Below are 72089 nucleotides of genomic sequence, written 5' to 3'. Positions count from 1 at the left end.
ACCAGTCAATCAATTCTTTAATAAAATCTTTAAAAAATGCTTACTTATGTGTCGTGTGTGTGTGAGAGAGAGATCAGATTGTCTATAGTTTCACTTGATTCTTCTTTCCTTTTTTATTGAGTTTTTCAGCTCTGCAGCATCCGCCGATATTTGTTTTTATCACAGACGTGAACACTAATCGATAAACTGACAAATATTCAGCCAACAAGCCCTGTTTCTTTTTACTTGAAGCAAGTCGAAATGTTTCAAAGGACAATGGAAGCATCAGAAACATTTCCATTAGAATGCTATCAGGCGAATATTGTGTCTTTAATGAGGTGGACCCGCATGGTTAGGATGAGAAACCTTTTGCAGTGGGGCCAGTGCATATGGAAACTTCGTCCATTGAAGCAAATTGTTTCACTCAAGGATAAAAACTGGAAATGGAACAAGATGCACTTGAAACAAGTGAAACAAATTAACCGGCGCTTTGATTCCTCAATGAATCCTTGCTGTATTGGTTCCGAAAGGTATGGTACTGCCCGCCGCCTGTCATATCGCTAATGTAATGTCCAAAAGTGTAGTTTCATTTTAGGTATGTTTCTATCCAGGAAGTTTCCTTATTTATTAAAAAGGCTATATTAGAAAAAAATGTAACCAATCACTCACAAATCTCCTTTGCAAAATTCACTATACTCAGTAAGAACACTGGATTTATGGGGAGAAACGGGTTCACAGCTAGAGGACAACTTTTATATTTTGGTCTGTCTATGCATTTTAAAAACAATGCATTACCCCAAAACGATTCGACTTTCTGTTCCAATCTAACTGCAACTTGCATTTATATAGTGCCTTTAACGTAGGGAACGGTCCCTCACATAGCTTGGCATATTGCATAAATATCGAAATACCACTTCCACTGTTGGCACAATTCACGGTGCTTTCCCTTAATCCCCAATCTACAATCCCAATAATGACGGCCGCTTCGCCTCTTAAACCCCGTTGTGAGTGATCACTTACCTCCAGACAGGCTTTATAACATTCCTCTTTCAAACCCATCGGGAAGGCAGGGTCGGAGAAAGAGCAGCTGGGATCACGGTGCCAACCCAGGCACTGTGGTGTGCTACAACAATCCGGTGTGACACTGAACAATCCCTCAAACACCGACAGAAAATGCTGGCAAGACTCAGCAGCTCGGGCAGCCTGTGCGGACGAAGAGAGAAGGTTAATGTTTCAGATCCATCTTCGGTTTTTGCTTCTGTTCAATTCTTTAGTACGCCGGCTAGGTTCGAAAACTGTCCCAGTTCTGCTTCACACACTGTTGCTTCAATAAACTGTTAATCTGACAGTGCTGTAACAATATTAAAGATGAGTCTGTAATTCACCTGTGAAATACACGAGAGAGCTAAAAATATCTCACCAATCATTGAAATGACGAGCAAGATAATGAAAAAAAACCCCTAAGAACTGCGGATGCAGAAATTGCTTGAGAAACTCAGCAGGTCTGATCGCATCTGTGGAGAGAGAGAGAAAGAGTTAATATTTCAGAGACCTTCATTAAAAAAAAACAGAAACCGGTAAAATATTGTTATTCCAGGACAAACAAATCGTTGTTGGCAAATTTCCTTACTTCAAACAAGTAAAAACGCTTTTTTTTTAATTACCGGAAAATCTGTGATTGCGCTTCATTTCAAACTGAATAAAACGCGGTGTTTTAATTCAACTCCAGCACTTTATTAACTTGATAATTCCTTTTTACTTTGTTGGAAATACTGGGTGAAATACTTTCACCACCTCACTCTGAAATCAAAGAATGTAGCTTCTTCTATACGAGTTTACAGTGAACCCGGCTCTGCTTCCTCTCTGTCACCCTTAATTATTTACCAAGTCCCTGGGTCTCTCTCAGACTCACACATTGTTCTCTGAGTTGTTGCTTCTCTCCATCTGTTCGCACTGCCCTGAACACGGGACATAAACTGGAATCAGGCTGAGGGTAGGCTGATTGACGTGTGGTGGACTGCTCATACACACAACGCAGTCCAAGTGACTTCGAGCTGTGGGCAGGGCGATATGCAGTGACAGTTCCAAAAGTACATTACAAATTCCTCATGTGTAGTGCGTAGTTAGAGCTGCGTTTAAGGCTCTGCAGATGCAGATATTTCTGAGGGAAACTCAGCATCCCCGGAGAGAATGAGGCCTCACTGGATTCGAAACTTGAACCCAGTTTCTCTCTCCACAGATGCTGCCAGACCTGCAGAGTTTCTCCATCAGTTTCTGGTTTTGTTTTTCTTTCAGATCTCTAGCATCCAGCAATTCTTTGTCTTTTTTATCACATGCTTCTGACTTTATGAGGCTGAGATTGTTCTTATTTGTAATTTGGGCGATACTTATCTCTCACGAAGGAGAGCTGATTTTCAGAGAGGATGTGGTTATCAGAGTGATTTGTTTCTGGGCAATATCTGAAACGGACAAGATCCAAAATAGCCCACAGTGAGTTCAGAATGGGGCTAGTTCTAAACTTGACCATATTCCAGACGTACAGATTTTATACAGGAATCACTTCACTGGTGAAAACATTTTTGAGAAGATTTGTACCTTAGGTTGAGGTTCAGGTTGTAAGTTTGCTCACTGAGCTGGAAGGTTTGTTTTCAGATGTTTCATCACCATGCTAGGTAACATAATCAGTGAGCCTCTGGTGAAGTGCTGGTGCTATATCCCGCTTTCTGTCCATGTGTTTTGGTCTTACTTAACCACAGAAGCAATAATCCCAACACCCATAAACAGAGCTGCATCAGGACACTATTTAAATGGGCCACAACACTCTGCAGCACCCAGGAACTATGAGCAGATGAAGAAAAGGGTATTCAATAAACACAGTCTGCCAATTCGTAAACAGCACAGTGGCTCAGTGGTTAGCACTGTTGCCTCACAGCGCCAGGGACCTGGGTTTGATTCCTGCCCCGGACAACTGTCTGTGTGGAGTTTGCACTATCTCCCCGTGTCTGCGTGGGTTTCCTCCGGGTGCTCCGGTGTCCTCCCACAGTCCAAAGATGTGCAGGTCAGGTGAATTGGCCATGGTAAATTGCCCATAGTGTTAGCTGCGTTAGTCAGGGGTAAATATAGTCAGGAATGGGTCTGGGTGGGTTTCTCTTAGGAGGGTCAGTGTGGACTTGTTGGACAAATGGCCTGTTTCCATCCTGTAGGGAATCTAGTCTAAACATCAAACCCAAACAAGGAGACACAACATACTCAGAAACTCTAGCCACATTACTGTACATCAAAGACACCCCTGGAATGACTGCCAGACTCACTAGCATCATGGTAGTCCACAAACCTACCAACACACTTAAACAGTGGCTGATGAACCTAAAGGAGCCTATACAAACAACCAGCAAAACAAATGTCATTTACAAAATACCATGCAAGGTCTGTGACAAACACTACATCGGACAGACAGGCAGAAAACTAACCACTAGGATACACGAGCACCAACCATCCACCAAAAGACATGATCCACTATCACTAGTATCCTTACATACAGATGAAGAAGGACACCACTTTGACTGGGACAACACGTGCAACATAGGACAGGCTAAACAGGGACATGCACGGGAATTCGTAGAGACCTGGCACTCAAACCAGAACTCCATCAATAAACACATCGATCTGAACCCCATTTACCAACCACTGAGAAAAAAAAGAACCGGAAATGATATAACCCACCTTAAGAGACCAAGGCACATAAATAGAAAGCAGGACAGAACACCAGTGCTTCACCTGATGCTCACTGATGATGTTACCTAGCATAGTGATGAAACGTCTGAAAACAAACCTTCCAGCTCAGTGAGCAAACTTACAACCTGAACTGGTGAAAACAGCCTCAAATGTTAGCCACATTAAAAAAGGTTTAGAATTGTGGTAGCTATCTGTTTATGCCCTTCTATGAATATTACACCAACCAGTAAAAACTAATAAGGCATGTGCAATTATACAATACAATCATTTTTTTTGCCAGGTCAAGAAAATGCAGTGGGAAAATATTCACATTAAATGCCATCCCACAAACCATGCTGCTGCTATCTATCTCAATTTGCTTCACTTGTTGTGGGAGGATTTCGAATTCTAATTTTCACCAATTTATTTATTATTTTTCTGTCTTAAGTGTTCACAGAATGCTAATGCCGATTCCCACTGCACTGGATATGACAAGAATGTGCACCAAGCTTTTCATTCTGTTTTGTTGAAAGCAGAAGCGCATCTGTTTCAGAGACGTGACTTCCTGCAGAACAACCCCACTAACTGATACCATACTGTCCTACACATTTTCCATTCAGTGCTTCAAAACACATTGAACAAATCAGCATTATCAATCCTACATGTGGAGAGTGTGTGTGTGGGTGTGGGAAGGTTTCGCACTTTAGTTGCTTCAATAAAAGGCCGTCAGATGTGTTATTTTGTACATGAAGGAATAAATGGTGTGCAACTGGAGGTAATTTCACCACGTTGCATTTATTCGTTGTGACAGAGTACGTACACACCTGCTGTTCATTCATGTTGCCTTTAATGCAATTCATAATTATCTTGCAATCATTATTCTTTTAATATTTTTAGTTAGAATAATCATTAGTAAATGGCACCACTTACCTAGCGATGGCAAACTGTCCATGCCATGCAGAATAAATGCGGTAAGGAGGTTCAATTTCCATTTGGGAAGGGTTGGGCCCATCAGAACACCTTCCCCAGCCCCCACTCCCACCCCCCTTTATTGGGCCTGACACATTTAAGAAGTCAAGGGAGATCAAGGTGCAGATCAGCTGAACCCATAACCTCATCTCTATTTACACAGGGACATTGGCAGAGGTCTGTAAGCAATTTACCTACACTAGCTAGGAAATTAACAAGTATCTCTTATTTAGCCTCAATTTGGAGACGCTGGTGTTGGACTGGGGTGTACAAAGTTAAAAATCACACAACACCAGGTTATAGTCCAACAGGTTTATTTAGAAGCACTAGCTTTTGGAGCGCTGCTCCTTCATCAGATGATTGTGGAGAATGAGGCTCATTTAGCCTCAACATGTAAAATGACTGTTGTTCTTTGTAAAGCTAATGATAAGTAAGAACTGGTGATCATTAATTTCTGTGGCACTCGGACCACTACCTCTCAAGTACCACGCTCAAGATACAGTCATCAAATTGTAAAATTCCTACAGTTTGGGAAGCAGGCCATTTGTCCCACTGAGTCCACACCACCCCTCTGAAGAGCATCCCACAGACCCACCCCCTACCCTGGTCCTGTAATCCTGCATTTTCCATGGCTAATCCACCGAGTTTGTACCTCTTTGGATTGTGGGAGGAAACTAGAGCACCTGGAGGAAACCCACATAGACGCAGGGAGACTGTGCAAACTCCACACAGACAGTCATCCGAGGGTGGAATCAAACTCACGTCCCTGGCGCTGTGAGGTAGCAGTGCTAACCACTGAGCCACCGTGCTGGCCACAATGTTTATTTAACGCATGTGAACTTTTTTCTGCATTACTTGTAAACATGAGAATTGATGATTCATATACTTGGAGTGTCAGTAGTAGAATGCAGTGACTCCAACTCAATATAAAACCATTTTCCCAATATACTCCCCATTGATCCCAGAAAAGCACAGTGACAAAAGGACATCATACATCTGTACCAATTCTTTGGAAGGGTTATCCAATTAGTTCACATTCCTCACGTTCTTATGATATTTCCCTAATTGTATCCTTCACTGATTTGCTTTTGAATGTTATTCTGAATCTGCGTCCACTACTTTTGCTTGCAGTTCATGACATATCATAATAATGTGCTGTGTGAAAAGGAATGTCACTTCAGCCTACCTGGGCTTCTGGCTGTTGCCAATCATCTGAAAGCTAGGCCCCTGAGTACTGATCCTTTTGCTATTGGGAACAATTTCTCCCTGTTTACGCTATCAAAATGTGTCATCATGTTGAATATCTCTGCTAAATCCACACTAAATCCTTTCCATGCTCTTAGACTTTGATATCTTTCTAAATGCGTTATATCCAATATTGAAAAGAATACAAAAAAACCCCCAGAAATTGTTGGAAAACCTCAGCAGATCAGAACTCGGAACAGTTCTGAAGAGACCCTAAAAGTTAACTCTGTTTTCTCTCCACGGATGCTGCTGAGGTTTTCCAGCACTTTCAATTTTTTGTTTCTGATTTCCAGCATCTGCAATTCCTTTAGTTCAATTTTGGAAAGAGTACTCCAACAGAGGCCAAACTGATGAATCATGATTTAACATAATTTAACTGCTTTTGTATTCTGGAAGTCAGGAGAACCTAGAATTGAAACGAAATTACATTAAATCACAAATCATCAGCTTGGCCTCTGCTCGAGCATTTTTTTCAACTTTGGGGAGAGCTACAAGAATGGTCCCAGCAATGAGGGGTATCAGTTATGTGGATAGGCTGGACAAACTGTTCTCTTCACAGCATGAGCAGTAAAATTGCACCATCTGCCAATCTGCTTTTTCCAAATCTGCAATCTCTACTACTTAGAAGAATAAAGCAGCTGGAACACCATTACCTGCAAATTCTCCTCCAAGGCTTTTACCATCCTGACTTGAAACTATCCTTTCACAGTAATTGTGCTCAAAATATAGAACTCCTCCTGAACAAGGACTGTGTAGAACACATGGACTGCAGTGGCTCAAGATGGCTCAGGTACAATTACAAATGAGTATATTAAAAGTTGGTCCTGTCAGCGGTGCTCACATCTCATGAATGAATTAAAACAGATTTAAGCAGTTCCCATTGCCTACCAATAAAATATTGCTGACTTTTTGTAAGTATGGAAAACTAGATACCACCAACTACCCAAATAGAAAAACAACTGTGAATATTAAACACTTGAACATACAAAAACAGTTAAACATTTAATTTGACAATTCACAGAAACATACACACAAATCTGTTACTTAACTTTGCTAAAAACAAAATAATTAGGTATGTACACATGGAAGTGCATGCTAGTGCAAGTAATCAGGGCCAAAATTCAGAACCATAATGTCCCCAGGAACATTTTTAATTCAAAAATTATGAACCAAGCAAAGGATAATCTAATCAATATAATATTTGGAGGCAGTTGCTGTCTCATTCAGAGTGGCTTAATGCATCAACCCATACAGCAGAACAGTTCAGTTGCAGAAGTCTGGAGAACGTCAAACCAATGCAAATTTGAATGTGTGGGTGACTACCGCAAAGGTCAAACCTTTGAGGTGTGGAGATACCTGATAGAGTAGCAGAGCTTCAATATTAAGATCATATGGGAGTGACTCAGTGCATCGAATGCTTCATAATAACACATAGGTTTCTGTGTGAATTCCTCGGACTAGATTTATATTGAAATTCTATTGCCATATCAAAGTACAAACTACTTTGCAACCACTCTAACTTTGCAACCACTCTAATGCTGTGGTCAAAATAAATTGTACAAAATGTGTATGCATATACGTGCATGCATTGTAAGTGCTTAAACCTGTCTATTGTCTCCACACAAGTTCTATAGTCTCTGGCTTAATAGCCTATGTTAACAATTGCGAAATTAAAGGCCTTCTTGAGTGTAAACAAGTCTCACTACACTGGCTCATTGCTACTTTTATTATGAAAATGAATAATACGGCATTGAGATGTACAGCACAGATATAGACCCTTTGATCCAACTCGTCCATGGCGGCCAGATATTCTAAATTGACCTAGTCCCATTTTTCACCTTTTGGCCCATATCCCTCTAAAACCTTCCCATTCTTCTACTCATCCAGACAAATTTAAGAAATGAAACATATTTTACAAAGCTTCAAATTAAAAGTTAATTAAAATTGAACAGTGAAAATACATGTGAGGTCATACAAAGATCTGCAACTCATGCCCTAACTCAGCTATGTCCCATTCACATATTACTCTTGCAATTGCTGATCTGCATTGGCTTCTAGTCTGGCAACATCAAGATATTCAAATTCTCATTCTTGTTTTCAAATCTCTCAATGGCCTTGCACATTCCTATCTTTGTTATTACCAGCTGCATAACTCTGTGAGATAGCTACATTTTTATAATTCTACCTTGTTGATCATCACCAAAGTCAATTGCTCTTAAAGTACTGACTGTTCTTCAGCTGCCCAGGTCCTAAGAGCTTGATTTGTTTCCCTTCACAGCAACCTGTTATCCAAACATGGGTCAACTGACCTAATTTCTCCTTATGTGACTCCATGTTAAATTTTGATTGATAACATTCCTGTGAAGACTCTTATGATGTTTTGTTACATGACAAGTACTGTATATTTATAAGTTGATGTGTTCAGGTGGTTGGGTAAGAATTGGCTCGTGTTTCTCACACTTCACCCAATTCAACAAATATAATGTTAAAGATGAATCAACTGTTCCAACAAGGCTCCAATTTTTCAACCATTTGTAGTGGTTTCTCCAAATGGATTCCAAATCCATGTTTCCTCAGGCCTGAATTTGTAATTCAATTTCACTCACCAGGTTCTTCAGCCATTTATTGTACTGGTGAGATAAACATGCAGAATTTGGAACACTGCATTTGATTCTGGTCTCCCTGCTATAGGAAAGATTTGATTAGATTCCCTAAACTATGGAAACAGGCCTTTTGACCCAACAAGTCTACACTGACCCTCAGAAGAGTAACCTACCCAGACCCATTTCCATACATTTACCCCTGACTAATGTATCTAACACTATGGGCAATTTAGCATGACCAATTCACCTGACCTGCCCATCTTAGGATTGCGGGAGGAAACCCACTCAGGCACGAAGAGAATGAGCAAACTCCACACAGACAGTCGCCGGAGGCAGGAATCTGGCACTGTGAGGCAGCAGTACTAACCACTGAGAAACCGTGCTGCCCACATGATCTGGGGTAACTTGAAAGGGTTCAGAAAAGATTTACAAGTGTGTTGCCAGGGTTGGATGATTTGAGCTATAGGGAAAGGCTGAATAGTCTAGGGCTGTTTTCCTTATAGCGTAAAAGGCTGAGGAATGACCTTATAGAGGTTTAGAAAATCATGAGGGGCATGGATAGGATGAATAGACAAGGTCTTTTTCCATGGTAGGGGAGTCCAAAATGAGAGGCCGTAGGTTTAACGTGTGAAGGGAAAGATTTAAAAGGGAGCTAAGGGGCAGGTTTTTCATGCAGTGGGTGCTACATGCATGGAATGAACTGCCACAGGAAATGGTGGAGACTGATACAACTACAACATATAAAAGGCATCTATATTGGTAAATGAATTGGAAGAGTTTAAAGAGATATGGGCCAAATTCTGGCAAAAGAGAACAGCTTAATTTAGGATATTTGCTCACCATGGACAAATTGGACCAACTGTTTCCATGCTTTACATCGCTATGTCTCTATTACATGGCTGAATTCCCAGTCTATATGATCAATGCAAGTTTCTAGTTGGTCAGCTTAGCTTAAAGTTACCCTTCTGATCACACTTTTGAGATTAGTTCTGCAGGAAGGGAATTCAAACTGATTTGTACATCTGTTATAATTAGTTGAAGTGCTGTGAAGGAATGAATGAACCAAAAATTAAATAAAAAATAAGAAAACTATTTAGTCAATCCTGTTCCTTCATCCAGAAAGAGTCTGCCAATCCCCCATCAAGACCTCTACCTACTTCGATGGATTCCAAGGCTTTTGCCTCTAGTTTCATATGAAAACATTTAAATCATATGTTCATCATTATTTGTGCGAAAGAAAAGATTTGACAACAGTTCCTATTTCCCTGTTGCTAATCTGAACCTGAATTGTGTTGGATGAAGCATAAGAAATGCAAGTCAATAACTACACAGATACCATCAATGTATGTTTGCATGTTGCCATTAAAGATAGAGAATATCTCAAGACACTTCAAAGGAACATTATACATATCAGAACATGTTACCTAAAAAGACATGAAGTCAGGTAACCAAATTTTTGGTCATCAGATAATTTATTCGGATTGTATTGAAACAGGAAATGGGATAGAGAGGTGGAACCATATATAGAGAGGATTCCAGCATTTAGGGCCTGGGCAGTTTGATGTGTGGCATCAATGATGTACCAGTTAATATTGGGCGATGCTCAATAAGCCAGATTTATAGGAGCACAGGTATCTCACAGCATTGTGAATTTGGAGATGTAGTTTGCTTGTTCGTTTACCTTTGGAAAGATTACTGGGTTATTGATATGTTAAAGCATCAACCAATTTACTATTTCTTAAAGAATTATGTACAGCTCTACATGACTGGGCCTTACAGTACAGAAGCCTGAATATTCTCCCTCAACATGTCATGACAATGGTTTGGAATCCCAAAATACTGCAGAAATGTTTAGCCTTTTAATTCAAAAATATGTTTTTGAAAAGAAAAGTGTAATAGAAAAGAAGAGACTGTGGACGCGAATTCAGTGCGGTCTGGCAAGGTCCTGTGTGAGATTCATGGAATGTTGTACCTGTGAGGTGTCAGAGAAACTTCAATCAGAGAAAGAGGTAATAGGAAGAAATAATGAAGGGAGGGGCTGTCTATCCTCCTCTCTCAGTAGAAAGTAACTTTTTGCAGATAATTTTTATTTTATGCCCTTCCAGGAATATACAAATAAAAAGTTAAAATCTGACTGCAACACTGGTCTGTTTACACTAGTGGAGGAAGGTATGCAAGTGAAAGAAGGTTGTTAGTCACTTAAGAAACCCATATGGACTAACCTTGGTTGAGGCTGTAGTGTGCTCTGAAGGTCATAGTTGAAGAACTACTCATTCATTATTGAATGAATGATGCTTTCAAGATTGTAATTACCCATTGCCAATGGAAGAAAAAAACTGTTTCATAAACTTTGGGTCATTTGTGTATTCAATTCTCAGTTACATTTCTGGCGTAATCAGCAGGACTCAACAGCACAGGCATCAAATCATGGCAGCAAGGTTGACGAGGGATGTGAGCATCATTAGCTGGACCAGCATTTATTGCTCAACCTTCGGTACTCTTGAGAAGGTGGTGGTGAGCTGCCTTCTTGAACTACTGCAGTCCATTTAGTGTAAACCCCCACAATGCTGCTAGGAAAAGAGACCGTGACACTGAAGAAATTACAGTACGTTTCCAAGTTTGCATGATGTTGAGGCTTGGAGGGGAGCTTGAAGGTAGTAGTGTTCTCAAAATCTTGCTGAGGAGTGTGACCTGATTGATGTCTCTTCACTCATCTGGATCTCTGCTTCACAAAGGTCAGAAAGGCTTTAGCATGACATTGGTCTTTCTCCCTATCTATCCTCAAAAATCCTTTTCATGGTCAGGGGTTTCCTGGTAGTTCAGGACTTGATGGATACCCCCATTTAAGTGCCAATCTGGTTTTGAGTTGAACATACAAAAAGACAACCAGGCATCCTTGTAAGGCATGCGTGATGACTGCTATGAGTAACACATTACAAGGTCAGCAGATGGGGTTCCGAAGTTTTGACCTTGCTCTATGCAGTCATGCTGTATCAGCCTGTATAGTAACCCAGAATTGTTTTGACATCAGGGAATTGGGGCTGGTCTTCTACCTGCCCCCACACCATCACTGTTCTTGAAGACTCATGCCAACCATTTCCTACTGGTTGACATCAGGTCTTGCTAGAGCTGCATGTGTCACATACAACAGAGGTCCCAAAACCATGGTATAACTGAATCACAAACATAAAGCATATAGTTACTGTGTGCCATATGTAGTTGCCAGAAAGGCAAACAGGGAACTGTTTAATGGAACCTCTATTAGCAGGTGGCAATGGCAACAGAGAATGCTGAGTGGGACAGCTCATCCAGCAGCAGGTGGCGCTGGTGAGGTAGGACACTGAGCAGGTCAGTTGGAACAATTTCGGTCATGAAGTCCCAATTGTCAGATATCCCCACAGTATGGCCAGAGAATTGTGAAATAATCCGCCTTTTTTTAATTTTGTGAGATTTAAGTTAAAGTAGACTAACAGTTGGACAGAATCTTTCTGGAGGAAAGGGTGTCTTTGGTGGAAGGAGGCCTCTAGGATAGAAAAATCAGACAGACAAAAGGATTTCTATGACCAGGTGTAAATCATCTGGAAGGCCATTCAGCCCATCATGTCTGCTCTGCCATTCAATGAGAATACAGCTACTTTGATGACCCTCAACTTCACCGAAATTGTAATCCAGTACATGAAAAGGCAAAGCCAAAATTCAAACTTAAAGTTAAGATTTAATCCATTGTGAAACAAGCTGAATTTGATTTGCAATTAACGTGGAAGTGGACGTAAAGTATCAGAATCAAGCTGTTGAAAAACCAAACTGGAGACTTTTTTTATTTCAAAAATATACTTTATTCATAAAATATTTTGATGGTCTGTACAGTTGGCCATGCCATACATACGTAAACATTTGCATACAGAGATCAGAATTTATCATTCATATATACAGGTCGGTACATTTATCAATCATATATCCATATATTTAGCTGAGGCGTCAGCGGAGCCCAAATGACTGCATGGGCCCCCTATTCTTCTCAGACAGGCAGATGTTACACGGCGGTCTTTCCCGACCGCGCCTTGGTGGCAGCTGCCCCAAGCTTCAGCGCGTCCCTCAACACGTAGTCCTGGACCTTGGAATGTGCCAGTCTGCAACACTCAGTCGGGGTCAACTCCTTCAGCTGGAAGATCAGCAGGTTTCAAACCACCCAGAGAGCGTCCTCCACCGAGTTGATGATCCTCCAGGCACAGTTGATGTTCGTCTCGGTGTGCGTCCCGGGGAACAGGCCGTAGAGCACGGAGTCCCGCGTCACGGCGCTGCTCGGGACGAACCTCGACAAACAGCACTGCATTCCTCTCCAGACTTCCTCTGCATAGGCACAAAACCAAACTGGAGATCTTGTTTTCAAAATCACACAACACAGATTAGAGTCCAACAGGTTTATTTGAAAACACAAGCTTTCAGAGCTTCACTCCTCCTTGAGGTGCTAGTGAGAGAGGTGACATCAGACACAGAATTTAGAAGTAAAAGATCAAAGGGTCCTACAGCTGATGCGAATGTATTGGACAAACCTAAGATGGCTATTAAATCTTCAATCTGTTAGAATGTAGATGCAGGTTTCGATTAATCCCAGAATTTCTTTCAAGTCACTGCCTGGAGATAACTTAAAGTTTTATCAGTATAAAAGAGGAAACATCTCAGGTCAGACAATGCATTTTATGTGTGAAGCCTTGTTTAGAATCTGTCTGTGTCTTAACCTGGAATCAGACTGGTTTTGCATCCAAAGTAGGAATTTATAAAATGCCACATTGATTGACTGTTTATAAATTGTGTGCTTTTTGAACAAACATACCCGAGGCATGGTATGTTGGCAAGACCATGCAGACACAGTGAAAATGGATGCATGGACATTGCACAACAATTGCCAAACAGGGATGTTCGCTTCCAGTGGGGGAGCACTTCAGCAATCAAGGACATTCGGCCTTGGATCTTTGGACAATGTCTTCCAAGGCAGACCTCAGGACATGCAGCAATGCCAAGTCGATGATAGCCAAGAGCCATGAGGATGGCCTCAACCGGGATCTTCAGTTCACTTCACACTACAGGTGGCCCCACCTCACTATACACTCTGTCACATGCACACACACATGCCCACACCTACACACATACTCTCATAAAAACACAGTCACACAGACTCTCTCTCATACACACTCTCTCTCACACACACCCTCTTACATACGCACACTCTCACACACATATACTCCTTCAGACTTGTGCACACTCTCTCCAGCACACACACTCTTTCGCTCTCTCTCTCTCACACACACACACACACATACACACGCATATAAATCTATCGGGTGAATTTGTACCTGCAGATTTGTATTAGCAGATACAATCTATCTTGTTAAAAAAGCATACAATTTGTAGACAGTCGTCAATATGGCATTTTATAAATCACTTTGATCTTTTATTTATAAATTCTTGTCTGATGTCTCCTCTCTCACTAGCACAAGAAGAAGGAACGGGGGATCCGAAAGCTTGTGTTTTCAAATAAACCTTCTGGGCTATAAACTGGTATCATGTGGTTTTTGACCTCGTCCAACTCTGCACCTCCACATCTAAAAGATCAAGGCTAATCTGCCTCTGAACTCAATTCCTCCTTCATACCAGCTCCTCACAGTCCTTAACTCAAAATCTATCCATCTCCTCTTTACATAATTTCATATCCAGTCTGCACAACTCTCTGATTTGGAGAATTCCAGACATTGACTATCTTCTGGGAAAAGGAATACCTTTGCATTTCAGTTTTAAAATAATTTTCCCTTATTCTTTAACTGGTACAAGTTCAAGATTCCCCTACTAGTGGAAACATCACCTCACCATCTACCATATTGCCTGTTTCTATAAGATCATTCCTCATTCTTCTAAACTTTAATTAATAAAGGCCCAACCTGTTCAACTGTTCTTGATAATTAATCCTCTCCATCCCAGCGATCAGCCTAGTCAGTCTCCTTTGAACAGTCTTAAGCACCAATATATCCTTTCTTAAATCTCGGGACCAAACTTACAGATGGTGTTCTAGGTGCAGCCTCACCATACTCTGTACAATTATAGAACATTACAGCGCAGTACAGGCCCTTTGGCTCCTGATGTTGCGCTGCCCTGTCTTACAAATCTGAAGCTCATCCATCTACACTATTCCATTTACATCCACTTTCCTGTCCAATGAAGACTTAAATGAACTTAAACTTGGCGAATCTACTGCCATTGCAGGCAATGCATTCCATATCCTTACTACTAAAGTAAAGAAACTACCTCTGACATCTGTCTTATACCTATCTCCCCTCACTTTAAAGCTCTGTCCCCTCATGTTTGCCTTCCCCATGCTTGAAAAAAGGCTCTCCCTGTCCACCCTATCTAACCCTCTGATTATCTTGTATGTCTCTATTAACTATTAACTAGGAATAGGAACTATTCCTATTTTTAAACTCCAATTTTGCTGCACCTGCATGTTAATATTTTGTGTTTCATGCACAAAAACACTCAGGTCCCTCTGCACAGAACTTTTTTTGAAATCTCTTTCCATTTAAGCATTGGCCTTTTGATTCTTCCTACCAAAATGCATGCAATAAACTGGTCTGCATTAAACCCTATCTAGGAGAAAGTGAGGACTGCAGATGCTGGAGATCAGGGTCAAGAGTGGTGGTGCTGGAAAAGCACAGCAGGTCAGGCAGCATCTGAGGAGCAGGAGAATCAATGTTTCGGGCATTCATTAAGCCCTCAAACCCTATCTGCAAAGTTTTTGCCCACTCACACACTATTTCTATCCCCTTGAAGATTCTTTATGTCCCCATCACAGAATGCCCTCCATCTATTTTTATTATCATTGGCCAATTTGGATCCAATACTCCTCCCCCTCCACTAAGTTGTTAATATAAATAGTAAACAATCGAGGCCCATGGATTGAACCATGTGGCCCTTCACTAGTTTAGTCTTTCTGACCTGAAAAGACTCATCAAGCCTGACTCTCTGTCTTCTCTGTGCTAACCAACCCTCAATTCATGTTAATACATCATTCTCAATGTTATGAGCAGCTATCTTGTGCAGTAACCTTTTAGGTGGCATCTCATTGACTCCCTTCTGGAAGTCCAAATGCACTATGTCTACAATTTCTGACTTATCAACACTGCTTGTTACATCCTCAAAGAACTCTAGCAAATCTGCCAAGCATGATTTCACTTTCACAAAACCATGTTGCATTGTTTGATTGCATTAAGCTTGTCTAAATTGAATTGAATTGAATTGAATTGAATTTATTGTCACGGGTACCGAGGCACAGTGAAAAGCTTTGTCTTGCACACAATACAGGCAGATCACATAGTTAACTAGCATAGATAAGGAAATAATAGGTAAACAGTGGCAAAACAAAAACACAGGTACAGACAAATGCTAAGGGTTTGTGAGTCCATTCAGTATTCTAACAACAGTAGGGTAGAAACTATTTCGAAACCGGCTGGTGGATGTGTTCAGGCTTCTGTACCTTCTCTCCGATGGTAAAGGCTGTAGAAAAACTTTGCCAGGGTGGGATGAATCTTTGAGAATACTGGTGGCCTTTCCTTGACAGCGGGCCTGGTATTTGGATTCTACAGATGGGAGGTTGGCCTTTGTGATTGTCCGGGCCAAGTTCACCACTCCCTGTAACTGTCTCTGATCTTGAATGGTACAGTTGCTGTACCAGGTAGTGATACATCCAGACAGAATGCTCTTGATGGTGCACCTATAAAAGATGGCAAGGTTATTCGCCGTCATGCCAAATTTCCTCAGCTGCATGAGAATGAAGAGACGTTGTTGGGCCTTTGTAACCAGTGCGGCCACATGAAGAGTCCAAGAAAGCTTGTTGTTGATGACCACTCCCAGGAGCTTGACACTCTCCACTCATTCCATCTCTGTGCTGTTAATGTGTGTGTGTGGGTGGGGTGGGGGAATGAGGCCGGGATAGGGAGCATGAATAACATCCCGTCGAAAGTCAATAATGAGGTCCTTGGTTTTGCCGGCATTGAGAGCTAGGTTGTTCTCAATGCACCATTTTTCCAGGTTTTGTCCTGCTTTTTCTTCCTTAAAAATATTCCAGCATTTATCCTAATGATGAATGTAAGGCTAACTGGCCATTGATCATGAGGATTCAAATTGATCATGAGGATTCAGAAGTTATACTCGTTCGATATGAACCATTTAAAAGCCATTACTATAAAAGTCGGATTCAAACCCCTAACAAGACAGACAGGCAGGGATTCTTGAGAATTCTGACTGAGCATTTTGAATTCAACCCAGTGTCAGAATAGAGAGCAGAAATTGAATCAGAACCTGGCCTGTTTGTTTCAGCTCAATTGGACCTGGAAAAATTATAAACAGTGTTGGAGTTTAAAACCAGAGAAACGGAGGTAGAAACACCAATTCAGAGAGAAGAAAGATTAGCCAGAGAAAAAGCTAGCGACAGACGGGGAGTTTAAGCAACAAAAGCTGGAATTAGGACTGCACGTGTATAGAGATGGAAAACAAAACAATTTGAAGCTGAGAGGAAAAATCTCACTGCCTAATCATAACTCAAATCCTAGTATCCCCAAAACAGGTTTCAAATTTTGAAGCTCTCCAAATTCTCCAAAGTTGTTCATAGAGGTTTATAAAATCACGAGGGGCATGGATAAGGTGAATAGCCAAGGTCTTTTTCCCAGGGTAGGGGAGTCCAAAACCAGAGGGCATAGGTTTAAGATGAGAGGGAAAAGATTTAAAAGGGACCCAAGGGGCAAATTTTCATGCATATAGTGGAGCGTATATGGAATAAGCTGCCAGAGGAAGTGGTGGAGGCTGGTACAATTACAACATTTAAAAGATATCTGGATGGATACATGAATAGGTTTAGAAGGATAATGGCCATATGCTGGCAAATGGGATCAGATTAATTTAGGATATCTGGTAGGCATGGCTCAGTAAGGATTTTGTCCGTCCTGTTCAGCACCATAAATCTGAGGGGAGAGATAAAATCATTTGAAATAACTTCTTAGAGGTCGTATCCCATCACCAAGTCACCATTTATTTACACATGGAAAGTCTGTGACCCTGATCCAGCTCCCTCAGAGCCAGCTGTCAGAGTGACAGGATATTTTTATCTGTCAGCCAGAGCTCCCTCATGGGACCAGCCCAAACTAGGCAACTCATATTCTATGAAGTCCATCTGGCTGACCTTGTTACAATCACTAATTCCTTCTTGACCGTTTTCTGCAAATAAACCACATTTATGCTAGAAGCTGTGGACCAGTCCGTTAACAGGAAAATATCAAAACATTTATTCTGTCCTATCTCTGAAATGTTTGCTGATAACAAACAGACTAAGGAGGTAAGCTTTCGTGCTTGGGAAGTCATTGCTGGAAGCAAATTGTCAACAATTTCAAATCTCATGTTTAAAATGTAAATGTGCATGAACAATTCTAACTAATGAGAAATACTCTGAGACGCCATACTCCAGTAAAATTCATGCCATTAAAATACTGTGAAGTTCTATTCCTTCTTATAAATGTTCCTTTCCTGCTTGAACTTAAGAGGGCGCCATTAGATTTAAAAAAAAACTATCTGAGTTTGTTCATAGAAAGGGTACATTATAAAAATCTTCAAGCAAGAGAAGTGACGTTTTTTTCTTCATGTCATTTAGGCCATGCCAATTTAAACATTTTGCCCCACAGCTAGCCAGGAGTGCGTTCAAAGTCTGAAGCTCAATTTTATTTTGAAGCCTTGCTTTCAATCACTGCAATTCCTTAAAACATATGTAAGTATCAAAGCTCTGTTTAAAAATCTTTAAGTAGAAATTGAATCATAGATCTGTAAACAAAATAAAATTTTGTTTGAAACTAGCAAATTTGTTAGCAAAGCACATAAAATGTTTAATTTGTAATCACTGCTAAATATTTGAATAAGATGTGACTGATTAAATGTCTAATTTTTTTTTAGTAGTCAAAATGAAGTGGTTTGTCTATGTTGGGCTGTTTATATTTGTCCTCCTCAACATCCTAACTGGTAAGTTTTGTAAAATCTAGCTGCAAAACTTTTTATAATTTCAAAATTGCTATGAGCTCGAAAAGCTAATGTTGACATTTTAAAATACTTTAAGGTGATTTTAATTTTGTTCGGTAACCTAGATGAATGTTGAAAATGCCGTGTTGGCAGTGCTCAAGTGAAGTTTTTTTGTATCAGGGCTATGAAAAGCTCTTTGTGAGTTGTGTGAGGCTGAATTCTGATCATGTCTCCATTTATTTATTTGCAGATGCCAGTGTAATCCGACAGTCGGATGGTAAAAAAAATTGACATTCTATGTATACTATATGTTTTGTTTTATTCCAGTGAGTTTTTTAATTGTATAACTGATATTACATTTGCTGTAATAATCCAGCATTGAAATGTAATTTGGAATAAATTCATGGATTATTTAAGAGTTATTACAAGTAGAAAATAAAGATTAGAAAAAACAGGAATGAGATTCACATCCAAAAGAGGTAAATTGAAGGTCCTTTAGATTTAGAGGAAAAATAAATTATTTACGCCTCAGAAGAAAGCTTAAAGCACAGGAAGGTGAATACAAATGGGCATCTGTATAGGGGATAGCTTGAATGACTGCATGGGCATGAAAAGCTGGCAGGTAATAAAAGGTTAGTTGAAGTAAAATGTCAAATATACTTGACACACAGGAGCCAAATGCGAAAGGTAAGTGCCCATGGGGTTAGAAGCAAGGTGCTAGCATGGATAGAAGTCTGCTGGCTGTCTGGCAGAAAGCAGGGAGTGGGGATAAAAGGGTCCTTCTCAGAGTGGCCGCCAGTGACAAGTGGTGTTCTGCAAGGCTCAGTGTTGGGACTCCAACTTTTCACTTTATTCATTAACGAACTAGGTGAAGGGACTGAGGGCATTCTGACTAAGTTTACTGATGATACAAAGCTAAGTAGAGAGTTAGGTAGCATTGAGGAGGCAGAGAGGCTGCAGAAGGATTTGAGCAGGTTAGGAGAGTGGGTAAAGAAGTGGCAGATGGAGTACAACGTGGGAATATGTGAGATCATACACTTTGGTAGGAAAGATGGAGGCATGGACTATTTTGTAAATGGGGAGAAAAATTCAGAAGTTGGAAGTGCAAAGAGACTAGGGAGCTTTTGTCCATGATTCTCTCAAGGTAAACCTGCAGGTTGAGTCAGTAGTTAGGAAGGCAAATGCAATAATGGCATTTATTTTGAGAGGACTTGAATATAAAAGCAGGCATGTACTTCTGAAGCTCTATACGGCTCTGGCCAGGCCATATTTGGAGTATTTTGAGCAGTTTTGGGCCCTATATCTCAAGAAAGATGTACTGGCCCTGGAGCATGTTCAGAGAAGATTCACGAGAATGGTCCCAGAAATGAAAAGCTCAACATATGAGGAATGTTTGAGGACTCTGGGTCTATACTTGATGGAGTTTAGAAGGATGAGCGGGCTATTTGAAGGACATGGATGGGGAGAATTTTGATATGGTTAATGGAATGCCGGACAATCGACTGCCAGATAATCAAAGTTCCTCTGTACTGAATGGCCTGGACAGACCAGATGTTGGTAAGATGTTTCCATTGATAGGAGAGACTAGGACCCGAGGGCATAGCCGTAGAGTAAAGGGAAGACCTGTTCGAATGGAGATAAGGAGAAGTTTCTTCAGTCAGAGAGTGGTGAATCTATGGAACTCACTGCCACAGAAGGCTATGGAGGCCAGGTCATTGAGTATACTTAAGACTGAGATAGACAGGTTCTTGATTGTAAAGGGGATCAAGGGTTATGAGGAGAAAGCAGGAGAGTGGGGTTGAGAAACTTATCAGCCATGATTGAATGGTGGAGCAGACTCAATAGGCTGAATGGCCTAATTTCTGCTCCTATATCTTATAGTTTTATTTTCTGTGGCAACATTGATAAAATACTTACAATGCTCCGTGTATGGATCACACAAGTTAAATGTAATTATAAAGCAATGTGTGGTTTTCATCAAGTCCTAATTAGTTTGGATATAATTAATAGTCAATTTCCAAAGTAATAGAAGCTAAGGAATGTATATGTAACAAAAAATGGTGATATTAGAATGTGCTTATTTACTGTGCGTATTTGTGCTTATTTACTGATATCAGGAAATGTTATGCATTTGTAGATTATTTAAACTTATTATTTAAATTCATACATGATTTAGTTATGAATATGCCTGTTTTACATTTATGGTATTATTTCAATGTATCTGCATTTCATCTAAAGTTTTTTTTATGATGAGTATCTGTACTATAATGAAAATATATTAATATATTAATTTTCAGAAATCAATTTATATGGATTATATTTGTATTGCCAATAATGTAGCATACAATAGCTTGGTTGCCTACATTATCATATTGTGTTTTAGTGGCAAATACATATTGTATTTGTGTGTCAGAAGCACCCATTTGTGGATTTTCTCTCCATATGTAGCTCACCATGTGGAAAAACGAAGCCCTCCTTATTGGCCTTACTCCACAACTGATTTCTGGAGATATGTGGAATATTTCCGAAGCATTGGAGACTACGAAAGGATCCAGCAACTGGCACACATTTTCTATGCTCATTTCCCTATAGGGAATACCATGGGCTATGACACTCCAGAGCAACCAGAAATACAACAAGAAGTACAAGTCGAGATTGCAAAGGAAGCAGATGAATAGGGAAGAAAAGATACAATGAGTTGATGCCATTTGGTTTAACATGTAAACAAGTAGAATTTCAGTGAATTACATTAGATCTGAATTATTGTAACATTATAATCTGCTTTATCTATCTGGTGCATCTAAATAGGGATTAATTGTATGATCCCTTATATATAATCCTGTTACAGAATTTGCTTGCATTGTATTAAAAGCTTCTCTCACATTATGCATCCTCATTATATTTTGGAAAGAAATGGTTTATTTTTGTTTCTGTCACTTAAAATTGTTGTGCTTTAGCGTGGGTGATGGGGAGGTGAGGTTGCTGTAATAGTTGAATATTTGTATGAATTTTTCAAATAGGCCCAATTTCTTTTTAAATATACAATGTCATAAATTCAGAGTTTATTGTGCATAGACTGATTTATGTCTATATGACTAATTGAATTCAAACATAAATGCCTATTGAATCAATGTAAAATTGCGCTCCTTATTATAATGAGAAAACCAGGAATGCTCTATTTTGTTTATTTTAAATGGAAGGACGGTTCCCTTTCATAACATAGAATGGGATTTGATTTGCTAAAGAACTACATTTGGGATTTGGTGACATCTGGAATTATACCACAGTGGTGGGTGGCACATGCCTTGGTGGTTAGCACTGTTTCCTTGCAGCACCAGGGACTTGGGTTCAATTCCAGCCTCAGCTGACTGTCTGTGTGGAGTTTTCACATTCTCCCTGTGTCTGCGTGGGTTTCCTCTAGGTGCTCCAGTTTCCCCCCACAGTTCAAAGATGTGCAGGTTAGGTGAATTGGCCATGCTAAATTGCCCATAGTGTTCAGCGATGTGTAGGTTAGGTGCATCATTCAGGGGCAATGCAAAATAATAGGGGTTGGTTGGAATACTCTTCAGAGGGTCAGTGTGGACTTGTTGGGTCTAATGGCCTGTTTCCACACTGTAGGGATTCTATGATAAAGTGTAAATATATTAAAATATCTGTAAGTGAAAAAAGTGCAATCTAATTGCCCTCCATTCTTGATATCAATTCACCAACCACTGCACAATTTACCTGAATAACTCTTCCCGTGATGTCAAGCTATTAAAAAGCATTTTTGTTCTAATATATTAATACACATTACAATTTCTAGTGCTCTAAATAAAGCCTTTATTTTAAGATTATTCTGCTGAACTATGAATCCAGAGCAAAACCCTGCATTGGTGCTCTTCATTGTAAAATTTCCTAAATTTATACTGACCTAATACTGCAAGATGATGTGCACTCTGGCATTTTCTCCGGTTCCTCACTACTGCCTTATTCACAATTTACATCTTACTATTCCCAGTCACTGTTGCAGTGTTTCTTCTCATAAATTTCCATAAATAATAAGGTTTCTAAATTTCCTCAATCACTCTAGCTATTTTAAATAAACAAAATCTATAGGGAATCTCTTTTAGAATCTGACCAGTGTAATGTATTATGGGGAGATACACGATAGCAGTGACCGTGAATGCCAAAATGTACATTGTGAATAAGGAACTTACTAGGAACAGAAGAAAAATGCTTGTGCATCTGGCTGTATTAGTTCAGTATAATTTAGGAAAGCATGCAAAAAACAGTTTCATTGTCATACATTATTGTTATAGATTCTTTGAACAGGACTTCTGAGTTGAAATTATTTATAGGTGCATGACCATTTAGTGCACTGACCCTATTTAACCTTGCAGCACCAGAATAATATGTGTTACAGAGAATCAATAGGTGGTTACCAATTAGGATTGCTTCATTCATTTGCCCACATTGCTTAAGATGACTCTCAAGCCTCAGTCTAAAAATAAGGGGTAAGCCATTCAGAACTGAGATGAGGAAGAATACCTTCACTCAGAGAGTTGTAAACCTGTAGAATTCTCTCCCACATAAAACTGTTGTGGCTAGTTCATTGGATATATTCAAAAGGGAGCTGGACATGACACTTGTGGCTAAAGGGATCAAGAGTTAGGGAGAGAAAGTGGGAATGGGATACTGAAATTGCATGATCAGCCATGATCATATTGAATGGTGAGGCAGACTCGAAGGGCTGAATGGCCTCCTCCTGTACCTATTATCTATGTTTCCATGTAAGCCTCCAGAAAATATACCAATGCTATTTTGTCTGAGCAGAGCTGGGATGGCATCACCTCCACTCAATTGGGTGTAAATGTGTCACAGTGACTTCTTTTCTAAGGGGGTGATACATTAATAATTATAGATCTTTTCTTTCTTCAAGCATCATGGTGGGGATACCACAAGGACGCTTGGCTGAGCTGGAACATTGTTTCACACTTGGCAAGTGAACCAAAAATTTTCCCCTAGGATCTGGGCAAATGAACAAAGTAATCCAAATGGGTAACCACCTACTGCTCCTATGTGATACATTTTATTCTGAAGCTGCAAGTTTGGATGGGGTCAGTGCACTAAATGGTCAGGCACCTATTAATACACTCCTTTCTGAGGTCCTGTTTGAGGAATCTGTTTCATAGGCAGAAACTGAAACATCTTTAACAGTTTAAAACTACAACTTTACAAATCTTTCCCAGTAAAGCTTTGTAAATGTTTGTGCTCAATGATGAACATCAGTGGTGAAACATTTTCAGATAAGCCGAGTATGCATTCCAGTTAGGATATTCAACAGGCAGCCATTGTATGACCAGGTTTTCAAAGTGTAAAGAAAATCATCAAATTATCACAGCAATGAATATGTTAAGATTAAAACAGAATCTAAACAACATGGGAAATTGGAACTTTGTCAGAAGCAAGTTCTCAGATAGTATTGCTGACAGAGGGAAGTGTGAAATGGTTTTACTATCATTGCCAATCATGCTTCTAGGAGATTATTTTTATTCCAAATTAGATATCTTGTGCAAGGGCTATTATGGTCTTCAGGAACTCTTTGTGCTATAAGATTTGAACAATTTATGTTTAACAGCTATCAAGAAAATACAATTTATTTAAAAAAAAACAGGTGAATAAATGAACTATCAGCTTGACAGACACAGATGAGCCATTTTGGTGAACACAGAAAGGACTGATTTCTAAATTGAATTCCCATTAAAGATTGAGTGACCTATTAAAAAATCATACTGGATTATGAATACATATCTTTGTCACTCGTATGAATTTGAATATCCAATTTTCTTTCCTTTTATATGTAAGTTTAAAGTAGAACTGTCATTTTCTAACTGCCTTTGATTACTATACATTCTATAATATAGTATGAATTCATACAATGTAATCTAGAATTGATTCTTATAACATCTAATCATAAGAGAATATTAAAAGTCATAGTCATAGTCTCATTCTTAAACCCTCAAAAACCAACACACAGACTCCTGGAATTATTAAAATGAATTAACTTAGGTTAATTCTATGTTAACTTAAACAATTGTTTCTGCAATAATATACCTTTATGTGTGTTTGTTCCTGAGATAATTTACTAATCTGAAAAGTCCTGGGGAAAGACATTTTATTTTATGTCTATTCTGTAACTAATAACACTGATTAAAATCTCTTCATATTCTGAAATTTCTCTTAGTTGAGATTTACACTAAAAATAAGTTTGACTGAGTGAGTAATTTTAATCTGCTAGGGAATAAAGACAGAAGAATCTTTGGCAAAAGAATCTTCAGTCTCAGCATTTGATTGTAGCTAAACCATTTTTTCTCACTGCTACACTTTTGCTCCACAGCCCCTTATAGTCTAACCTAAGACCACTCCCCTTCTTCATCCCCATGTTGTCTATAACAAATATCAACTGAAGACATGGTGTCACCATTTACTATGCTAATGACACTCAGCTCTACTGCTCCCCAGCTAATCTCAATCCTTTCAATTCCTCTCTACTGGCAGATAGCTGGTTTGACATTCAAAATTTGGTGACCAGTAATTTCCTTCAGCATTTCAACACATCCTTCATCCTTCAATGTTTTTGAGCAAGGGCATACCTATTTGTATATTAGAGAATGTAGCTGGTGAGCCTGTGGAGGTAACATGACTAAGTTACAATGCACAGTTGCATGGGAGCGTCTGGTTTTGGCTGAGGATCTGTGGGGTCTTGCTATCTGGACGACCAGCAATAATGACTCTTTTACTTTGGGTAGTGCGGCAATTTGGTGATCTTGGTCATCTATTTTTCATCAATTTAGAATCACGTCTTCAGATGCACATCCAAAATCAGACGGACAAATTTTGACTGGTTGCTAAGTTCAAGGTTTATTGGATGCTGTCTACAGGCAATCATGGTGTTTCTTTCTCAGCCCTGGGAACAAAATTGCACTGTTTAGGGGTCAGAGGAAACTCAATCCAGGTGAGAGTATTTGGTCCTTAGCTACAGGTAATGTACATCAGATGCAAAAGGGGAAGATAAATTTCATAATAGGTCTCTGCATCTTTTGCCTTTGCCTCATATCCAGGAAAAAAAGATCCAAAATGGAATGCTGAGGTAAATCAGGCCCATATACTTTCATAAAGAGCAGTTGTTTTCTGTCTTGACTGTGGAAGTTGTATTTTTACTGATTTTTTTCATCACTCCTCTTTTTTAAAGATTTAACTCTGTGGTTACCTCAGTCATTGACATTCACGCAATCCCATGGTCAAGGATCAGCAATGAAAGGGCAAATAAATTTGAGATCTTGTGAGATGGCAAGATAGAAACACAGGTTTTGTTCCATTGGCCCTTAGTTCTGGCATTGATAGTTTAACTTAGCTGTGAGAATACAAGGAAGATCTTGAGTATCAAGCTCACGTAGGACATTTTATTGAGTGTATCCACAACTTTAGTCTTTTTTTGTGATGCATGCTTTGGTTCATTTTTGGAAAATTCAATTTAAACAAATTTGTTCATCTTGGGGAGCAGTGCAGTGAATGTGATACTTGTCTTCCACAGCTGTCTGCACTTTACATTGTTGAATCCACTGTTAAGAAACTGAAACTCAGGGGATTCAAGATGGTGTGGACCCAGTAGGTGTGCTTTGCTGAGCTCTGCACCAGAACCCAGACAAAGTGGGGCACTCACCCTCCCTTCACTGTTTAATTTGTTGGAAATAACGATCTCCCGACCCTTAGAATTTTTTAGTATCAGTTCTAAGCAGTTTGGTGCAGTTTAGAAGATGACTAAGGGAAAAGGACCACGGAGATCGCATTAAGCAGAGACCCTCCCCCGCAACAGTGGACACACCCGTGGCTGCTGCGTTGGCCTCCGCGACCGCTCCAGGAGGCTCACCTGCAGAGCGAAGCCTGATCTTGTAGTTCATGAAACTTCAAGAGAAGATTGACTCGCCGATGGAAGAGACCAGGGCCTGGCTTGAATCGAATCTAGTCATTCTGCAGAGGCATGACCTGGAGATCCATCATCTCAGGCAGCATATTGGGGACGGGGGAGGAGGGGGGGGAGTGGAGCAACGGGCTGCGGCTTCCGAGACTGTGGCCAAGTCCTCAGTGGGTCGGGTTCAGGCCCTGAAAATTTGAGTGCAGGCCTTGGAGGAGCAGGTCTACAACCTCGAAAATCGAGGTCATCATAATAACATCCGGCTGCTGGGGCTTCCCGAATGGGAGGAAGAAGACCAGCTTGTCATCTTTCTGGAACAATGGTTCCCACAGTTTCTAAAGCTGGAGTCTGAGGTAGGCCAGGTGCGGTTTGAGTGGGCCCACTGGGTCACAGTGTGCAGCGCCTGGTCCTAGTGTGACTCCAGCATTACAGAGGCAAGCAAATGGTACTGGAAGCTTCTAGAGTACTGGGGAAGTATCCCCAGGGCTGAAAATGTGTTGTTGGAAAAGCGCAGCAGGTCAGGCAGCATCCAAGGAGCAGGAGAATCGACGTTTCGGGCATGAGCCCTTCTTCAGGAATGAGGAAAGTGTGCCAAGCAGGCTAAGATAAAAAGTAGGGAGGAGGGACTTGGGTGAGGGGCGTTGGAAATGCGATAGGTGGAAGGAGGTTAAGGTGAGGGTGATAAGGTGAGGGTGATAGGCCGGAGTGGAGTGGGGGCGGAGAGGTCAGGAAGAAGATTGCAGGTGAGGAAGGTGGTGCTGAGTTCGAGAGTTGGGACTGAGACAAGGTAGAGGGAGGGGAAATGAGGAAACTGGAGAAATCTGAGTTCATCCCTTGTAGTTGGAGGGTTCCTAGGCAGAAGATGAGGCGCTCTTCCTCCAACCGTCGTGTTGCAGGGTTAGGCATGGTGAGGGAATTCGGCTTGGGGGCGGGGTTAGGTGTTGGGGCAGGAATCGGGGCGGGGACGGGGTTAGGTGTAGTGAGGGAGGTCGGCGTGGGGGCGTGGTTAGGCGTGCGGACAGAAATCGGCGTGGGGGCGGGGTTAGGTGTGGTGAGGGTGGTCGGCGTGGGGGCGGGGTTAGGCGTGGGGACGGAGATCGACGAGGAGGCGGGGATAGACGTGGTGAGGGAGATCGGCGAGGGGGCGGGGTTAGGCGTGCGGACGAAGATTGTCATGTGGGCGAGGTTAGGCGTGCGGACGGAGATCGGCGTGGGGGTGGGAATTGGGGCGGGACAGGGTTAGGCGTGTGGACGGAGATCGACGTGGAGGCGGGGTTAGGCGTGGGGGCAGGAATCGGGGCGGGGACGGGGTTAGGCGTGGTGAGGGAGATCGGCGAATCTGTCGGCGATGGTCTTCCTGGCGATCGCGGAGTCTGTATGGTCGGTGGGGGTGTAAGTGACGTCATGGTTCGCGGCGCAGACTATCGCCGACAGATTCGCGGCCTCCGCAAGGTCCACTGCTATTGGGAACAACACCATTTCTGCCGTCGCCGCAGCCACTTCCGCCCCCAGTGACATCACTCACCTGCACAATGACCACGCCGCATGCGTCTCCACCCCCACGCCGAGCTCTCTCCCCACGCCTAACCCCGCCCCCACGCCGATCTACCGTCACCACGCCGAACCCCGCCCCCGCACCTAACCCCGCCCCCACACCGATCTACCGTCATCACGCCTATCCCCGCCCCCACGCCTAACCCCGCTCCCGCCCCGATTCCCGCCCCCACACCCAGTTCAAGCCCCACACCACGTCCTAGCTCCCAGCCCTGCCGTGTTGTCACCATCCCTCCAGATCTCCCCCTCTCTGAGGATGAAAGATCAGTCCTCAGCAGAGGCCTCACCTTCATCCCCCTATGCTCCCGGATTAACGAGTTCAACACGCGGCGAGACATCGAACAATTCTTGCTCCGCATTCGCCTCCGCGCCTACTTCTTCAACCAGAATTCTCGCCCACCCTCTGACGACCCCTTCTCCCACCTCCAACACACCCCATCCACCTGGACACCCCGTACTGGCCTCTTACATGCCCTCGATCTCTTCATAGCCAACTGCCGCCGCGACAATAACCGCCTCAACTTCTCCACCCCTCTCACCCACTCCAACCTCTTACAGCGCATCATCCGCCGTCATTTCCGCTACCTCCAAACGGACCCCACCACCAAGGATATATTTCCCTCCCCTCCCCTATCAGCATTCCGTAAAGACCACTCCCTCCGTGACTCCCTCGTCAGATCCACACCCCCCACCAACCCAACCTCCACTCCCGGCACCTTCCCCTGCAACCGCAGGAGGTACAAGACTTGCGCCCACACCTCCCCCCTCACCTCCCTCCAAGGCCCCAAAGGAAACTTCCATATCCGCCACAGATTCACCTGCACCTCCACACACATCATCTATTGCATCCTCTGCACCCGATGTGGCCTCCTCTATATTGGGGAGACAGGCCGCCTACTTGCGGAGCGTTTCAGAGAACACCTCTGGGACACCCGGACCAACCAACCCAACCACCCTGTAGCTCAACATTTCAATTCCCCCTCCCACTCCACCAAGGATATGCAGGTCTTTGGACTCCTCCATCGTCAGACCACAACAAAACAACGGTTGGAGAAAGAACGCCTCATCTTCCGGCTAGGAACCCTCCAACCACAAGGGATGAACTCGGATTTCACCAGTTTCCTCATTTCCCCTCCCCCCACCCTGTCTCAGTCAAATCCATCAAATTCAGCACCGCCTTCCTAACCTGAGATCTTCTTCCCGACCTCTCCGCCCCCACCCCAGTCTGACCTATCACCCTCACCTTGACCTCTTTCCACCTATCACATTTCCGACGCCCCTCCCCCAAGTCCCTCCTCCCTACCTTTTATCTTAGCCTGCTGGACAAACTTTCCCCATTCCTGAAGAAGGGCCTATGCCCGAAACGTCGATTCTCCTGTTCCCTGGATGCTGCCTGACCTGCTGCGCTTTTCCAGCAACACATTTCCACTCCAACCTCTTACCCTTGCAACGCGCAGCCCTCCACTCCCACCGCTCCAACCCCAACCTCACCATCAAACCGGCAGACAAGGGAGGCGTGGTAGTAGTTTGGCGCACCGATCTTTACACCGCTGAGGCTAAACGCCAGCTCGCGGACACCTCCTCCTACTGCCCCCTTGACCATGACCCCACCTCCCACCACCAAACCAATCTCTCCCAGACCATCCATAACCTCATCACCTCAGGGGACCTCCCATCCACCGCCTCCAACCTCATAGTCCCACAACCCGCACCGCCCCGTTTCTACCTCCTGCCCAAAATCCACAAACCTGACTGCCCCGGCTGACCCATTGTCTCAGCCTGCTCCTGCCCCACCAAACTCATCTCTGCATACCTCGACACGGTCCTGTCCCCTTAGTCCAAGAACTCCCCACCTACGTTTGGGACACCACCTACGCCCTCCACCTCCTCCATGATTTTTGCTTCCCCGGTCCCCAACGCCTTATCTTCACCATGGACATCCAGTCCCTGTACACCTCCATCCCCCATCACGAAGGACTCAAAGCCCTCCGCTTCTTCCTTTCCCGCTGTACCAACCAGTAGCCTTCCACTGACACCCTCCTTCGACTGACTGAACTGGTCCTCACCCTGAACAACTTCTCTTTCCAATCCTCCCACTTCCTCCAAACCAAAGGAGTAGCCATGGACACCCGCATGGGCCCCAGCTATGCCTGCCCCTTCGTAGGATATGTGGAACAGTCCATCTTCCGCAGCTACACTGGCACCACCCCCCACCTTTTCCTCCGCTACATCGATGACTGTACTGGCGCTGCCTCGTGCTCCCACGAAGAGGTTGAACAGTTCATCCAATTTACCAACACCTTCCACCCCGACCTGGACCGTCTCAGACTCCTCCCTCCCCTTCCTAGACCTCTCCATTTCTATCTCGGGCGACCAAATCAACACGGACATTTACTATAAACCGACCAACTCTCACAGCTACCTAGACTACACCTCCTCCCACCCTGCCCCCTGTAAAAATGCCATCCCATATTCCCAATTCCTTAGTCTCCGCCGCATCTGCTCCCAGGAGGTCCAGTTCCAAATCCGTACAACCCAGATGGCCTCCTTCTTCAAAGACCGAATTTCCCCCCAGACATGATCGATGATGCTCTCCACCGCATCTCCTCCACTTCCCGCTCCTCCGCCCTTGAGCCCCGCCGCTCCAATCACCACCAGGACAGAACCCCACTGGTCCTCACCTACCACCCCACCAACCTCCATATACATCGTATCATCCGTCGTCATTTCCGCCACCTCCAAACGGACTCCACCACCAGAGATATATTTACGTCCCCTCCCCTATCAGCGTTCCAAAAAGACCACTCCCTCCATGACTCCCTCGTCAGGTCCACACTCCCCAACAACCGAACTTCCACTCCCGGCACCTTCCCCTGCAACCGCAAGAAATGCAAAACTTGCGCCCACACCTCCCCCCTTACTTCCCTCCAAGGCCCCAAGGGATCCTTCATATCCGCCACAAATTCACCTGCACCTCCACACGCATCATCTATTGCGTCCGTTGCACCCGATGTGGCCTTCTCTATATTGGAGAGACAGGGCGCCTACTTGCGGAACATTTCAGAGAACACCTTTGGGATACCTGGACCAACCAACCCAACCACCCCGTGGCTCAACACTTCAACACCCCCTCCCACTCCACCAAGGACATGCAGGTCCTTGGACTCCTCCATCACCAGACCATAGCAACACGACGGTTGGAGGAAGAGCGCCTCATCTTCTGCCTGGGAACCCTCCAACCACAAGGGATGAACTCAGATTTCTCCAGTTTCCTCATTTCCCCTCCCCCCACCTTGTCTCAGCACCACCTTCCTAATCTGCAATCTTCTTCCTGACCTCTCCGCCTCCACCCGCACTCCAGCCTATCACCCTCACCTTATCACCCTCACCGTAACCTCCTTCCATCTATTGCATTTCCAATGCCCCTCCCCCAATTCCCTCCTCTCTACCTTTTCCCTTAGCTTGCTTGGCACACTTTCCTCATTCCTGCAGAAGGGCTCATGCCCGAAACGTCGATTCTCCTGCTCCTTGGATGCTGCCTGACCTGCTGCACTTTTCCAGCAACACATTTTCAGCTCTGATCACCAGCATCTGCAGTCCTCACTTTCTCCTAGAAGGATCCCCAGGCTATGGTATATAAAGGATCACGAATTGTGTTTTTTTCAGGACATTTCTCCGGTCATGATTCGCAAGAGGAAGGCCTTTGATGAGGTAAGAAAGCGGCTGAGGGACTTGAATATTCAGTATTCCGTTAGGTATCCGGCGATATAACAGCATAGAGCGTTTTCAGCCACAGAGGATCTGTGTTCAACTTTGATTCACCGGAAAAGGCAAAGGACTTCTTGGATGCTTTAAAATAGACTGACTGGCTTGAATTATATGGATAGTTATTCCAATCTGCCTTTTCTCTCTCTGTAATTTGCCTGTTTTACCTGGTTGTTGTGGGGGTGGTCTTGGTCTTTTTAATATATGTCGTAGTCATAATTATCTCTCTTTCCTTTTTTTTGTTTCCTCTCCCTTCTCTCCCCCTTCCTGTCACTCTTTGTTTTGGATGGGGGGGGGGGGGGGCCGTGGGGGGGAAGCAGGGAGAGACTTTTTTTGTTGTTCTGTCAAGAGTGTCGAGGATTACAGTATGGAGGGGAGGGGTTGGGTGCCCACTTCTAACTTTCTTGTCATGAGATTTTTTCTTTCCCTTACTTTGCGTTGTCTGGGTCGGGGGCATGGCTCCAGCTAGAAGGAGTCATGGTGGGATCAATGGGTGGTACGAGCGCCCCCTGTGGACAAGGGGGAAAGTCTCCTTTCAGTTATGTTTTATGCTGTTATATTGTAGAAGTAGGTGTTAGAAGTTTTGATTCAGTAGTTTTGGAAGTTGCATTTTTAAACTTATATGAACTGTTTATGGTTTTCACTCAGTGCGCTATGAGTGAGGTTCTTCCTACCGGGAGGGTCACACACTGTTTCGGGCGATCATGGCTTGCCATTCGTTTAAATGGTGCACCTGGAATGTTAAGGGGAGTCACTCACCAATTACAGTCATAGAGTCATAGAGATGTACAGCATGGAAACAGGCCTTTCGGTCCAACCCGTCCATGCCGACCAGATATTCCAACCCAATCTAGTCCCACCTGCCAGCACCCGGCCCAAATCCCTCCAAACCCTTCCTATTCATATATCCGTCCAAATGCCTCTTAAATGTTGCAATTGTACCAGCCTCCACCACTTCCTCTGGCAGCTCATTCCACACGCGTACTACCCTTTGTGGGAAAAAGTTGACCCTTAGGTTTCTTTTTTATCTTTCCCCTCTCACCTTAAACCTATGCCCTCTAGCTCTGGACTCCCTGACCCCAGGGAAAAGACTTTGTCTATTTACCCTATCCATGTCCCTTATAACTTTGTAAACCTCTGTAAGTTCACCTCTCAGCCTCCGACACTCCAGGGAAAACAGCCCCAGCCTATTCAGCCTCTCCTAATAGCTCAAATCCTCCAACCCTGGCAACATCCTTGTAAATCTTTTCTGAATCCATTAAGAGAAAAAAAGATACTGTCAAGCTTTAGAAAAGAAAGGGTCGATGTAACCTTGTTATAATAAACACACTCGCTGGATAAGGAGCATTTGAAGTTGCAACAGGGAGGATTCAGCCAGGGGTTTTATCTCATCTTTTAACTCGAAAAGTAGAGGAGTGGCTATTCTCATCCAGAAGAACCTCCCATTTCAAATGCTAGGCCAAATCAAGGATGAGTGCGGGCAATTCATAATACTTAAAGCTTTAATGCATGGAGTGGAGTATGGATTCTGCATGTATATTGCCCCCCCTGGCACATCCCCTTAAGTTCATAATGGATATGCTCTCTACATTGATGGCCCTTGGGGTGCGTCTTACAATTATAGGGGGAGATTTTAATCGAGTCAATCACCCCGAGGTGGACAGGATGCTTAGGGGTCTTATGGGTATGTCTCTGCAATCCAGGCAGTTGTGGACTTGAACAGGGAGCGGCAGTGTACATGGAGGTCAAGGCCAGTGATGGTGGGGCGGGTTCCTGGCACTGGCGCATGGACCTTTCCTCCTGAAAGATAGCAAGTTTGTAGAGTATTTTTGCAGAAGTTTAAAATTTTTTGGGATATCAATTCAGGTATGGCCAGCAACCCATCGGTGCTGTGGGAGACTGCCAAGATATATGCATGGGGTTTGATTATTTCTTACTCTGCGACCCAGAAATGACAATGGGGAGAACAACAACATCTGCTTGAGGCTCACCTGAAGCCAGCTGAGTTAGCATACTTTGATAGGTTGACTATAACTAAATTGCAGCGGATTATAACCCTAAGGGCAACTTTGAATGCTGCACTTACCCAAACAGCAAAGAGGGAAATTTCTTTTGCGAAACAGAGGTTATTCGAGTACAGTGATAAACCAGGTAGATACCTAGCATACTTGGCTAGAAAGAAGAATGCCCCCAATCCATTACATCCATCAGAGAGAGTGCTGGTACACTTACTTGCAATGCTAAAAAGATAATGCAGCAATTTGAGCTGTATCAGTCAGAGGACTGTGAGGATAGAATGATGATGATGAGTCCTTTTTTTAAGATCTTGAACCTTTCGGGTGTAACCTCAGAGCACGCGTCCTTTTGGAGTGCCTCCGCTGCAAATTCAGGAAGTACAGGAGGCTGATCCAGAGTGGTAAAGCGCCCGAATCAGATGGATTTCAAAGTGAGTTTTATAAGGAGTTGATAGACAAGCTGGCCGGGCCACTCTTGGATATGTACAATTACTCATTCGGTCAGGGCTGCCTCCCATTTTCTTTGAGAGAAGCAAATATTTCTCTTATCCTTAAGAAAGGAAATGCCCCAGAAGATTGCACTTCCTACAGGGCCATTCCTTTACTGAACGTGGATTTTAAAATCCTGTCGAAAATACTTGAGTTAAGGCTGGAGAGGGTATTGCCTTTTATTGTAAAGGAGATCCAGACAGGTTTTACTAAGGGTTATAGATCTATCAACAATATTAAAAGTGTATTAAATATGGCAAATATGTCAGCAAAGAGCTATCCCAGGTTTGGTAGTTTCCCTAGACGCAGAGAAAGTATTTGATCAGGTGGAGTGGCTGTATCTCTTTTATGTCATGGAACGGTTTGGTCTTGGAGAGGTTTTTATCAAATGGGTGGCAGTGCTCTATGTGATCCAAAAGCAGCAGTTTTCATTAATGGTATAAGGTCAGATAGTTTTAGTGTTGGCAGAGGCTGCCGTCAAGGGTGCCCTCTCTCACCTCTACTATTTACATTAGTGATCGAGCCACTGGTGGAAGCCATTCAAATGGATCATAATATAACTGCCCTCGAGGTAGGGTCAGGCAGGCATAAAATCACTCTCTATGCGGATGATGTCCTTCTCTTTTTAACTGATTCAATGACATCAGTTCCCCGCTTAATACAAGTGATTAATCTATTTGGTTTGTTTTCAGGGTATAAAATTAATTTCATAATATCAGAGGCCATGCCTGGGGTGGGAGGGGGAGGCGGGGGCTCTTACTAGCATATCCAACTTTGGGGATGGAATCCGTTTCTCCTTCCAGTGGTCACAGGGAGGTTTTCTCTATTTAGGCATCTTTATTACCCCGGTTTTCGATCAATTATGTAAAGCCAATTATGGGCAGTTGCTCGAGAAGATAAGGCAGGATCTTTGGCGCTAGGGAGATCTTCCAATATCTTGTTTGGGCAGAATAGCTAAGAATGTTCTTCCTCGCTTGCTATATCCCATGAGAATGCTCCCTTTGATGCTGCCAAGGCAAACACTGCGCAGACTTTATAGCTGGATTGGATCTTTATTTGGCATCATAGGCAGCCTCTTATTAAGCTGGATAAATTGCAGCTTCTGCAAGAGAGGGGTGTCTAGGTTTTCCGGACTTTAGGAAATACCAATTGAGTTCCTTACTATCTATGTGGCTGAATGGGCCTGTCACAATCCGTGAACAATCTCGCTAGACATTGAGGCCTCCCAGATGAAATACCTTCTCTGTAATTTCTTGTTTATGGACTAGATGAGAACTGCCATGGATCACTGTAAAAACCCGATTGTCCTAAACACAGTTAAAGCATGGAGAATAATACGGCTGGGTGAGGGCAATTTACAAAAATCTTCCCCTTTTACTCCCATAGTGGGAATGCTGGGATTCCAGCTGGGTTCAATAAACTCTGACTTTAAGTTCTGGGAGATCTATTTGTCGGGAAGGTCATAATGTCCTTCGAACAGCTGAGTCAGAAGTTCAAGCTGCCTAGGAAAGATCTCTTTTGTTACTTCCAGATTAGAGACTTCATACAAAAAATGACTACATTGATGGTCAATCCCTACAAGTCGGACATGGAGAGGAGAGTGCTCCAGTCTATGGGTGCTCTCTCAGTTAGCACTCTCCATCACTTGTTAGGTAATAATGTCTCAAAGGACATTGAATATCTATATAAAACCTGGACTCAAGAATTAGGGGTGGAAATCTCCTCAGAGATGTGGAAGGATATCTGGGAAAATGTCAGGAAGATATTGATTTGTAATAGGACCCAGGCTAATCAACTGAAGAGACTTCATAGGGCTCATCTGGCACGGCAGCGGCTTGTGAAATTTAAGACAAGAGTGTCCCCAATGTGCCCCAAGTGTAAAATGGAGGTTGGTACTCTTATTGATTGCTTGTGGTCATGCCACAAGCTCCACATGTATTGGGATGACATAGCGAGTGTTTTGGCAAAGATTTTGGGAACTGAGGTTAAGTTGGATCCGGTGTCCCTCTTTTTGGGTCTTTCAAATCTTCGTTCCCCTGATGTGCATGGGAAAAAATTGTTTAAAGTTCTTTCTTTCAGCGCAAAGAAGAACATTCTAATGAGCTGGGTATCAGAGAACCCCCAGGACTCTTGAGTTGGCATAGGATAGTCATGGAGCACATCCCCTTGGACTTCTTTATGAGTATGGTGCACCAGAAAATGGAATAGTTTTACAGAACATGGCGGCGGCCCTTTTAGAATTATATTGATGCAGATATATTGGCTATATTATCCAGGGCCTTTGTGTAGCTGTGAGAGTTTTGTCTGTCAGTCTGGGGGCCTGTGGGGGGAGGATTCTCGAACAAAATGAGTTTACTTACCATTGCTCCCAGTGGTGGGGAGCTTCGGTGAGATTGCGCTGAATGCAGTAATTTAATTGAATATAATTTAAGTTACCTTGTTATAATGTGGTTTAATTTTATTTCGTTTATTTATTTTTCTTCTTTGTTATTTATTGAACTGCAGTTTTTATAAAGTTTTTTTGGGTTTCGGTAGTCTGTGGATAGAGTCGTAGTTTGTTTTCTATTATTGCTATTATATTATAAAGTTGTCATACTACTTTGAACTGGTTTTGTAATTTGGAAAAAAAACCTAAAATCTTTTTTCAATAAAAAATATTTATTTTAAAAAAAAACTGAAACTCATTTAGAAGAGACAAAGTTGATTTTAAGAGGTTTTTTTCATATGCACCTGTTTCATTATTTACATTTTGGTATGAATTTCCATACCTAATTATTTTAAAATTAGGGATATTCCTCCTGATAACCTAAGATATGGCTTGTGTTTTTTTAACTATAGCCTCATGTGACTGAATCACCCCAGTCCAGCAAATGGGCTGAGGCTATATATCACCTAACTGACAAGGAGGAAAAGAAAATTCAACCTTCTGATACTGAAAGATACAATGATTGATATACATGAGCCATAATTTATTTACACCCTTCACAAAGCATGTTTTAGGAGCAACTTTGTTTTCTTTTCTTCACTTTCATTGCCAGATATTTACACAAAATAGTTATAATTTATTTTGTTCTTTCAGCTGTTTTTAATAGGCAAGAGTACAGCTGGTAGTCTCAAAACTCAAAACCAAGTGCCTACTGTTAGATGTGATTCTGCCATTCAGTAGCACTTGCTGAATAATCATGAATGTGCTAATAGTTATAGGCTTAGGAAATTTGACATGTCCATAAGGACCATCACCAACTTTTATAGGCGCACCACAGAAAGCATTCTATCCAGATACATAATGACCTAGTATGGCAACTGCACTGCCCAGGATCGTAAAAATCTACAGAAAGTTGTGTGCACAGCCCAAATCATCATGGAAGCCCATCAATGGACTCCATTTACACTTCTCGGTTCCATGTAAAGTCTGCCAACATCATCAAAACCTCCTCCCACCCCAGTAATGGTCTCTTCCATCAGTAGAAGATACAGAAGCGAGAATACACGCACAAACAGGTTCAAGAACAGCTTCTTCTTTGCTGTTATTAGACTGCTAAATGGTCCTCTCTAACTTTAATAATGTTGATCTTGCTTTGCACACCTCCCCTGCAGACGTAACCTTGTGTAGTATCTTGTTTTTTTCGGATTCGGTTAAATCTGGTTAAGAGAAGAATCGACAACAGCAATTCGTTTAAATATGAACATTTATTAAGTAAAAAGACTGAAAAAGAAAGGAAAAAAACAATAAGCCTCGCGCCCTTCTACCTGTCTGGACATTGTTGATCAATGGCTGCTCTGGAAGCTTACGATTGTTCCTAGCACTGTTCACAATGAACAAAATGAAGTCCAACAACTTGGAACAAAACTCTCTCTCTTATACAGTGTAACAAACAGCAAGTGCAGAAAAGCAAATACAGAAAACAAGCCAACTTCGGCACATACAGGAATGTTCACAGCACTCATTCTAAGGTCATGCAGTTGTCGAGTATCATCAACAATTTTAGCCCTTCAGCCCATCCTTTACATATACCTCACTCTGTCTAAGCACCCTATGATCTGTACATCCTTATTGCTATGATCCTCCTGTACTGCTTGCAAAACAAAGCTTAGGTACATGTAACAATAAATCAAATCAAATCAAACCAACAAATTTAAGTTAGTCAGTCAAGCTTGTAAGTTGGCTCATTTACATGTGTTAAAAATGACATACTCATGTACATTTATATGTTGCGTCATTTTGAACTACATGCTATGCAGAAGCTTGGAGAACCTCTTACACTATCATGACGTGGAGGTGCCGGCGTTGGACTGGGGTGGACAAAGTCAAAAAAAATCACATGTCCAAATCACAGATTTATTAATCAATCAAAACCTGCATCTGCATTCTTGCTGATTAAAGACTAAATAGCGATCTAGGTTTGTTCAATACTTCTGCACAAATTGTATGACCCTTTGAGCTTTAAATTATAAATTTTGTATCCAATGTTTTCTCTCACTAGCTGCTTGAGGAAAGAGTGAGGCTCTGAAAGCTTGCTGTTTCAAACAAACCTGTTGGACTATAACCCGGTGTCGTGTTTTTGATTACTTTGTCTCTATAGAAGTGCCTCGGGTGTTCAGTCAAGATGCCAACCGATCTGTGCCCTGTTCACCTGTGGTATAAATGTTGCAACCATTTGAAGTTGAAAAATTTTGTAAAAATATCTCTCTTGTCAGCAATATTCGATGTCTGGATATGCAACGGTTTCTAATTGATTTAATGAAGCCATAATTTTCTCCATTTCTGGGCCAGAAACATGGCGTCTGTGCAAAGCTTCCTCTATAACATGCTTTTGAATCCATGGAACTTTCATCCAAGGTTGAAGCTGGTTGGATTTTTATTGAAGTTTAGGTGAAACAAGAGGCACATTTGGAAACATAAATGATTGGGGTTTCTGGCCCCTTGAGTGACTTGTCATAGAACATAGAAAAATACAGCGCAGTACAGGCCCTTTGGCCCTCGACGTTGTGCCGATCCAAGCCCACCTAACCTACACTAGCCCACTATCCTCCATATGCCTATCCAATGCCCGTTTAAATGCCCATAAAGGGGCATTCCATGAACTCACGACTCGCTGAGTAAAGAATCTACTCCTAACATCTGTCCTATACCTACCACCCCTTAATTTAAAGCTATGCCCCCTCGTAATAGCTGACTCCATACGTGGAAAAAGGTTCTCATGGTCAACCCTATCTAAACCCCTAATCATCGTACACCTCTATCAAGTCACCCCTAAACCTTCTTTTCTCCAATGAAAACAGCCCCAAGTGCCTCAGCCTTTCCTCATACGATTTTCCTACCATACCAGGCAACATCCTGGTAAACCTCCTCTGCACCCGTTCCAGTGCCTCCACATCCTTCCTATAGTATGGCGACCAAAACTGCACACAATACTCCAGATGCGGCCGCACCAGAGTCTTATACAACTGCAACATCACCTCTGGGTTCCGGAACTCAATTCCTCAACCAATAAAAGCCAGTACGCCATATGCCTTCATTACCGCACTATTTATCTGGGTGGCAACTTTCAGAGATCTGTGTACATGGACACCAAGATCCCTCTGCTCATCCACACTACCAAGTATTCGACCATTAGCCCAGTTCCCCATCTTTTTGTTCCTCTTACCAAAGTGAATCACCTCACACTTAGCTACATTGAACTCCATTTGCCACCTTTCTGCCCAGCTCTGCAACTTATCTATATCCCGCTGTAACCTGACACATCCTTCCTCACTGTCAACAACTCCACCGACTTTCATATCATCCGCAAACTTGCTCACCCAACCTTCTAGCCCCTCCTCCAGGTCATTTATAAAAATGACAAACAGCAATGGTCCCAAAACAGATCCTTGCGGAACACCGCTAGTAACTGCACTCCAAGATAAACCTTTACCATCAACTACTACCCTCTGTCTTCTTCCAGCCAGCCAATTCCTAATCCAAACCTCCAAATCACCCTCAATACCATACCTCCGTACTTTTTGCAGTAGCCTACCATGGGGAACCTTATCAAACGCCTTACTAAAATCCATATACACCACATCTACTGCTTTACCCATGTCTACCTCCTTAGTCACCTTCTCAAAGAATTCAATAAGGTTTGTGAGGCACGACCTGTCCTTCACAAAACCATGCTGACTATCCTTGATCACATTATTCCTATCCAGATGTTCATAAATCCTATCCCTTACAATTCTCTCTAAGACTTTGCCCACAACAGAAGTGAGACTCACCAGCCTATAGTTACTAGGGTTATCCCTACTCCCCTTCTTGAACAAGGGAACCACATTTGCTATCCTCCAGTCTTCTGGCACTATTCCTGTAGACAACAAGGACATAAAAATCAAGGCCAATGGCTCTGCAATCTCCTCCCTTGCTTCCCAGAGAATCCTAGGATAAATGCTATCAGGCCCAGGGGACTTATCTATTTTCACCCTTTCCAGAATTTCCAACACCTCTTCCCTACATACCTCAAAGCCGTCCATTCTAATTAATTGTGACTCAATATTCACATCGGCAACATTGTCCTGTTCCTGAGAGAATACTGACGAAAAGTATTCATTCAGTGTCGCCCCAATCTCTTCAGCCTCCACACGCAACTTCCCACTACTATCCTTGACTGGACCTATTCCTACCCTAGTCATTCTTTTATTCCTGACATACCTATAGAAAGCCTTAAGGTTTTCCCTAATCCTACCAACTAAGGACTTTTCATGTACCCTCCTTGCTGCGCTTAGTTCTCTCTTCAGATCCTTCCTGGCTACCTTATAACTCTCAATCGCCCCAATTGAACCTTCACGCCTCATCTTTACATAGGCCGCCCTCTTCCATTTAACAAGGGATTCCAATTCCTTATTAAACCACGGCTCCCTCACACGACCCTTTCATCCCTGCCTGACAGGTACACACTTATCAATGACACTCAATAGTTGCTCCTTGAACAAGCTCCACATATCAATTGTGCCCATGCCTTGAAGCCTATTTTTCCAAGCCATACATCCTAAGTCGTGCCTCACCGCATCATAATTTCCCTGCCCCCAGGAAACCCTCCTGCACACATTGGACAAACACCGACCCATCTAACGAATCGAGCTATAGCTTTCCCAGTCAATATCTGGAAAGTTAAAGTTCCCCCATAACAACCACCCTATTACTTTTACTCTTCTCCTGAATCATCTCTCAATCCTTTCTTCTACGTCTCTAGGACTATTTGGAGGCCTGTAGAAAACTCCTAACAAGGGTGACCTCACCTTTCTTATTCCTAACCTCAGCCCAAACTACCTCAGATGTCGAGTCTTCATCCATCGTCCTTTCCACCGCAGTAATACCATCTTTGACAAGCAATCGAACACCTCCCCCTCTTTTATCCCACCTCTGACCCTACTAAAACATTTAAACCCTGGAACCCGCAGCAGCCAATCCTGTCCCTGTTCTACCCATGTCTCCGTAATATCCACAACATCGAAGTCCCAGGTACCAACCCACGCTGCAAGTTCACCGACCTTATTTCGTATACTTCTTGCATGATGACACCTACAACTCACACACTATTTAAAATAGTCACTGACTAACAGACGTCATGAACAACTCAATTATATTCAGTCAACTATTTGATATTGTTACCAACATTAACAAAATCTGAAGTGACAATATGGAAATACTTGAAAGTATGTGACAGGACTTGCAAACATCTACTTTTTCAAGTGTGCTAATCCAAATGTCTGTGGATTTATTTTGTCAATATCGGCAACGTATTGCTGCTGAATTATCACTTCACCACAAACATGTTATGAAAGCATCTCCCTGGCTGATATTTATCTGAGAGAGTGATCCCTCCTGTGCCCCTCACCCGAACCTCACTGACAGCGGAACCTTCCTTCGGGGACCAGGGAGTCCGGGGACCGGAACGGGAAGCGGCGCCGGAAGGTCCGTGTGTCGCTGGGTCCGGGGAGGTACACGGGAGACGGTCTGGGACAGAGAATCCCGGTGAGGATGAAGCCGGCGGTGGATGAGATGTTCCCGGAGGGCGCCGGGCCGTACGTGGATCTAGATGAGGTTTGTGAGGGGAGGGGTATTACATGGAGGGAGAGAGAGGGATGAGGAAGGGAGAGAGAGAGAGGGATGAGGGAGAGAGAGAGAGAGGGATGAGGAAGAGAGAGAGAGGGGGATGAGGAAGAGAGAGGGATGAGGAAGAGAGAGAGAGGGGGATGAGGAAGAGAGAGGGATGAGGGAGAGAAAGAGAGAGAGGATGAGGAAGAGAGGGGAATGAGGAAGAGAGAGAGAGAGGGGATGAGGAAGAGAGAGGGGATGAGGAAGAGAGAGGGGATGAGGAAGAGAGGGGAATGAGGAAGAGAGAGAGAGAGGGGATGAGGAAGAGAGAGGGGATGAGGAAGAGAGGGGGATGAGGAAGAGAGAGAGAGAGGGGATGAGGAAGAGAGAGGGGATGAGGAAGAGAGGGGGATGAGGAAGAGAGAGAGGGGGATGAGGAAGAGAGGGGAATGAGGAAGAGAGAGAGAGAGAGGGGATGAGGAAGAGAGAGGGGATGAGGAAGAGAGGGGGATGAGGAAGAGAGAGGGATGAGGAAGAGAGAGGGATGAGGAAGAGAGAGGGATGAGGGAGAGAGAGGGGGATGAGGAAGAGAGAGAGGGGATGAGGAAGAGAGGGGGATGAGGGAGAGAGAGGGATGAGGGGGAGAGAGAGGGGGATGAGGAAGAGAGAGAGAGAGGGGATGAGGAAGAGAGGGGGATGAGGAAGAGAGGGGGATGGGGAAGAGAGGGGGATGAGGAAGAGAGAGAGGGGGATGAGGGAGAGAGGGATGAGGAAGAGAAAGAGAGAGAGAGGGATGAGGAAGAGAGAGAGGGATGAGGAAGAGAGAGAGAGATGAGGAAGAGAGAGAGACAGGGATGAGGAAGATAGAGGGACGAGGAAGATAGAGGGAGAGAGGGATGAGGAAGAGAGAGAGGGAGGGATGAGGAAGAGAGAGAGGGGGATGAGGAAGAGAGAGAGAGATGAGGAAGAGAGAGAGGGATGAGAGAGAGAGAGGGATGAGAGAGAGAGAGGGATGAGAGAGAGAGGGATGAGCGAGAGAGGGATGAGGAAGAGAGAGAGAGAGGGATGAGGAAGAGAGAGAGAGAGGGATGAGGAAGAGAGAGAGAGAGAGGGATGAGGAAGAGAGAGAGAGAGAGGATGAGGAAGAGAGAGAGAGAGGGATGAGAAAGAGAGAGAGAGGGATGAGGAAGAGAGAGAGAGAGGGATGAGGAAGAGAGAGAGAGAGGATGAGGAAGAGAGAGAGAGGGGGATGAGGAAGAGAGAGAGAGGGATGAGGAAGAGAGAGGGATGAGGAAGAGAGAGGGATGAGGGGAGAGGGAGGGAGGAGAGGGATAGGAAGAGAGAGGGATGAGGAGAGAGAGAGGGATGAGGAAGAGAGAGAGAGGAGAGAGAGGGACGAGAGAGAGGGACGAGGGAGAGAGAGGGACGAGGGAGAGAGAGGGACGAGGGAGAGAGAGGGAGAAGATAGAGAGAGGGATGAGGAAGAGAGAGAGAGAGGGATGAGGAAGAGAGAGAGAGAGGGATGAGGAAGAGAGAGAGAGAGAGATGAGGAAGAGAGAGAGATGAGGAAGAGAGAGAGATGAGGAAGAGAGAGAGAGGGATGAAGAAGATAGAGGGATGAAGAAGATAGAGGGATGAGGAAGATAGAGGGATGAGGAAGAGAGAGAGAGGGATGAGGATGAGAGAGAGGGATGAGGTAGAGAGAGAGAGGGATGAGGTAGTGAGAGAGAGGGATGAGGTAGAGAGAGAGAGGGATGAGGTAGAGAGGGAGGGATGAGGGAGGAGAGAGAGAGGGATGAGAAAGAGGGATGAGGGAGAGAGAGGGATGAGGGAGAGAGAGAGAGGGATGAGGGAGAGAGAGAGAGGGATGAGGGAGAGAGAGAGAGAGAGATGGATGAGGGAGAGAGAGAGAGAGAGGGATGAGGGAGAGAGAGAGAGAGAGAGGGATGAGGGAGGAGAGAGAGAGGATGAGGGAGAGAGAGAGAGAGGGATGAGGAAGATAGAGGATGAGGAAGAGAGAGAGAGGGATGAGGAAGAGAGAGAGAGGATGAGGTAGAGAGAGAGAGGGATGAGGTAGAGAGAGAGAGGGATGAGGTAGAGAGAGAGAGGGATGAGGTAGAGAGAGAGAGAAGGATGAGGAAGAGAGAGAGAAGGATGAGGAAGAGAGAGAGGGATGAGAGAGGAGGGATGAGGGGAGAGATGGATGAGAGAGAGGGAGGATGAGGGAGAGAGGGATGAGAGAGAGGGAGGGATGAGGGAGAGAGAGAGAGGGATGAGAAAGAGGGATGAGGGAGAGAGAGAGAGAGAGGGATGAGGGAGAGAGAGAGAGAGAGAGGGAGAGGAGAGAGAGGGATGAGGATGAGGGAGAGAGGGATGAGGGAGAGAGGGATGAGGGAGAGAGGGATGAGGGAGAGAGGGATGAGGGAGAGAGGGATGAGGGAGAGAGAGAGAGAGGGATGAGGGAGAGAGAGAGAGAGGGATGAGGGAGAGAGAGGGATGAGGGGCAGAGAGGGAGTGATGAGGGGCAGAGAGGGAGAGGGATGAGAGAGAGAGAGAGGGATGTGGAGAGAGAGAGAGGGATGTGGAGAGAGAGAGGGATGAGGGAGGGAGAGAGAGAGAGGGATGAGGGAGAGAGAGAGAGAGAGGGATGAGGGAGAGAGAGGGATGAGGGAGAGAGAGAGAGAGAGGGATGAGGGAGAGAGAGAGGGATGAGGGAGAGAGAGGATGAGGGAGAGAGAGAGAGAGAGAGAGAGGGATGAGGGAGAGAGAGAGAGGGATGAGGGAGAGAGAGAGAGAGGGATGAGGGAGAGAGAGAGAGAAGGATGAGGGAGAGAGAGAGAGGGATGAAGAAGAGAGAGAGATGGATGAGGACGGGAGAGAGAGGGATGAGGTAGGGAGAGAGGGATGAGAAAGTGAGAGAGAGAGGATGAGGGGGAGAGAGAGAGAGGGATGAGGGAGAGGGGAGAGAGAGAGAGGGAGGTGGAAGGGAGAGGGAGAGAGGGAGGAGGGAGAGAGGAGGGATGAGGGAGAGAGAGGGATGAGGGAGAGAGATGGGATGAGGGAGAGAGTGAGGAGAGTATGAGGAGAAGAGAGGATGTGGAAGAGAGAGAGGAGGGATGTGGAAGAGAGAGAGGAGGGATGTGGAAGAGAGAGAGGGAGGGATGTGGAAGGGAGAGAGGGAGGGATGTGGAAGGGAGAGAGGGAGGGATGTGGAAGGGAGAGAGGGAGGGATGTGGAAGGGAGAGCGGGATGAGGGAGAGAGGGAGAGGGATGAGAGAGAGAGAGAGGGGGATGAGAGAGAGGGGGATGAGGGAGAGAGAGAGAGAGGGGGATGAGGGAGAGAGAGAGAGGGGGGGATGAGGGAGAGAGAGAGAGAGAGGGGGATGAGGGAGAGAGAGAGGGGGATGAGGGAGAGAGAGGGGGTGATGAGGGAGAGAGAGGGATAAGGAAGAGAGAGAGTGATTGATGGATGAGGGAGGGAAAGGGGAGGGATGAGGAAGGGAGGGCGGAGAGAGAGGGAAGGGGGTGGGATGTGGGAGGCATGCGGGAGGGATGGAGACGGAGGGAGGGAGAGCGGGATGGATGGAGGGAGGGATGGAGGCAGAGAGAGGGAGGAGGGATGAGGAAGGGATTGAGATGGAGGGATGGGGAAGGAGAGGAGAGGGTGTGAGATGTTGAACAGTTGGCCAAGTGGGACTTTCCTGGGGCAAAGGAAAGCAGAGTCCAGGAAAGGAGGTGAGGGAATACAGAAACCAGAGTGAACCATCAGAGTGGGCAGCAGGGACTGTCTGCCCAGGATACAGGGTTGGAAATCAAATATCAACTTCCAGGGCCCTGCAAAAACATCCCGTGATGGCAAACTTGGTTTCCTTTTCTTTGATTCATCTTTTTTTAAAAACAAAAAGGGAACTGTTCAGGCCAGAGGGTGAGGGAATCAATGGCTGACGGTCACCCAGATTGGATGAGGAACCCTCTTTGCTTTCCAGGTGGTGTACAAAGGCAGTGAGATGCAAGGTGGATGTGTAAGCTGACGTGCCTGGGAGTAAGTCTTGTGATGGAGCCACCAGTTGGCAACCCTAGGTCAGTGACAGGTGGTTGTGAATGGCAAGGGAAGAGGAGTGAGAGCAGGGAAACAACAACCAATCTTCATATTAGCTCCTGAAATGCAATCCTTCCTGGGGTGCTTCGCAGAAGTGTTATCACACAAACATTCACAGGTAGCTAAATCAGGGAATAAGTGGGGAGGTGGAAACAAGGTAGATTTGAACAAGTAATTTTTATGAGGAGAGTTTGAAGTAAAGGAATTCCAGAGCCTTGCACCTGGTCATGAAGGTTGTTCCAGTGATGGAAGTAGGTGGTGCAGGTGATGGAGGACGTATGGGATCGGAAGCTCATCTTGAAGTCAAGTAAGAGGCCAGTGTTGGAATAATTAATATCAAGGATGCTTTAGTTTCCAAAATGAGAGAAGTGCTGATAGAGTCATAGAGATGTACAGCATGGAAACAGACCCTTCGGTCCAACCTGTCCATGCCGATCAGATATCCCAACCCAATCTGGTGTCACCTGCCAGCACCGGGTCCATATCCCTCTAAACCCTTCCTATTCGTATACCCATCCAAATACCTTTTAAATGTTGCAATTGTACCAGCCTCCACCACATCCTCTGGCAGCTCATTCCATACACGCACCACCCTCTGCGTGAAAAAGTTGCCCCCGAGGTCTCTTTTATATCTTTCCCCTCTCACCCTAAACCTATGCCCTCTAGTTCTGGACTCCCTGACCCCAGGGAAAAGACTTTGCCTATTTATCCTATCCATGCCCCTCATAATTTTGTAAACCTCTCTAAGGTCACCCCTCAGCCTCCGACGCTCCAGGGAAAACAGCCCCAGCCTGTTCAGCCTTTCCCTATAGCTCAAATCCTCCAACCCTGGCAACATCCTTGTAAATCTTTTCTGAACCCTTTCAAGTTTCACAACATCTTTCCGATAGGAAGGAGACCAGAATTACATGCGATATTCCAACAGTGGCCTAACCAATGTCCTGTACAGCTGCAATATGACCTCCCAACTCCTGTACTCAATACTCTGACCAATAAAGGAAAGCATACCAAACGCCGCCTTCACTATCCTATCTACCTGCGAATCCACTTTCAAGGAGCTATGAACCTGCATTCCAAGGTCTCTTTATTCAGCAACACTCCCTAGGACCTTACCATTAAGTGTATAATTCCTGCTAAGATTTGCTTTCTCAAAATACAGCACCTCACATTTATCTGAATTAAACTCCATCTGTCACTTCTCAGCCCATTGGCCAATCTGGTCCAGATCCTGTTGTAATCTGAGGTAACCCTCTTCGCTGTCCACTACACCTCCAATTTTGGTGTCATCTGCAAACTTACTAACTGTACCTCTTATGCTCGCATCCAAATCATTTATGTAAATGACAAAAAGTAGAGGGCCCAGCACCGATCCTTGTGGCACTTCACTGGTCACAGGCCTCCAGTCTGAAAAACAACCCTCCACCACCACCCTCTGTCTTCTACCTTTGAGCCAGATCTGTATCCAAATGGCTAGTTCTCCCTGTATTCCATGAAATCTAACCTTGCTAATCAGTCTCCCATGGGGGAACCTTGTTGAACGCCTTATTGAAGTCCATATAGATCACATCTACTGCTCTGCCCTCATCAACCTTCTTTGTTACTTCTTCAAAAAACTCAATCAAGTTTGTGAGACATGTTTTCCCACGCACAAAGCCATGTTGACTATCCTGAATCAGTCCTTGCCTTTCCAAATACATGTACATCCTGTCCCTCAGGATTCCGTCCAACAACTTGCCCACCACCGAGGTCAGGCTCACTGGTCTATAGTTTCCTGGTTTGTCTTTACCGCCCTTCTTAAACAGTGACAGCACGTTTGCCAACCTCCAGTTTTCCGGCACCTCACCTGTGATTATCGATGATACAATTATCTCAGCAAGAGGCCCAGCACTCACTTCTCTAGCTTCCCACAGAGTTCTCGGGTACACCTGATCAGGTCCTGGGGATTTATCTACCTTTAACCGTTTCAAGACATCCAGCACTTCCTCCTCTGTAATCTGGACATTTTGCAAGATGTCACCATCTATTTCCCTACAGTCTATATCTTCCATATCCTTTTCCACAGTAAATACTGATGCAAGATATTCATTTAGTATCTCCCCCATTTTCTGTGGCTCCACACAAAGGCTGTCTTGCTGATGTTTGAGGGGCCCTATTCTCTCCCTAGTTACCCTTTTGTCCTTAATGTATTTGTAAAATCCCTTTGGATTCTCCTTAATTCTATTTGCCATAGCTATCTCATGTCCCCGTTTTGCCCTCCTGATTTCCCTCTTAAATATACTCCTACTTGGGCACAGTGGTTAGCACTGCTGCCTCACAGCGTCAGAGACCCGGGTTCAATTCCCGCCTCAGGCGACTGACTGTGTCGAGTTTGCACATTCTCCCCGTGTCTGTGTGGGTTTCCTCCGGGTGCTCCGGTTTCCTCCCACAATCCAAAAAATGTGCAGGTCAGGTGAATTGGCCATGCTAAATTGCCCATAGTGTTAGGTAAGGGGTAAATGTAGGGGTAGGGGTATGGGTGGGTTGCGCTTCAGCGGGGCGGTGTGGACTTGTTGGGCCGAAAGGCCTGTTTCCACACTGTAAGTAATCTAATCTAATCTAATCTACTTTCTTTATACTCTTCTAAGGATTCACTCGATCTATCCTGTCTATAACCAAACCCTCAATTTCTTTAGTCATCCAGCATTCCCTATATCTGCCAGCCTTCCCTTTCACCCTGACAGGAATATACTGATGTTGATGTTGAGAGTCCGAGGAGTTCACAGTGATTGAAGAATTGAGTCCATGGAGGCATTTGAACACAGAAAGAGAATTGGATCTTGCTTCCTTTGGTTATGTAAGTCATCGGGACCAAAGAAAATAGGGAATTGGAACTACCAGTGAGTTAGGATGGAACTGTTAAATTCTAGATGAGCTCAAGCAGGTTGAACATTGGAGGCCAGTCAGCAGAATGTTGGAAAGAAGTAAGTAATGTTGGAAAGTAATAAGTAGACAGGCAGGAGACTGGAAGAACACAGCAGGTCAGTCAGCATCAGGAGATGGAGGAGTCGACATTTTGGGTGTAACTCTTCTTCGGGACTGATGGTGGGTGTAAGGGGAGCTGCAGTTAAAGGGGATGACAGAGGTAGGGTGGTGAAGTAGGGATAGGTGAAGACTGGTAGAGGGTACGACCTGGTTGGGTCAGTGGGAGAAATGAGTCCGGTTGTGGAAGGAAAGTGTAGGGAGGGAATCGGAGCTTGGGTTGGAAATGGAGGTTATTTGAAATTGGAGAATTCAATGTTGAGTCCTCCAGGCTGAAGACTGCCCAGGCAGAAGAATGATGTCTTGTTCCTCCAATTTGTAAATTGGTTCTTTGTGGTAATGGAGGAGGCCAAATATGGTCATGTCGGAAAGGGAGTGGGATGGGGAATTAAAATGGGTGGAGACTGGGAGGTCAGGTCGGCCTTTGCGAGCTTGGCTGAGATGCTCAGTGAACCATTCCCTAAGTTAAAGCAGGTGAGCTGAAGGTGTGTGGAGAAATATAGCACAGAGGAGGAAGTAGCTGGCGTTGGTGATGGAGAACATATAGGATCAGAAGCTTATTTTGAAGTCAATAAGAGCCAAGGTCACAAATGGATTGATTTAGCCTCAGGCAATTGCCCACAAGAGAGATGGACTCAGTGGCTACTGAATAGAATTTGTGGAGCGATTGAAGACAGTGAATTCTGGCTTCCCAATTTTGAGATTTGTTGAAATATGTTCTCATTGAAAACAGCAGAGCAGTATGACAAATTAGAAGCAATCAAGGAGTCAAGAGACTTATCTGTTCGATTAAAAACGGAAGGTTCTGGAGAAACTCAGCAGGTCTGGGAGCATCTGTGGAGGAAGAAACAAAGTTAAAGTCTCAAGTTCAATCTGACACTTTCTCCAGCGTTTTCTGTTTTTATTTTAGAGCTCCAGCATCTGCAATGTTTTACATTTTATTGAAGTATTGAGGTTGAGTTAAATGAAAAGGAAAAAGTTACGTTTCAGATATACAGAGCAGTGAACAAAAGCAGTATTTTGAAAACTTTAATCTGCAGTTTTATTTTCAGTTCTGAGTCATACACCTCAAGCAGGGTGTATATGTTAAATTAGCTCATATTCTCTGACATTTGGACGGTTGAGTTGTAATAATTGGGCAGATTATGTTACCACCGAGCTTGGAGAAGTGCACTGTTACTCTAGCCCCACTGCTCCATGGATCACAGCATAAAATAAAATGTTTTTTCCAATTTACAAACAATTAATTAAAACCTTTGTGTATTGCATTTTTAGAAAATTCTATTGCGTTTTTAAACAAATTCTAACAACTAGGGCTTTTAATAAACGCAATTCATAGCTTATCAAAATATTTCACAGGAGTATTACGTAGCAACATTTGACGCTGATCCACATAAAGATATGGATATTGGAATCAAATACTAAAAGTTTGATCAAGAAGGTAAGCTTTGAGGAGTATCTCAGAGGAAGGTAGGAGCACAAAGAAAGAGGTTTAGGTGGAGAATTTCAGTGGTTAAGGCCTTGGCAACTGGGTTACCAAAACAAATGATATGGGGAGGAATTATAAACCAAAACCAACTGGACTGTATGTGCACAATTGTCCGAGCCCCAATACACTTTCAAATATGTGTACGATTCATGAGTATTTTAAAAACATTTTGTTTTTGAACATCAATGGATACCCAAGAGCCTCATTAATAAAATGCAATAATTGGTTAACATACATCGTAGGTTATATAGAAGTATAAATGCTTAGCTCTGTAAGTATCCTTAAAGTACACAAACTTCAGGAACGAGAGGGTAAAAAGATTTTTCTGCAGCTCTCGATTTTCTGAAAATAACACTGATCAATGAGTTATTCTTGAAAGCAAAAGGATAAAACATAATATGTTCTGGATTCTATTGCTGTTCTGTCACATGAGGTCGAGTTAGTCTTGCACTAAGTAATGAATTAAGTGCATTAATCTTGTATAGTTGTCCTGAAGTCTTCTAGACACAGCTTGCTCAGGAAGCACGATCCTGAGATGTTTTTTCAGTCACTTTTTCAAAAGAACAGAGGTTTCACCCTGAACTGATGCAGTATTTTCTTTATAGAAATGAGAAACCAGCTAGGCAGTTTCTCCAACATAACAGGCTTTTCTCCAACTCAGCTTACAACTGAACCACGTGAAATAAGCATATCTGGAAGACTGTCACTGTTCAAAACAGCCTGACCAGGGGCTACAGTAAAGCAAGCAGTTATTATCAGCCATGTGATTTCTAGGAAACCTTGTTTGCAAAAGAAAACACCTCCAGTTTGTACAGTGAACTTTCAATGATTTCTGAAAGACGTCTCTTTAGATATGTCCCCCTCAATTCTTCAAAACTTAAGTCATCCGAGCAGTATTAAATATAAAGCAAAATTGTCACAATTGGAATATAATAGGATTCCATCGAGCACCTACAGAAAAAAAATGCTCAAATGGGATTAAAAACAAGGCAGAAGAATCTTAAAATTAGAAACAGACCATTCGCAAAGAGAAAAAAAAATAATGGAAATCCTGAACTCTCCCTCAGAGGACAGTAGATGTTGAGTTACTTGAAATTTTCAAGTGTGAGATTGATAAGTTTTTGTAGGGTGAGTGTCGAAGAAAATGGAGCAGGTACAGATAAACAGCATTGATTTTCAGCTCTAATTCAATGATGGAACTGGCTTGAGGGCCATCATGGCTGAGTTTTATTCTTGTGTTCCTGTCGCAGCGGACCTTTCATTATTTGTGCTCCTTTCTTCTCCCAAAAGTATTGCAAATGAGTCCCATATACAACTCTGCATGGTTATCTTCTGCTGTCAGTGAACTTCTTTTGTCCTCTTTAAGAACATCACCAGTGTTCATCTGTTAATGGTTATTGTACTCTTATCTCAGTTCTCATTCCCAGAATATTTCTGTGCCATATATGGGATAAAACATTTCAGGAGCTTGAGGCTATCCACTGATGTTTGAAAACAACCAGTTTTAAAAATGCTTATGAATCGTACACACATTTGAAAGTATGTTGGGGCTCGGACAATTGTGCACATACAGTCCAGTTGGTTTTGGATTATAATTCCTCCCTATATCATTTGTTTTGGTAGCCAAGTTGCCAAGGCCATAAAATCTGAAATTCTCCACCTAAACCTCTTTCCTTGTATTCCTATCTTCCTCTGAGATACTCCTCAAAGCTTACCTTTTTGATGAAACTTTTGGTATTCAATTCCAATATCCATACCTTTTATTTGTCTTAGTGTCAAATGTTGCTATGTAATACTCCTGTGAAATACTTTTTTAAATTAGGGGCATTATACCTATCTATGGTTTTCATAAGCTTCCTCACACTTGTGGATTATTAAAGTTACTCTGTATTTTGTTTCATTACTCCAACCGAGCGAAAAGGTGTGTTGTTTCCTGCTATAAGAAAATGGGTGACTGCAGTTTAAACTCCAACCTGTTGCACCTCTTATTAGTGTTTGTTTCTGTTGGAGAAATTTGCCCAATAGGTTAGAGATCACAAATCACAGCTCGAAGTGAAATTGACAAACAGTTTATTGCAAGTGATATCACTGGAGAAGAAAACAGACTAGCTGACACAGAACTGACAGTCTGCACAGATTTGGAGATGCCGGTGTTGGACTGGGGTAAAGTTAAAAATCACACAACACCAGGTTATAGTCCAACAGGTTTAATTGGAAGCACACTAGCTTTCGGAGCGATGCTCCTTCATCAGGAGGGCTCGATCGCAACAGAATTTATAGCAAAAATTTGCAGTGTGATGTAACTGAAATTATACATTGAAAAATTGCTTGTCTGTTAAGCCTTTCATCTGTTAGAATACAGTGATAGTTTCACTTCTTTCATGTGTAAATCACAAAACCTTTTTTTAAAAGTTGCATTCTCAGGTTAGCTGTTACAGACAATTTGATTTCTCCTCCGAGGGCTGAGGATGAGATCAGTTTTATAGTAATCCTGCACAATGACACTGATTAAGAAATAGGAAAATACAATGTTTCTAAAAATACAGTAATTTAGTTGCAAGGGTGCTAATTGGAAAACAGTTTATTAGATGAGTGTCCAGTTCCTTCACACAATGCAACATCCTGACAGTATCATGGTTCCATTCATCTTCCCAGGTAGGTGTTAAAGTCTTTTCTGGAGTGGTGAGGTGCTTCCATTATCCTGTGGTACCTATCTGTCTGTCCCACTCTTTGTGTGGCTTTGCTGTTGCTGGGTTGTGAAACTGCCCTGAGGGCTTTGAGCCTCTGTCATGTCCATGGGAGTTTGAAAACATATTCCATTGTCTGCGTATCATCTGACCCAGTTCGTGAGCTGCTCGGGAATTCTGGGTGTCCTGGTACAATTTGGCCAATTTGCTTTTGTGGGCCTATCGTGGGTTAGCAAATCTTTTCCCACAGTTTCATTAATAAAGTCTTGAATACGCTGTTCTGGAAACTGGAGTCTAGCTCCTACTCTTGTGTATTGCTTCTGATTTTTAAGTATTACTTTATTCACCTTCTGTTGATACCCTCCTTTACAGTAAGGCAGTGAGTTGATCTTGATTATGAATCTGTCAGCAGTACTCCAGGATATTTTCAAATGGGCATTCCTCATGTGAAAATATAGACGGGAGCATTCATAGCTTGATCATAGGCACAACATGGCTACATCTGTTGTGTCCTCGACCAATGCCTACAAGTGTACTTTCCAGCTGGAATCAGGAGGAGAAGCCACGGCTGATGGATTCTTTCATCCCCTTCCTATATCATTTGTAGCTCTCCTGCTGTTGCCATGCACCTATCAATTTAGCAATCACCCAGAACTGAATCAAGCAGTATACATGAGACCTCTTGGCCCATCGAGTCTGAACTGCCAATCTGGAATTGTCTAATTCTGTTGCACCCTATTTGTTTACTGTTCATTTGTCAGTCATTGGGAGAAGCTTTGAGTCTGCTATTTTTCAATGTAGATGAAAAACTTAACAGTCTTTGAACCCCATAAAATATATTGAAATAATTCCATTCATTTTCTTTATTTTTCAGGCAGGAGGAAGTTCAGGCCTTCTGATGGATCTTGCAGCTAATGAAAAAGCAGTCCATGCAGATTTCTTTAATGGTGAGATCATCTTCAGTAACCTCTTGGACTATTTTACACTCTCAACCATTTTTACCACCAATTTATAGTGGCTGTCTTAAGTAGTTTCTGCTTTAATTTAGCAGTACCTTTACATATAGGAAATTTTGAAGTTTGAAACTTTCCAATGAAAGGCAATTATTTCAGATTAATTTCTGTCTATAATATACTTGGTTAACATGTTTTAGCATTATCACATTCAAAGGAGTATGAATATCATACTGGCAATACAGGTCAGATTAGATTAGATTAGATTACTTACAGTGTGGAAACAGGCCCTTCGGCCCAACAAGTCCACACCGACCCGCCGAAGCGCAATCCACCCAGACCTATTCCCCGACATTTACCCCTTCACCTAACACTACGGGCAATTTAGCATGGCCAATTCACCTAACCTGCACATTTTTGGACTGTGGGAGGAAACCGGAGCACCCGGAGGAAACCCACGCAGACACGGGGAGAATGTGCAAACTCCACACAGTCAGTCACCTGAGGTGGGACTTGAACCCGGGTCTCTGGCACTGACAACATGTGTTGCAAGGAAAGTTAATATTTCAGGTTATCATAACTCATCATTAGTGTTGCTTTTGCACACTCTTAAAATGGCCGAATTCTAGGCAAAGTGATTCAGTCGACACTTAAGTTACCTTTTAAAAAAAATTAGAAATGACCTGATGTAAAGAGATTTTAATTAAAAGTGCAAAACAAAAATAAGACTTGTGTTCACAAATAGTACATTATTATTTAAGGAGTATTTTCTGTTTTGTTTTCCCGTCTAGTCAATTCTAAGTTGTTTTTAGTGCTACTTTGCCCAAAATTACATTTTTTTATAAAGAATACCTATACAGCCTCGGATAGTACAGTTATGTTTTGGGATGTTCAGCTGCTATTGGTTTTCCCTACAGCTAGATGGCATGAGTTTTTTGTTGTAGTAAAGTATACAGCAGCAGGTGCCAGGATTGATTTAGGCTCTATTTAAAATAGTAATGTTTTTCAAGGATACAATTGATAAATTTCAGATGAAGTGAGTTTATTTGCTAAATGTCAGACATCCAGCTTTAAAATCCTGTATCTGAGGATGGATATGTGACAAGGTATCAAGTAAAACTTCAGCTGCTCAGCTCAGGCTTTATCCCCCTTATGAAAACGTCTCTGCAACATTTTTTCACTTGTAACACCAGCCATCCTATGGCTTCTTTGGACAAAACTTTTTTAACTTGACGCAATCTTTCACATCTTGGTAATTCAGTTTACATTGCATTCACACGCTACTTTGATGTTTTAATGATGTGCTTTGAGAACTAAAAATGGAATATTGTTTTGGTATTGCTGAAGATTGGTGCGGAATGCAATTAATTTTCTCCCCTCCCCCAAACCCACACCACCACAAAACTCACTTAAACGTCGAACCTTTAACAATCACCAGAGAGCGGTATGAGAACAGCAGGTCAGGATTTCACCATTTTAAAGCCAGACTTTTCATGTCAAGTATGTAAGTGTATTCTTAATCCAATTAAATAAATAAACTAAAAAGGATGTATTTAGTTCCATTTAGCTCAAGATATTAGGATTTGAACAGAATGAGTCTACATACTATAACTGCAATATTGCACTGCATGTGTAGTCTATGATTTTAACAATGCAATTTCAGGATTAAAAGTTGAGAATATCTTTAGAGTTGCAGGTCGCTAGATTTGATTTAACATGAGGATTCCATTCAGAATCCCTGTCTATCACATTATCAGTAATTAATTTCTAATGATTACAACAAATCTTTGATATTGCTAGGATTTCACTTAATGACAAGTAGCTATTACTTTTTATTACTATCCTGAAGGTTGTTATAAAACAAATAAACTCTTTTCTTAAAACAGTCTGTCTGCTCCTAGACCATGCATTAGTTCTAAGTTCAAGGGGGCTTCATCACCCAGTTACTTCTAATAATTTGGATTGCAGTGCCTGAAAGAGGGAGAGGAGATTCACTAGTAATCTTTTTTAAAAAGGTACTGTCTTGGGAAAACAGAAATTTAAAAGGCTAAATAGAAAACTGTGTTGAAGTAGGATTAGTTCATATAGCTCTTCCAGAAAACGCAGCATTGATGTGATAGGCTGAATGACCCACGTACTGTATAATTTGGCCCTTCATGCTGCTTTGGTAATTGTCACCTTTTCACTTTATACTGACATCTTGTACACTGTTTATATATCCTGGTGACAACTGTTATCTTCTCCAAAAAAACTGACTTGAGTACAATATACTATTATTTGAAGAATTATTTGTCTTTAATTTCTTGTGACTGCTTATACTGTCTTGACTTCTGTATTCTTTGGTGGAATCTCTCTCTCTCTCTCTCTCTCTCTCTCTCTCTCTCTCTCTCTCTCTCTCTCTCTCTCTCTCAATACTTTAGCTAAGTGTTATTTCAAACAATCTGACTTATCAATTTCCCCCTCTGCAGAAATATTTATTTTCTTGATTTTACTATTTAATATACTTATTTTGGTTCCAAGTTTCCAGTAGCAGCAAGCCAACATCTAAATGCTCATTTGTCAAGAATATATATGATCAAAAATAAGAGATTTTCTATTTAAGACATGAAGGGTTATTTAGCCTTTTTAAATTCACTTTTACAGATAGCAGTGGCGACTGGATCATTTCCTAATATAACTTTGAATATACTCAAACTTTTGATTTACAAGCAAGTTATAAGGTACCGGCAGAAACGTGAAGTCGGGACCATAACAGATCAGCTATAGTCTTACCGAAATGTATGGCAACCTATATCAATCAAATTATATAGGGTGTAGCATATTAACTGGCTAATGGGAAACAGACATAGACAGATTGTTTTCAAGTTGACAGAATGTAATGAGTGGTGTGCCACAGCACTGGCACTTTAGTTTGATGTAATGTATAGATGGATGAAGGGACTGAAGGTATGGTTGTAAGTTGTGAAAAGGACAAATAGGCTAAAAAGGGATATAGATAGGTTAAATAAGTAAAGATCTGGTGAGTTGAATATAATGTGGGAAAATGTGAAATTGTCCATTTTAGCAGGAAGAAGGGTGAGAGCTTGCAGAGCTATGAAATGTGGAGGAAACTGGGTTCGCTAGTGCATGAATCATGAAAGGTTAGTACGCAGGTTATGAGCAGATCCCAAACAGGCAGTGATATACCAAATCATCAAGCTCCTGGATAAGGGTGGATGATCTGGCTCCACTTCCTTATTCAGTCCCCTTGGTCGTAAGGTTATTTTTTCAAGCAAGAAATTATTTTTTCCTGCTTCTATTCTGGCTGGCAGGTCCCAGGGTGAGAGAATCCTTGTGTCCTGTTTCCTTTTGATTGGCTAGCTAACTTCTAGAACTCAGTGAATGTCCTTTACCTGCAGCATGGAGGTGACTAGTGGTGGTTACACAGTGTACCAGCACTTGCACCTACGCTAATATATGTGTACCTCAGCTCAATAGCATATCTTTTCCTGCTAATACACAATGCAAGCTCAAACTGGCTTTTAACCCCTGTTCTCATGTATTCTCGACAGGGGAAGATGCAAAACATCACCCTGACTACTTTCTTCTCCATCATGTTTGCAGTCTGAGATGACTCTGGGAGAGTTTTGTTCACTTCATAGTGTCTTTCTCCCTCTTAAGTCCATCTCTTTGAAGCCTACTTCACACCTCATCTCCCCCACCCCCGCCCCACTCAAAACATACAGAAAGCCACTGAATTTACATCCACAGTAAACTTTTGGCTGTATCTTTTTCTGTAATAAAAGTCATAACTAAAAGTTCATAAGGTTGATCGTCTGTGATCATTTCAAGGTAGAGCAAATAGGTAGGTAAGAATGTTATTGTATGTTGTGAGGGGAATTGAATATAACAGTAGCAGCTTATTTTTCCATTGTACAAGGCATGGTGAGACCATCTGGAATACTGTATGGAGAATTGGGTTCATTCAGGGAAGGATCAAAATGCATCAAAAGCAAATCAGTGAAGGTTAACGAGGCTAGCACTAGAATTAGTGAGGTGTCATGTAAAGTAAGATTAAACTGGCTAGGTCTATCATTTGGAGTTTGGAAGAATAAAAGTGACTTAATGAAACATAGAAGATTCTGAGGGAGCTTGATGTCGCAAAGTTGTTTCCCCTTGTGGGAGAATGTAGAACTAGAGGTTCCACATTTATGTCAGATATTGTCACTTGCTAATTCATTTGCATACGATAATTCATTAAATTGTATCCAAACCCTGTAGGATTAACTAGGTACAGGGGAAGGGGGGGTGTCACCAACCAATTGCCAACAGGCACTGGGATGCGACTGCTGTCACCCCTTTAATAAGCTGTGTTCCTCCTGCTTGGAGTGGGGCACTGATGAGTGGGTCCATGGAATGCACGTTACCCTCTGGATCTCAGGCCTAGTATTCACAGATTATTTCTCATCCCTGCTCTCTCGGGCTGTCTGGAGTGGGAAATAAATTCCATAACTTTCTGCCTCTGAGGAAGGAATTCTGCTATTGGCAGGTTCCCACAGCAGAGTCTCTCCAAAGAAGCTGAATAAAATGCCCAGACTTCAGTAAAGCCTGAATACAGGAGGAATTGCACAGTGAGAAGGTATCTGTTCTTGTTGTCAAAAAGAGTATTTAAATATAATTAATTGATATACCGAGAATAAAATGCTAGTTTGAAGAATGATTCTGAAGCAAACAGATTTTTGTTTCTTAAAAAAAAGCTCCTGGTTAATTATTGTCCCTCAGGGAAGAAATCTGGAGGAAATTACTCAGTCTAATCTACATGAATCTCCAGACAGACCAATACCCACAAGTCTTAAATACCGTCTGAAGTTTTTAAAAATTCATTCACAGGATGTGGGTATCGCTGGCTAGGCCAGCATTTATTGGCCATCCCTAATTGCCCAGAGGGCAGTTAAGGCCAACCACATTGCTGTAGATCTAGAGTCACATGTTGGCCAGACCAGGTAAGGGTGGCAGTTTCCTTCCCTAAAGGACATTAGTAAACCAGATGGGTGTTTCCAACAGTCAACATCATGGTCATCATTAGACTCTTATTTCCAGATTTTTATTGAATTCAAATTCTACTATGGTGGGATTTCAACCTGAATCCACACCGCATAATCTGGGTCTCTGGATTAATAGACCATCGCAAGGCATCTGCTTGGGTAAATGAATTGGAATGGTTTAGAGGGCTTTGGGCCAAATGCTGGTAAATGGGACTAGATTTCTTTAGGATATCTCATTGGCACGGACGAGTTGGAGTGAAGGGTCTGTTTCCATGTTGTATATCGCTGTGACTCTTAAGTATGGGTGTATTGACACCCCATGGACTGCAGCAGCACCACCACTTTCTCAAGGACAATTGGAAATGGGCAACAAATGCTCATCTTGCCAGCATGCTTATATCTCAAAGACTGTAGAATGATTTAGGAATCCGAATTTAGATGTAATTTTTTTTTGGAATGTGATTAAAATGTGCAGTATTGAATGAAAATTATCAAATTTAATGTTCTGATTGGTTTTACAGTTTTTCAAATAATCAAGGGATCAGTCAGAAACAGGTTGGAAGCCATTACTGACCAACAGTATTATGGCAGGTGTTAAGTGATGTAAGTGTATTACTGTAGGTAGTTGTCACATGATGGCAGGAGATCGAGTAATAATAATACACTTGAACCATTTGTCATTCTTACTGGTGTTGTGATCACAGCTGAGGGCAAAACAGATCCCAGAGTGAAACTTAATGGACTGTAAGTTTAACTTTTTTTTGTGGTCTGGTTACCGTGATAGACAATCTCTGAATGTATTTACACAAGAATGCTAGTGTTTACAAAATTTATAACACAGAAGGAATAAAACAAATATATGACAATTTGGCAAGCTCGTAACCTAAGCAGTAATACAAAGATGCAGCTCTTTCCCCAACAATTTCCTTGACAGATGCTCACTACCATGAAGTATCACTTCATCTTAATTTTTTAATTTCTCACTAGGCTAACAGGTTTGGCAGCAATTCCTTTCAGACTATCTACGCACACAACAGAAGTGATTCTCTCCATTCCTGTCTCTCCTAGAGAAACGTGTGCAGAGTATCTCCCTGATTCTTTCTACTGAATTTTGAGAGAAACACAGGGTCTTTTCCAGATCTTTTCTTTGGACTGCCAGAAACTGAAGTTGTCCTTCCAGTTTGAAAACTTCATAAACTAAACTGCCATTCTCATGGACATGTTAAAAATGTCTGAGAACATCCACCAGCAAGCCATAGCATCCTCTGAGCACTCTGCCTAGAGTTTCCCTTGTGTCAGCCGTGGTAAGACACAACACCTGGTCATTGGAAGTGGAGGGGAAATGGTCTTCCTCATTGACATGTCATTTTATCCTCAAACCACGCATAGAAGTTGTCCAACTCCTCCGGGAGGGAGGCATCACCAGCACAAGCAAGCAATGTTGTTCCGTGATTGGTGATAGTCTGACTACCCTTCCACATGCTCTGTGTATCACCGCTGTCCTGAAAAAGGCTGCATATGCATGGTTTGCCTGTTTGATAGTCTGGGAACAGATTGGCCCTCGCTGTTGTTAGGGCCGCCTTGTTATCCGCTCTGAATGCGGAATCACTGGTCCTCAGTAGCACACACACCTTTATGGTCATCCATGGCTTCTGGTTGGGGCGAGAAGTGATGGTTTTGGACACAGTGACATTGTCAATACACTTGCTAATGTAGCAAATCACTGACGCTGTGTACTCCTTAAGCTGATGGAATCGCCATTGGTTGCTGCCTCCCTGAACATGGGCCAGTCAGTGGGCTCAAAACACTCTTGAAGAACAGAAATGGCACCTGCTGGTCAGGTTTTCACCTGCTTCAGAACTGGTTTGCCGCATCTTACAAACGATCTGAGGAGCCAATGTGGGGGCGGGGCCCTGCCCTGTATGCATTGGGGATGTTTTAATAAACAAGATCCAGCGTAATCCCCCTCTCTTCACAAAGCCCACATGCTGATGGAATTTATGAAGCACAGACTTGAAATTCGCATGGTTAAAATCTCCAACAACAATAAACAGTCCATCAGGGTGTGCGTTCTGCAGTCCATTGCTGTTCACCCTGCTCACACGTGACTGTACAGTGATGCACAGCTCAAATCATATTGTTAAATTTGCTGATGACGTGACGATTAGTGGGTCTCTTTAACAGGAACAATGAGTCAGCATCCTGAGAGGAGGTGCAGAGGCTAAAGGGCTGGTGCAGAGCCAAAAACCTGTCTCTAAGTGTGGACACAACAAAAGAGATTATTATTGACTTCAGAAGGATACAGAGCGATCATTCTGTGCTGTACATCGATGGCTCCCCTGTGGAGATCGTGAAGAGCACCAAAATCTCTTGGCATCCACCTGTCGAACAATCTCACCTGGTCCCTCAGCATCAGCTCCATAGCCAAGAAAGCCCAGCAGTGTCTCTACTTTCTGCATAGATCGAGGAAAGCCCCTCTCCCATCCCCCATTGTCACCATGTTCTACAGAGGGTTCATTAAGAGTACCTGAGCAGCTGCATCACTTCGGGAATTGCACCATCTCGGGTTGTAAGACCCTACAACGGATAGTGAGGACAGCTAAAGAGATCACTAGGATCTCACTTCCCTTCATTGTAGAAATCTACTCCACATGCTGCATCCGCAAGACTAACAGCATTGTTGACCACCCCACACATCCTTCATTTAAACTCTTCTCCCTCCTGCCATCTGGCAGAAGATACCAAAGTGTTCGGTCTCTCACGGCTAGACTTGTGCAATAGTTTCTTCCGCCAAGCCATCAGGCTTCTTAACACTGTATGATCACACTCTATTTCATTTGCAATTTTCAGACAACGTTTTGAATTGCTGCTAAAAAAAGTTTTATTAATGATCGTTCATTGTTACATAGTAATTTGTCCACCCCTGTGCCTATTGAATTACTGTGCTGTCTTGCATGTTTTGCACATTTCTATTCACTTTATGCTGCTCTTTGTATGACTACTCTCGTGTAAGGGCTTTTGCCCGAAACGTCGATTTTCCTGCTCCTTGGATGCTGCCTTACCTTGGATGCTGCTTTTTCAGCACCACTCTAATCTGGACTCTGATCTCCAACATCTGCAGTCCTCACTTTTCCCTGTACTCTCATATAGTCTGAGTGTTCATATAGCACCTTGGTCCTGGAGGAACGCTGTCTCATTTTGATTGTACGAGCTGTACATGGTAGAAACGACAAAGAAAGTTACCCTACTCTATGTGAAGCTATTCTTCTGAATTGAAATGTAGTTCTGGCCTCTGATCATCTGGGTTTCTGTAGTTACAAAAGTTCCGCTTTATCAATATTTCATCAATTAGCTTCATGGGTAATTTGTTAGACTCACATGCTTTCTTAGAAATGATGTTTGAATCAACTGTTCAAAAATCATTTTTTGACTTCTTCAAAAACTAAGACATCTTCACAGAACTGAAAACTAAAATCTATCTCACTCCATTGATTCCAAGTTCCCTATAACACTATTCTATAAACTGCCATCGCACAAGCCAAATGGGTTAGGAAGAAGGAGCAACATTATCACATATCAATCATGACCCTAAGTGCTTTTAACATTTTTTTTGTACAGAATCATGTATTTTAAAATGTTCATCAAGTCCCCATCGTAACCTGAACTGTATGAAAATTACAGATGTATTCACATAAATTCACAAGTTGCAAGACTTCAAATTATATGTTTGTTTTATCAAAAAATTAAGACATGGGAACAGGAAAAGTCTGTTCAGCCTGTGGAGTTTACTGTTATTCATTTAGATCATTGCTGATTATCACTGCCACTTTTCTATACTCCCTATCTCTTGATGTCATTTGTTTTCAGAAATCATTCACTTTCTTTTTGAACATGTTTAGTGATTGAGTTTCTACTATCCTCTGGAATAGTGGATTCAAACGCTTCCTCACCCTTCAAATGAAGAAATTCCTCTTTGTCCTATTCTTAAATGGCCGACCCTTTATCCTGAGATTATATTCCCTGATTTTAGAATCTCGAACCATTCTATGTACATCCATCCAATCATGCCCTGTAGAAATATTATAGGTTTTAATGAGGTCATCTATCATTTTTCTTAATTCTAGAGAATACAGGCCCAATTTGCTCAAACCATTCCTCAAAAAGCAGTCCATTCGTCTCGGGGATTAATCTGTCCATTGAGCTACCTCTAAGTGTGTCGTTCATTAGATAAAGGGCTCAAAACTGTGCATGATTCTCGAGGTAAGTTCTCACCAAGACACTATACAACTATAGTAAGGCACCTTTACTCCTGTACTCAAATCCCCTTGCTAACATATCAATTGTCCTTTTTTTAGAATACTGTGGTTATCTTACTTTTTGTGTTGATCCGTTAGCTCCAAGTACTCAGAGTTTGCATGTTATATTTACAGAGGAAATGGCTTGGCCATATTAAAAATGATGAATTGCTGTAAAATCATTAATTTTTTAATAGGCACTGAAACACTTTGTGGGCGTGTGATTCCTGGGGATATGAATTTCTTTTAAGCTGAAAATTACAACCTTTGTACTGTGTCTGGTGCATTTTTCTGTGGCTAGCAGTTTTCAAGTGTTGAACAGTTCCTTGTAGATTGAGATACTTTAGTGTGACAGTGAAGCACTTTTTTTCTTAAGAGCTGTTCCAAAATTTGTCTCTACTTTGAACTTGTTCTTTCTATTCCAATGACCGAGGTTGGCTGATTCTAGTGTAATATTACACTTAATTTACATCTATATGCAATCTGACAGAATTTCCAAAATGCTATGTTGGTAATACTGCAACTATGGAGGGTTAGTTAACAAATATAAACTGGATTTATTTTCATCTTTCTACTGCTTTTAAAGATGCTTTTCTTCCCAGGACTAGGAATGTAATGATTATCCTGCTTCTGCATACCAAAGCAATAATAAAAAAAGGAAAGTATTTCTGTGAATTCTTTTATAAATCTTGTGAAAATGTTCCAAAAGATCACTTGCTTTTTGTTCAGTGTTCTCATTTAATTTGTTAAGGATTTCGACGGTGAGTTCATTGCAAATCTCGTTTAGATAATTGAGGTATTTGTGACCTTATTAAAAAGTGAGTGAAACATAATATGAATATTAGCTTGAAATTTGTTAGATCCTGTGGGTAACTGACCTGACCTAAACAGGGATCCCAAGTTTCAGTCCTTCCATGTGTCTAACATTATAAACACTGACTTATTTCAACTAATTCAATCAGATTAAATAGGTTCCACTAGCAGGAATTTGTGGTTAGGAAGCATTGCTATGAAGAGCCTTCCTCTTGTTCAGAAACAGTAGGATTTATAGGCTTTGCCAGGGTCCCTCACTTTATTTGAATAAAAGCAAAATACTGCTGATGCTGGAAATCGGAAGCAAAGGCCAAATGCTGGAGAAACGCAACAGGTCTGGCAGCGTCTGTGGGGAGAAACAGTTACAATTTTGAGTCCACAATGATTCCTCTTCAGAAATGTTCTGAAGAACAGCCATACGGAACTCAAAATGTTAACTTTATTTTTGACTCTACAAATGCTGGCAGACCTGTTGAGATTCTCCATCTTTGTTGTAGCATCTGTGTGAAAGCACAGATAATGTTTCAAGTCCGGTGGCTCTTCGTCACTAGCAGTCTTTGTTTTTGTTTCAGATCTCCAGCGCCCATAGTTTCTTGATTTACTTTACTTCAGCGTAGTGTTTGTTCCTTCACTACTCATGATGAGCAATGGTCCAATTGTGAAGGTACCTAATTGTGGGAGCAGTTCCATCCTACAATTCAGTAATCAGTGGCTGACAATCTTGGCTAGAAGCTCCCTATTAATTTTCGCTTTCACAGTCTTAACTGGGACATAGCTTCCACGTAGTCCTGCACATTGGTACTAAATTGACAAGCTTACTTACAGACTTGAATGGCTAATTGGGAATTGCGTGTTGGTGCAATTGATGTAATGAAGCATGATCTTTCTTCTCAATCAGGCTATACTGTTTCTTAACTGGCAGTATACAGTGTGGATCATAGATAGTACAAGTAGAAAAAGACCCAAGATCTTCCACCACAATAAGCAGTAGATATCAGTTCTGGTGTTGAATGTGGCTACAGCCTGATTTTATATGTTCTTTTAGAAAGGAGCTAGCGATCTAGTTCAATTACACTGCAACCGCATGGAATCCTTGGAACCAAGACATTGCCAGTTTCAGAATTTCCTTGATTATAGAATGATATTAAATACCTGTTTATAAGTGTGTGAATGGAAAGTGCTATTTAACTAAATATTTATCTGAAACAGAAGATCAAACATAAAGCAATATAAATTTGTTTTGCTTATTAAATGTATCTTCCAGCTTTCCACCTCAACAGGTGCAATCTATACTAAAATGAAACCAGGTCATCTTCAGACATTTCTCGACAATTGCTTTTTCTGAGCAATAGATTTCCAGACTGGAGAGCATTCAGTGTAATGATGAGTTTGGTATGAATTAAGGAATCGTCAATTCATTTGGTGCAGACTGTTGATGGTTCGGTCCGCGACAAGGGAGTTTTACTTTGCAATGATCTGTGCTACACTTGGCCTGGGAGTGTTTTTAGTTACCTGAATTGAGAAGCATTCAATCTGTCACAACAAATGGTGGGAGGGAGAAAAATGTCAATCAAGATATGTCTTGGAGTCCGAATGTTGGCTGCGAACTGTGCAAAGATTTTCTTGGAGCTTATGTTCTGTTTTTACTTTTTGCTCATAAAGGGGAAGTAAAATAAATCAGACATGCATGGGGAATCTTTCTAACAACTTCAAATGTGGTTTTCTCTCATTGGACTGAAAGAAAATGATTGAATTAATCAAACCATAAAAATAATTTAGTTTTTCAAATTTTGATTGCAACTGCAAATTATGTTCAGTAAATCATGCGTGGAGGATGGAGAGGGTAAGAGAAGAAAGAAAAAAAGAGCAGAGAAAGAGTGCAGTGTATCTTGGTTTGAAGATATTAATGGTGCTTACTGTTTAAACTTCTAGTGTTTAGATTTTTGTGTTTAAATTTTCTGTTTAGATTTTGAAGACCTCTTTGATGATGATGATATTCAGTGATTTGTTCTCCAAACATCAGCTGAGCCACTGTGCATCTTCAAACTTGGAGAAGAGAAGAGAGTGGTCAACATCTGGAAAGTCTGCTACTAATGTTCTGTGCACAAATGCTCAAGTCAGGACATTTTCTGTAGTGAGAGAATCTGTGTTTTACAAACATGCATAGACTTGTGTACAGTCACCATGTTAATTATTTTTGTCTTTGTAAAATTATAAGTTTGTCTTATTAAAGGAAAATGTAAAATCTCATGTTTGCTTGGAAAAAATAGATATTATAGATGTGTTGCAGCTTATTTTTCCTCCAAACCTGATACTTCTTCATGAACACAACATTTTTTAAGTTCTGAATTACAGTTTAAATATAATTGAAGGGCTGAGTTTTGTAAAACACCTGTTTGGGTACAAAGGTTGCTTTTAATTTTTGGGTGAAGTCTTACTCTTCTGGTTACAGAAATTACTTCATTATCATTAAGTTCTATACATGTAAGCATGCAGGTTGAATGGATATATTTTGTTCAAAAAAACGCCATACTGGGAATATTACAGAAATGTGTAGTCTGTTAAATTCATTTTGAGGCTTCCAATTTTCTCAGTTTGATTTGGATGCTAAGTGCACATTATTTGAATATCTAATTATCACAAAAATAAGGGCAGATGAAAGAAGCAATTGAGCCTATCTAACTCACCTTTTCATGACAGCCTATACTTATTTCCCTCAATATCCAGCTGCCTCTAAATTATTTTAGTTTACCTGCAGTATCTGCACCTGGAACACCATTCCAAGTTTTGATCCCTGCGTGAAGTAGTACGTCATGAGATCACTTTTCTAATCACTTTTTAAAAATATGTTATGGGGATGTGGGTGCTACTGGGAAGGTCAGCAATTTGTTGCTGATCCCTAATTGCTCGAGCACCATCTTGAATCCCTGCAGTCAAGGGTGTAGGTACATCCACGGTGCTGTCACATGAGTGAGTTCCGCAATTCTAACTTCGGAATGGTGTTAGTATTCCAAGTCAGGATGATGTGTGACTTAGCAATTTGTGGTGTTCCCATAGACCGGCTCCTCTTCCCCTTCTAGCAGCAGTTTTGGATTTGATGATACTATCAAAGGAACATTGGTGAGTTGCTATAGTGCACCTAGTAAGTGGTACACACTGCTACTGTATGTCAGCGATGAAGAGTGTGAGTATTTCAAGTAATAAACAAAATACCGTTCAACAAGCTGTTTTCTTTTGGGTAATGTTGAGCTACTACAGTGTAATTGGAGTTGAACTCATCCTGTAAATGGAAAATGAGTTACATCACAATCCTGAATTATGGCTTGAGGATGGGGTGATGTTTCAGTGAGTCAGGAGCTTAATTGCTTGCTGAACTCTGATCCTCGGACCTGATCTTGTACCCAAGGTATCTGGTCAAAGCTAACCCCAAACTTTTGTTGATAAGGAATTCAGACATGGTCTGTAGTTGAATGCATCTACATGTCCTTCCCCTGTATACATGGTTTTTATGTTGGAAAAGTGTTTCTGTCAAACTTTTCCTATGGCACTTTTTTTCCTATGTGTCCAAAGTTCCTTCAAACTTAATCCTTTTTCTTTGATAATAGAAAAAAGTTCCACAATACGTCTGTGTATCTCTTCCAGGCTCTGTCATCTTCTGTTCCACATTCTTCATTCCGTGAACTTTGCCATTTAAATTCTGCTGCCTATCTTCGAACTTGCATCAAATACCATTCGCCCATCACTGTTGTACTCATTGGCCCTATATTGACTCTCAGTTAAAGCTTAATTTTTAACATCACGTTTGCTTTCAACTCCTCCCTAATCTTTGCTCTTCTCGATTTCTGTGATCTCCTGCAGCCCTCCAATATCCTTGCTGAATTTTTGGATTATTAAACATCTGATTTTAATGGTTCCACCATTGATTATCGTGACTTTGGCAATCTTAGCTTAAGTTCTGGAATTACCTAGCTGAAACTCTTTCTTTTAAGATTCTCCTTAAAATTTGACATTTTTATTTATCCAACTTTTTATTTCAAATGGTTCTCCGAAGCATGCTATTTTCACAGCGTTTGCCCTTTCACTATGGACGTATATATTCAAAATAGCAGCCTTGGCAATATATGTTACAGCACCTCGAGCCTTTCTTGGAAATGTATTGGCCATTTCAGTAGCTGTTCAGGCTTTTAAAGGCCAGCTGTTGGTGATTCTCCTCATCTTTTAAGGCTTTCAGTTTTAGTGACTCCTGAGACAATGGACCACTGCCCTTGACAATCAGTTCTCAAGTTTAAAAAATTGTTGCTGAACTCAGCAGATCTTTCAACATTGGAAAAGTGTTACATTTCCTCCCACGTCCTTAGAATGGAAAGAAAATCAGCAGGAGTGGTGGAAAGTATTAACGAGTTTAAAAATAAATGTGGCTCTTATTTAAAAATAATATGCATGTTATGTTACATTTTAAACCAAAGTTAATGGTTGTTTCTTCCAATGAGTCACAATTGATTTTGTTTGAAAATTGATGTTTATGCTCCAAAAGAGCTTGAATATCTGCTGGTCTGTCACAATATTGGTGTTGTATAGTTTTTGATTTATTTTGCCCATCACAATCAAAACCAAGTTGCATACTTCAAAACAATTGCTGTATGTTTTAATTATAAACAGTTTGAAGTTTGAATTTGAAGTTCTACTTCCTCCTTACTCCCACTCTCCTAATTGGGAACAGTCTTAAATAGATTATCAAAGCAATATGCTGTATTATAGTTACTTGTTCATTATTAGACTATGCAGCTAATGTGGTAAAAAGGCCTGCTTTACTGACTAACAATGCTTTTTAACTATTCAGTAAATATCTGCTTTTGCATCTCAAAAAGCTCTCACAAAAGTGTATGTTGCATTTAACATTTTGGATCTCAAACCACTCAGAAGTAAGCACTTAATTGAAGTGGTTTCTATTAGCAATAGGAAAGGAATGTTGTCAAGCATACAATTCAGAGTAATACAAAGTATTCACACTTTTAAGATCAGAAATGCTGGAAGTGCTCACCATGGATGGCAGCATCTGTGGATGGGATAGATTGATGACTCTCAAATACAAATGTGCCACAGGCTGGTAGGTGGAAGGTTAAAGATGACAAATTTGAACAAGTTCAGTCATTGGCAATGGCAATTTTACTGAATAGAATTTATAGTAGTGTTGAAAATATATAGCAGGCCTGATGGTCCCCAGAAAATTATTCATGGGGCATTTGACAGCTCTTATCATTATCTCTCTGAAATTTGCAATTCCAGGATGTTGAGATGTGCAGACGAGCACAGAAATGTTGAAGTTATGATAAGTCACTCATGTTTCTGACATATGGCACACACACACCCGAGGACACTAGATTACCTCTAATTAAAATTAATGCAAGTTCTCAATTAACTGGGTATTCACAGTAAAGGTTACATGGTCACCATTACTAAGACAACTTTTAATTCCCAATTTAATAATCTAATTTAATCTCTACCATTTTCAGTGATCTGATTTGAACTTAAGTCACCAGAGGTGTCTCTGGATTATTAGTACAGTGGTACTCTCACTGTGCCACCTCAATTTGATTAAGAAAATTTAATGAACAGCAGAATTTTCATAAGTGCATAAATAGGAAAGGTTTGGAGGGATATGGACCAAGCAGAGGCAGGTGGGACGAATTTAGTTTGGGAACATGGTTGGCGCAAAGGTTCTGTTTCCATGCTATATGACTCTATAACTGATTCCCAATAAAAAAGTGGTGTCTTAAATGTGTGAGTGAAATTTTTTAAATCTTAAAATTCATAACATTCCACCTTTTACCTTCATGTGTATGTCCTAATCTTTAATGGGTTGTAAAGTTATTTTTTTTTGTTTCCCTTTTTGTCAGTTATGGGAAGTACCTTGCTTTGCTGACTGCCACTTAGGACTGATTTACGCATTTGGATTGGGACCTTCTGTCAAAAGCCTGAAATGTCTTATCCAAAAACAATTTTCAAATCTTGTTCAAATGCTGACTGCCCTGAGCTTGTCTATTTTGCTTCTTTCTGATGTTATTTTGTCTCCAGTAATCTTGCACAAAGGTTGAGGCTGGCAAAGTTGTGATGTGACAATCCACGAACGAGGCAAGGTAAGGTGCAAGGGTTAATGTATTTCAGAGAGTGGAAGACTCCGAGTCACGTAGTATGGGAAGACTAGTCAGTAAGTGTGAGTCTGGGATGTAATAGGTACATTAGGACTAGGGTAGTCCTGGTTTAGCAAGGTAGGTTGAAAACTGAGGAAAAGTAGTTAACAAACCTTTGTAAGGCAGAAGTTGTGACCTGTTGTCAGAAGGTATGGCAGCAGATTCAAATTGACCATTTTGCTTTTGTATCTGTGTTTTGCTGGCTACAGCAACTGATGCAATGACCTGGCTTGGCCCAGATTTGAAAGTGTAACAGTTACCTTTGAGACACGATTGGAGCCATTATGGCAAACACAATGTAGATTTGGTATTGATTGAAGAAGTCAATTAGAAGCACAAAGCTGATTGGAAAGCTCACACTGTATTCCTCCATTTTGTTGGACTCTTACCAAATTACTGCCATTTGTCTGGAATATTGGGAATTCCAGGGGATGCGTTTCTCTAGAGCTGATGTTCATCCCTTTGTCATCAGCATACCTTATGTGTAAGCTTTGCCATTTCCAAAATACAGTTGCTTGGATGAAGAACATTTCAAATTGCCCACGTTATTGATGTCCCTGTGCCAAAGGCAGTCAAATTTCTTATAACTAATGAAAGTGTTTAACACCCTTTAAAATGCATCATACCGGGAGTCACAATAATCATACTGAGAGTAAATGCAATTTATGACTGACTTCAAATAAAAAGTAACAATCTAACAGTGACTAGTTTAATCGGCTGTGCACACAGCTGCCTAGTTTTTGCCTCAAAATTTTGATTCATCAGTGGAAATATACTAGAGGGAGCAGACTAACAATTTATGATCTATTGCCAAGTGAGGAAAGTTGAGAAAATGGGGAGGTGTAAAATTGCCATAATGGATCTAATATTGTGCTGGCATTAAGCTAATTGCAAGTTTATAAGCTTTTTTAACAGTTTAGTATAGCTCATGATAAAACTTTAGCACACATCGTCCTTATTTAAAAAAAAAAGCCCTGGTCTTGCCATGATGGTTAGGGAATCTAGAACCAGGGGCCGCAGTCTCAGGATGCAGCCTAGGCCATCTAGGTCTGAGATGAGGAAGTATTTCTTCACTCAGCATATGGTTAATCCATGGAATCCATTATTAC

General features: G+C 42.3%; 3 protein-coding genes across 6 annotated transcripts in view; 2 read left to right on the top strand and 1 right to left on the bottom strand.

The window, feature by feature from the left end:
* Nucleotides 1-1971, bottom strand: part of LOC122555805 (SLAM family member 5-like) — a 12517-nt gene extending 10546 nt beyond the window's left edge. The window contains exons 1-3 of one of the 4 annotated variants that reach the window (XM_043701959.2): nucleotides 1644-1964; nucleotides 1400-1493; nucleotides 1000-1182 (exon numbers count right to left, since the gene is read on the bottom strand). The gene's annotated coding sequence lies outside the window, so the exon portion shown is untranslated. Of the gene's footprint in view, nucleotides 1-999; nucleotides 1494-1643 lie in introns of all 4 variants that reach the window. The other 3 variants (XM_043701967.2, XM_087993732.1, XM_043701960.2) reach the window with 3 other exon arrangements.
* A 16249-nt stretch (nucleotides 1972-18220) lies between these two features.
* On the top strand, nucleotides 18221-21456 carry otos (otospiralin). The gene is made up of 4 exons (XM_043702915.2): nucleotides 18221-18315; nucleotides 18498-18563; nucleotides 18811-18837; nucleotides 21009-21456. Exons 2-4 carry the CDS (start codon nucleotides 18506-18508, stop codon nucleotides 21236-21238), a joined length of 315 nt encoding a protein of 104 aa, XP_043558850.1. The 5' UTR covers nucleotides 18221-18315; nucleotides 18498-18505; the 3' UTR covers nucleotides 21239-21456.
* A 20838-nt stretch (nucleotides 21457-42294) lies between these two features.
* Nucleotides 42295-67039, top strand: cops9 (COP9 signalosome subunit 9). The gene is made up of 3 exons (XM_043701968.2): nucleotides 42295-42417; nucleotides 54579-54651; nucleotides 66756-67039. The coding sequence occupies exons 1-3, from the start codon at nucleotides 42355-42357 to the stop codon at nucleotides 66791-66793; spliced, it is 174 nt and encodes a 57-aa protein (XP_043557903.1). The 5' UTR covers nucleotides 42295-42354; the 3' UTR covers nucleotides 66794-67039.
* Nucleotides 67040-72089: the final 5050 nt, after the last annotated feature.

This window comes from Chiloscyllium plagiosum, unplaced genomic scaffold (genome assembly GCF_037043375.1).
Source record: "Chiloscyllium plagiosum isolate Xiang-an unplaced genomic scaffold, Cpla_swu_hap1 HiC_scaffold_13, whole genome shotgun sequence".
NCBI classification, from domain to species: Eukaryota; Metazoa; Chordata; class Chondrichthyes; order Orectolobiformes; family Hemiscylliidae; genus Chiloscyllium; species Chiloscyllium plagiosum.
The sequence above is the reverse complement of the archived record's forward strand: the minus strand, read 5'-3'. Positions and strand labels throughout refer to the sequence as shown.

Excerpts from the sequence above, each read along its gene's own strand:
- cops9 (XM_043701968.2), top strand. The coding sequence starts at position 42,355 with ATGAAGCCGGCGGTGGATGAGATGTTCCCGGAGGGCGCCGGGCCGTAC. Across the intron at positions 42,418-54,578 it reads CGTACGTGGATCTAGATGAG|GCAGGAGGAAGTTCAGGCCT; the intron begins GTTTGTGAGGGG and ends TTTATTTTTCAG. Across the intron at positions 54,652-66,755 it reads CCATGCAGATTTCTTTAATG|ATTTTGAAGACCTCTTTGAT; the intron begins GTGAGATCATCT and ends TTTTCTGTTTAG.
- otos (XM_043702915.2), top strand. The coding sequence starts at position 18,506 with ATGAAGTGGTTTGTCTATGTTGGGCTGTTTATATTTGTCCTCCTCAAC. Across the intron at positions 18,564-18,810 it reads CCTCCTCAACATCCTAACTG|ATGCCAGTGTAATCCGACAG; the intron begins GTAAGTTTTGTA and ends ATTTATTTGCAG. Across the intron at positions 18,838-21,008 it reads TGTAATCCGACAGTCGGATG|CTCACCATGTGGAAAAACGA; the intron begins GTAAAAAAAATT and ends CTCCATATGTAG.